General features: G+C 46.0%; 3 protein-coding genes and 1 non-coding gene across 4 annotated transcripts in view; 3 read left to right on the forward strand and 1 right to left on the reverse strand.

The window, feature by feature from the left end:
* Positions 1-25,340: 25,340 nt before the first annotated feature.
* Positions 25,341-30,041, reverse strand: LOC123054901 (wall-associated receptor kinase-like 8). Its single transcript, XM_044478778.1, has 4 exons — positions 28,815-30,041; positions 28,697-28,773; positions 27,269-27,382; positions 25,341-26,825 (listed from the first exon to the last, which is right to left on the reverse strand). Exons 1-4 carry the CDS (start codon positions 29,801-29,803, stop codon positions 25,624-25,626), a joined length of 2,382 nt encoding a protein of 793 aa, XP_044334713.1. The 5' UTR covers positions 29,804-30,041; the 3' UTR covers positions 25,341-25,623.
* Positions 30,042-41,530: 11,489 nt separating this feature from the next.
* On the forward strand, positions 41,531-41,727 carry LOC123056397 (U2 spliceosomal RNA). Its single transcript, XR_006426775.1, has one exon. It is a non-coding gene; the product is annotated as a U2 spliceosomal RNA (small nuclear RNA).
* A 3,884-nt stretch (positions 41,728-45,611) lies between these two features.
* Positions 45,612-46,786, forward strand: LOC123050342 (peroxidase 2). Its single transcript, XM_044473154.1, has 3 exons — positions 45,612-45,830; positions 45,915-46,097; positions 46,190-46,786. Exons 1-3 carry the CDS (start codon positions 45,612-45,614, stop codon positions 46,757-46,759), a joined length of 972 nt encoding a protein of 323 aa, XP_044329089.1. The 3' UTR covers positions 46,760-46,786.
* A 22,909-nt stretch (positions 46,787-69,695) lies between these two features.
* Positions 69,696-72,089, forward strand: part of LOC123054902 (probable receptor-like protein kinase At5g24010) — a 2,813-nt gene continuing 419 nt past the window's right edge. Inside the window, exon 1 of the mRNA XM_044478779.1 lies at positions 69,696-72,089. This exon is cut by the window's right edge and continues 419 nt beyond it. Coding sequence (XP_044334714.1) covers positions 69,761-72,089 — 2,329 coding nt within the window. The 5' untranslated portion in view covers positions 69,696-69,760.

A 72,089-nucleotide genomic window follows, 5' to 3' on the forward strand; every position in this document is an offset into this window, starting at 1 on the left:
TGCCCCAGCTCCCCACGTGTCTGCATGTGCATCTTTTTCTACTCCCATTAGCTCTTCGAAAGCCACCTAAATTTTTAGTATTATTAGAGGTAAAGCTACTTCATGCATTCGAATCTAGGACTTTGTTCAAACAACGAAGAAAGGGGGAAAGTTGTAGCATGAATCTAGGACTTGATTCAAAGAGGAATAATATGGTGAAAGTAGTAGAGACCGGATACCCAACCGGTCTCTTGGTTGAAAAGGGAAATAATGGGAAAACGCAGTACAAACTGGATAAGGAACAAATCTATTATTGGTTGAAAAAAGGATAGAAAGTGGCGGCTGGTGGACAAGTCAACAGAGTATGTCCAGGGTTAGATTTGTTGCCCTCACATAGTAAAAGGTCTCCAGGATTAGAATTGCTGCCCTCACATAGTAAAAGGTCTCAGGATTAGATTTGCTGTCCTCACATAGTAAAAGGTCTCCAGGATTAGATTTGCTGCCCTCACATAGTAAAAGGTCTCCAGGATTAGATTTGCTGCCCTCACATAGTAAAAGGTCTCCAGGATTAGGTTTGCTGCCCTCACATAGTAAAAGGTCTCCAGGATTAGATTTGCTGCCCTCACATAGCATGAACAAACTCGGCATCACCACTTTATGCCTCCTTGTAGGTACATTGTGCTGATGCGTCCACTGTCGCATGTCCTTATACCAACCTTTTGCTGTTGTTAATGTAAGGGCGCATGTAAAATGAAGCGATCACACTGTTACCTTAGGGACATGTCTAACCAGTGTTATTGTTAATCTAATGCCTCCAGTGATAAGATGCAATTAAACTGTGTTACAAATGGTACTCCTGCTGTTTTCCCCAGTATGATAAGTAAGTTGCTCCTTTACGCTGCTGAGTGTCCTGGTGTCCCCACGGTCCCATGCCCTTAAACCAACTCTTTAGCTGCTGTTGATTTACTGTATCTGGTAAACAAGCAATGCCACCATTAAAGTAATCCCATATTTGAGGAATCTCATTGTTGATCGTAATGCTTCTGGTAACATGAAGCATTGCTGACGTTTTAAAATTTCTACTGTCCTTGCGTGATTGCCATGAACATAATTAAGATGCTTCTTTTCATTTCGTATATGTTTCGTATATTCTTATTGACCAGCAACTGTTTACTTTCTATCTTTTTGTGCAGATAGGGATATCCATTTCACCTTGTTGCTATTGTGACCTTTTGGTGAACTGCACAAAACACTTTTTTTGGAATGAGTGTCTTGTGCAGTTCAACTAAAATGTCACTTGGGCAACATCTCTCAATTTTGGTGGAACTGCACAAAATGGTGATTGGAGTTTCCAAAATCTCCGTCAAATTCTGCTGGTAATCTCGTGTAACATTTTATTAGCCTTTGCAAGATGAGCCGTCACTGTCACCACAATGGCACTTTATTTTAGTGGAACTGCACAAAAGGATAAGCAAATTATAGTTGCACCTTACATGAGCCGGACAACCAACCTTAATGTTCCTCAATTTTAGTGCAACTACTAAAGAAGAACCTGCCAGCTCACGAGAGCAAGTACTTCTTGCTAGCTGAATGATGCAATCTTTGCTTCATTTCAGGTGAACTGCAGAAAAAGGCGCATGAATTGAATCATGGAACTCCAGGCTGGCCTCATCCGAGTGGAGCTGCAGGTTGAGTTCAAGGAATGCCATTATTATAGTAAGCATGCTCTTCTTATTTGTGCTGTGCAAACAGGAATACTCAACTACAGATGTTGTGACGGTCAAGAGCATTCGCCAAGTTCTTCGATTGTATGACATGGCTAGCCAAGATGGATTTAATCCCGATATTCACTTTATCAAAAGGCTCTAATGGGTTGGTTCTGAATCTTGCAAGCTGGGAATCAATGAGATGTGTAGGCATCTTTGTTGTACTTATTATTTGAATCTTATTTGTTGGTTCTGAATCTTGCAAGCTGGGAATCAATGAGATGTGTAGGCATCTTTGTTGTACATATTATTTGGATCTTATTTGTTGGTTCTGAATCTTGCAAGCTGGGAATCAATGAGATGTGTAGGCATCTTTGTTGTACTTATTATTTGGATCTTATTTGTTGGTTCTGAATCTTGCAAGCTGGGAAACACGGCATGATGATGCAGAGGACAACAACCATAACAAACAGTTCAAACTTGGTAGTATTATCTGTGTGAAAGTGCGACAAACGTGTTGATCGTGTGCGTCCTGAGAATAATAATTCTAATTGTTGTGCATGTTGATCCTATGGCACTGATAGAACGAGCCAATGCATTGCTTGTTTTAAGTATAAATTTCTATTAAAGCTAATTAAATTTAAGTAAAGTAACCACTAACTCCTATTATTACAGTACCAATACAGACCCGCTCGTGAACCGACGTGTGGCCGGAGTAGGTTTCTTAATGGAGGCGTTTGAATGAGCCGATGGTGCATCTTCTGCTGGGCCTGCAGCGGACGAGGGAGGGGTAGTAACTGTTGTCGCCTGTACACACTTAGTTTACTGTTGAATCCAGTTCCCCAAGAGCTGAAAAACGAACTGCTGCCGCCGCCTACCCACTCGTTCACTTGAAGAGACTCCAATGGTGATCCGAGGGGTGAGCCTGCTGGATATGGACTTCAGCAAGGAGTTCCCCTTTGAGTTCGCTGTTCAGTCCTATGGCTGCACCAAGTTGAATGTGATGTACACCAACGATCTGGACTCATGAAGCTCTACCTCGCCGAGTTCAAGTAGTACCTACAGGACGAGAAAGCACAAGGGCAGGGCTAGACCTTGTGCCCATCCATTCGTCTCCTAACAGGGACCAGCGGATCGCCGTCGCCCAGGTATGTGTGCGGGACGAGGTTCTCATCTACCACTTCTGTAGGGCCATCAGAGGTTCTGGAGCATTTGCCCGTTTCATCAGCAGTGCCGACTGCATCTTCGCTACGGTGGAGAGAAGGAAGAACGCGACGATTCGGCCATCTTGTGCAACAAGCTTGTCGACATCCAGAAGAAATACAAGATCATCAGCAACGGGCAGGAGAAGGACTCCGTGGATGACCTCGCCGAGACCATCATCGACCCCTGATACGCCAACATGAAAGAAGACAACGATACCAAGGACCTGAACACGTGGGAGGTACCTCTGAATCTAGCCTACATAACCTACGCGGCCAAGGACGCATACGCATGCTACGACATGTACAGGCAGATCTTGGACATGAGGGCGTGTCTGCTTCCCGTAACCGACGAGTACACGGACAGCCGCAGCGTCATGATCAAGCGTGCCAGGAAGGTCTAGATGTTGTACTTTATCTGTTTATAAGCACCTTTATCATCTGAGTGTTTCATGCATTAGCCTATGTGTCGTAATTATCTGTTTTGTCCGAAATATTTCTTTTAAGAACCCATTAACCTGTTTGCTTTTTTTAGTGGCTATTTGCTTATGTATGTAACTAGTTCACTTGTCCGTTAAAAAAACTAGTTCACTCGGCTGCCGTGCTTTGAATCTCCTTCCTCCCAACATATTCCCCTCCTCAGGTGGACCCAGCAGGTCTCGTACACAGACATATGGGACCAACCACCTATCCATTTGTATTTCTTTATTTTGTTCAATCTTTCGTCCTCTTCCTATACAGCGGCTGGCCATCATAGCCTATGGCGTTGGCCAGGCCATCCCTCTACTACCACACATTGTCCGGCGGCGGCAGCTCCACTGGCCCACCCTGCACCCGAACAAGTCAACCCTCGTACTCCCCTCCGCCTGCGTCTTCCCCCGCTCCGGTTCGTTCGGTCCGAGGTCTCGATGTCGTCCTCCGCCTTGGTGCTCTAGCCGCGGCGCCGCCGTCTATCGTTCCCAACATGGTCAGCAAAACAAGAGGAATCGGGAGACAACTATTCGTCGAGAGGCTGACAGTCCCGGGCCCACCAGGTCCATGGCCTAGGTTTAGTTGTTTAACAAGGGCAGCCCATGACATGTTCCAACATTTTTTGGATCCAGCAGGTATCAAGCGGCCTCTGGGCCTCCCAACCTAGCTTGTCTATAACATCAGCAGCCCAAGTTATGTTTATTTTTTCAAGACGACGCACAGCTCAGTTCTATTTTTCTATAAGAATGCAAAACTGAACCTATGTTTTCTATAAGAATGCAAAACTGAACCTATATTTATATCTTATTTTATTACATATATATATTAGAAACAACATAAGTTTCCGTTAAACCTGTCGTTCGTCCAACCATTTTATAGACCTTCCCACTTCCTTTATTTTTCATTTTCATTAATCATATATCTGAATTTTCTCCCACTTTCTTTTTCGATGTAAACTGAGTTTTCTCCCAGTACTTTTCCCTAGAACCAACTCAACTGTCCCACATCTAGCCTAAAAAATAATAATACCCCACGTACTATTAACTCATCAAATTAAAATGATATTTTATTTCGTAAGTTGAAAGTTCTTACAAAATAATAATAATAATTGTTTATATATAACTTGGCAAGTTAACTCCTAGTGATTGCGTACATAAGCTTGCAAAGATTTTACTGACCAATGCAGTAATAGACGTGCAATCATTTGTTTATGTTTTTATAACATTTCTCCGTCTAGCCCAACATGATATTTTCACCCAGCCCAGCAAGTCCGCGGATTTCGAGAAAAATGCAAATGGGCTTTAAATTCTACCATATATATAAACGGGCTGCATAGATGCTACATCATTGTTTCACCCAGCCCACCAAATGGACTAAAAAACAAATGGACTGGCTGACATGTGGGCCAGTAGGTCGAAGCCTAAGAAGCCGTTGGATTTACATCCAACGGCCGACATTCTTCTTCAGTCTCTCGTCTTCTTCCCCCAGCGCTGCTGGGACCGCCTGCTCCAGCCTCCGGCGTCCAGCGGCGTTATTTTGCGCGCCTCAGCAAAACGCTACCCCGCCGACGGCCAGGCCATCCCTCCACTCCGCACCTCCTGTTATTCTCTGCCGAGTGTAGGCCCACCCCGCAGCCGAACCAGTCAAGTTTCCCACTCCTCTCCGTCTGCGACTCCACTGCCGCGTCTTTCCCATCTCCGGGTCGTTCCAATCTGGGGCCTCGCGGTCGTCCACCGCCTCAGTGCGCTCGGCGCGGCGTGGTCAACATAAGAGAGTCATCGGAAGAGGACTGTACGTGGAGAGCCTGACGGCTGGGACCCACGAGGTCCATGGTCGCATGCAAGGAAAGTTCCTCCTTATTAAGCTGTTTCCTCCCCTGACAGCTGGAACCCACCGGCTGTATCTTCGCACGGAAGGAAGTGCTTCCTTGTTATGCGAAAAAATATTCCTCCCGTTGATAGCTTGGACCCATCAGATTTGGTGGCTGACTTGTGGGCCTACTAAGCGGACGTGTACGCAGGGCTTTGTCAACTTAATCAACAAATGATTCTAGCAGCTAGACCGTTGGATGTTAATCCAACAACCGTAATCCTTCTTCAACCTCTGTTCTTGCTCGTGTCTCCCGTGGGCGGCACCGCGGCAGTGCTGCCGCACACCCAAACCAGTCAAGTTTCCCACTCCTCTCCATCTGCGACTCCACTGCCGCGACTTCCCCATCTCCGGGTCGTTCCAGTCAGGGGCCTTGCCGTCGTCCACCGACCTTGGTGCGCTCGGCACGGTGTGGTCAACATGGTCAACAACCGAGAGTCATCGGAAGATGACTGTACGTGACAGGCTGACAGTGGGGACGCACCACGCCCATGGATGCATGCATGCAGCTGCATCCTTTTTACCCTGAAAAATAATGTTTTCTCCCCCTGACTACTGGGACCCACCAGCTACATCTTCGCACGCAAGGAAGTGCGCCCATATTACGGGCAAAAATATTGATTCGCCCCCTGACTGCTGGGACCCACCAGCTACATCTTCGCACGCAAGGAAGTGCCTGACAGTCGGGACCCACCCGGTCGAAGCGTACGTAGCATTGTCATTCCGGTCGCGAACGTGTACGTACATACTGGTCGATTGGTCTGTCTACAGGCTGCAACGATGAACCGTGGTCGTGCAAGGAAGGGCACGTGTGGTAGTAGAGGCGCGCACGTGTTGTAGTAGAGGTGCGCACGTAGCATGTACACATACGTACAGCGGCCATGTTGCAAGAAAGTAAATACGGCCACGTACGTACATACGGGTGGGGTCGAGAACGCCTACTCGCGCATACGTACGGCCAGGGCTCGTGTACATGGCTGGGTAGGAACGGAGAAACTGCGCCGTCGTCGTGTTCATGGGGAGGCAACAGAATGCATCGTGTTCATCGGGAGGCAACGGAACGCGTGGGAGCCAACCGGCTTGGACGGAACAGCCGATGGAAACGAGGCCTGGCGTATCGCAGAACGGAGGAAACGGCCTTGTATTCGACCGGCCACATTTGAAATGGGATCCTGTTCATCGAGAGGGGTCTCGCGTACCGCAAAACGGAGGAAACGGACCTCCTATGGTCGAAACGGGGGTCCTGTTGATTGGGAGGGGTGTGGCGTACCGCAAAACGGAGGAAACGGACTTGTGTTGGAGCGCTACGGTCGAAACGGGGGTCCTGTTCATCGTGAGGGGTGTGGCGTACCGCAAAACGGGACTCCACGGGATACTGTTCATCTCCACCGTCGACCCCCTCCAGCCTCCACAGGCGACTGTTCATCCACCGTCGACCTCCTCCAGCCTCCACCTGCGACTGTTCATCCACGGGCTCCTGTTCATCCAGCCTCCACCGGCTACTGTTCAACCAGCCCTCTCTACGGGCTCCTGTTCAACCACCCCCACGGGCTACTGTTCATCCAGCCCTCCACCGTCTACTGTTCATCCAGCCCTCCACGAGGTGGTCCTATTCATCCAGCCCTCCATGGGGTCCTGTTCATCCAGCCCCAACCGGCTCGATCGATCGGGGTCCTGTTCATCCAGAGGCAACACCACGTGGTCCTGTTCATCCACCCCCATCGGGAACTGTTCATCCAAACCCCCCCCCCCCCAGCAACGCTCACTGTTCATCCAGAGGCACCATCGATCGGCTTCAGTTAGCAGCAGTAGCGAAGGAATCACTCGATCGGGTTCAGTTAACAGCCATCGATCGATCGATCGGGTTCAGTAACGCATAGCCTGCAGTGCAATCACTCGGGTTCAGTTAGAGCCCAACGCCTCGCACCCACGCGCGTGAGTGTACGAGAGAAATGTGCATCGCTCGGCCCCGACCACCCACCGTAACCGGGAACTCCGCTGATATTTTCCTCGCCCTCGCTTCTACCACGGTTTTCTCTGTCATGGACGGCCCAAAGAATGTCATGCAGCTGCGTCTCCGGCCCGCCCAGGACGAATAGCCCATTTTCTATCATGACTTTTTGTCATAGAAGTAGGAGCCCACCACATCTATGACGATACCGGGTTTTGTCACAATTATCGTCATAGAAGCGTCATAAGCATGACAGAAAAAAATTCGTTCGGCCCAAAATGTCACGGATGTGCCTTTTTTTTGTAGTGCAACTAGGCGTATCAATGAGCTATGGAGATGCCCTTTAATAGATATCAATGTGAGTGAGTAGGGATTGCCCTGCAAAGGATGCACTAGAGCTATAAGTTTATGAAAGCTTAAAGAAAAACTAAGTGGGTGTGCATCCAACTTGCTTGCTCATGAAGACCCAGGGCAATTTGAGGAAGCCCATCGTTGCAATATACAAGCCAAGTTCTATAATGAAAAATTCCCACTAGTATATGAAAGTGACAACATAGGAGACTCTCTATCATGAAGATCATGGTGCTACTTTGAAGCACAAGTATGGAAAAGGATAGTAACATTGCCCCTTCTCTCTTTTTCTCTCTTTTTTTCTTTTTTTCCTTTCTTTCTTTCTCTCTCTCTCTTTTTCTTTTTTCTTTTTTCTTTCTCCTCTTTTTTTCTTTCTCTCTTTTTTTTCTTTCTTTTTTTTCTTTCTTTTTTTCCTCACATGGGACAATGCTCTAATAATGAAGATCATCATACTTCTATTTACTTACAACTCAAAAATTACAACTCGATACTAGAACAAAATATGACTCTATATGAATGCATTCGGTGGTGTACCAGGATGTGCAATGAATCAAGAGCGACATGTATAAAAAATGATGAACGGTGGCTTTGCCACAAATACGATGTCAACTACATGATCATGCAAAGTAATATGACAATGATGATGCGTGTCATAATAAATGGAACGGTGGAAAGTTGCATGGCAATATATCTCAGAATGGCTATGGAAATGCCATAATAGGTAGGTATGGTGGCTGTTTTGAGGAAGGTATATGGTGGGTTTATGGCACCGGCGAAAGTTGCGCGGTACTAGATAGGCTAGCAATGGTGGAAGGGTGAGAGTGCGTATAATCCATGGACTCAACATTAGTCATAAAGAACTCATATACTTATTGCAAAAATCTATTAGTCATCAAAACAAAGTACTACGCGCATGCTCCTAGGGGGATAGATTGGTAGGAAAAGACCATCGCTCATCCCCGACCGCCACTCATAAGGAAGAAAATCAAAAAATATCTCATGCTCCAACTTCTTACATAACGGTTCACCATACGTGCATGCTACGGGACTCACAAACCTTAACACAAGTATTTCTCAAATTCACAACTACTCACTAGCATGACTCTAATATCACCATCTTCATATCTCAAAACAATCATAAGGAATCAAACTTCTCATAGTATTCAATGCACTTTATATGAAAGTTTTTATTATATCCCTCTTGGATGCCTATAATAGTAGGACTAAATTTAAAACCAAAGCAGATTACCATGCTGTTTAAAGACTCACAAAATAATATAAGTGAAGTGCAAGAGTTCATCAATTTCTCTAAAATAAAACCACCGCCATGCTCTAAAAAGATATAAGTGAAGCACTAGAGCAAAATTGCCTAGCTCAAAAGATATAAGTGAAGCACATAGAGTATTCTAATAAATCACGATTCATGCGCGTCTCTCTCAAAAGGTGTGTACAACAAGGATGATTGTGGCAAACTAAAAAGCAAAGACTCAAATCATACAAGACGCTCCAAGTAAAACACATATCATGTGGTGAATAAAAATATAGCCTCAAGTAAAGTTACCGATAGACGAAGACGAAAAAGGGGATGCCTTCCGGGGTATCCCCAAGCTTAGGCTCTTGGTTGTCCTTGAAAATTCCCTTGGGGTGCCTTGGGAATCCCCAAGCTTAGGCTCTTACTACTCCTTATTCCATAGTCCATCAAATCCTTACCCAAAACAGGAAAACTTCACAACACAAAACTCAACAGAAAATCTCATAAGCTCCGTTAGTATAAGAAAATAAATCACCACTTTTGGTACTGTTGTGAACTCATTCTTTATTTATATTGGTGTAATATCTACTGTATTCCAACTTTTCCATGGTTCATACCCCCCTGATACTAGCCATAGATTCATCCAAATAAGTAAACAACACATAGAAAACAAAATCTGTCAAAAACAGAACAGTCTGTAGCAATCTAGATATTTCGAATACTTATGTAACTCCAAAAATTCTGAAAACTTAGGACGACCTAAGAAATTTGTTTATTAATCTTCTAAAAAAAGAATTAGTATTTTATCACGCTTTTGTGATTTTTAACAATTCTGGGACTGCATGCAAAAGTTTATGTTTTTAAGCAAGATCAAATCAACTATCACCGTAAGCTATCCCAAAGGTCTTACTTGGTACAAGCACTAATTAAAACACTAAAACACAATTACTACAGAGGTAATAATGTGCAATTTATTCAAGAACAGCGGCAAAACAAAAACACAAAAATAAAATTGGGTTGCCTCCCAACAAGCGCTTTTCTTTAAAGCCATTAAGCTAGGCTTTGAGATTTCAATGATGCTCACACGAAAGATAACAATTGAAACATGAAGAGAGAATCATGTAGCAAGTGAAAAACAAGTTTAAGCCTAACATGCTTCCTATGAATAGGTATTTTATAGGCAATAAATTATCAAGACAAGCAAAACCAAGCATAGATGTGGTGGGCTCCTACTTCTATGACAAAAAGTCATGACAGAAAATGGGCTTTTCGTCCTGGGCAGGCCAGAGACGCAGCTGCATGACATTCTTTGGGCCGTCCATGACGGAAAAAACCATGGTAGAAGCGAGGGTGAGGAAAATATCGGGGTGTTCCCGGTTACGGTGGGTGGTCGGGGCCGAGCGATGGGTGTTTCTCTCGTACGTACGCGCGTGTGTGCGAGGCGTTGCGCTCTAACTGAACCCAAGCGAGGCGTTGGGCTCTAACTGAACCCGAGCGATTGCACTAGCTACGTTACTGAACCCCGATCGATCCCTTGCTGTTAACTGAACCCGAGTGATTCCTTCGCTACTGCTGCTAACTGAAGCTGATCGAACACTGCTGCCTCCTTCCCTTGATGAACAGTGAGCATTGTTGGGGGGGTTTGGATGAACAGTTCCCGGTGGGGGTTTGGATGAACAGGACCCCGTGGTAGTAGAGGTTGTTGCCGCTGGATGAACAGGACCCCGATCGATCGAGTCGGTGGATGAACAGGACCCTGTGGAGGGCTGGATGAACAATAGCCGGTGGAGGGCTGATTGAACAGTAGCCGGTGGAGGGCTGATTGAACAGTAGCCGGTGAAGGGCTGGATGAATAGTAGCCCATGGAGGGGTGGTTGAACAGGACCTCGTGGAGAGGGCTGGTCGAACAGTAGCCGGTGGAGGAGCGTGCGGTGGAGGCTGGACGAACAGGAGCCCGTGGATGAACAGTCGCAGGTGGAGGCTAGAGGAGGTCGACGGTGGATGAACAGTAGCTCGTGGAGGCAGTCGATGGTGGAGATGAACAGTATCCCGTGGAGTCCTGTTTTGCGGTACGCCACACCCCTCCCGATGAACAGGACCCCCGTTTCGACCGTAACGCTCCAACACAAGTCTATTTCCTCCATTTTGCGGTACGCCACACCCCTCCCGATCAACATGCACTACTGCAGGATGGTCCAAACGTGACACTACGATCAGAGACCCTTCGACGAAACTATGTGCGATGCCATAATCGCAAACGGTGGTGTAAAAAACCGTCAAAAAAGGTGTAAAACGTTTGCGATGACAGAAGCATCAAACACGGTTCAGAATTTAGTTGCGTGTGTGATGTAGGGCATACGGTTCAGCTCAATGAACTGTTTGTGATGAGGACGCACAAAAGAAACGGGCAGCCAGATGAAGGCGTGTGCGATATACAGAACACAGTTCACTGGGATGAACTGTGTGTGATTAGGTAACACAATGGAAACGGTTCAACTGAACAAGATGTGTGTGATACGCGGCAAACAGGTTCGTAATCTGAAATGTGTGCGAAGACTGATAATAACACAGACGATTGCTGCTAATAAGCCGTGTGAATTGCTCTGTCTACAGTAGAATAACATGTATATATATAACTGAAATAAACATCCAATTACATAAGTGACTATACAGATCATTCGCACACACCTCAATAAACAATTGCATGCATTCTAAAGTAGGAAAAATGATCGTCTAGTCATCTACTTCTTGTGACTCTCCCGCCACTGCTATGTGGCTCGATCCCTCGTCTGGGTCGGGAAGAAGACAGTTCCTCATGTCAACGATCCGCCTGTACATCTCGTAGCTTGTGTACGCGTCCATGGCCGCGTACTTGACATGTTGTTCATCCAGTCTCTTATGCCACACACTGTGCCAGGCGTTCTTGTCCTTATTGCTCTCTTGCTTCATCTTCGCGTAGTAGGGGTCGATTGTGGCCGAGGCGAGGTCAACCAGGGAGTTCAGTTTGCTTTTGTCGGTGCCCTAGACCTTGTAGTGGTGCTGGATGTTGACAAGATTCGGGCATTTCAAGTCTGAAACCTTGAGCGCTTTTAGATCGTTGGTGGTGTCCACCGTAGCGAAACTGTAGTCGGAGCTCTTGATAAACCTGGAGAAACGCTCGCAAGGCCTTGTGGCAAGGTGGAAGTGGTAGACGAGGACGTCATGTCGCACGCACAACTGGGCGACGGCAACCTTCTGATCGTGCCCGGCATGACCGATGGTGTACTCGAGGTCGAAGCCGACCACTCGGTACTTGTCCTCGGCAAGGAACTGCTCCATAGTTTGGATGGAGCTCTCCACCGAGACCGGATCGTTCGTGTACACCACCGAGAGGGCCTTCCCCCTCACGTGGGTGTCCACTACGTGATGCGTGGTGAACTGCCCGCCGTTGTCGTCGTCGGCCGCTGGGAGCGCCATTGGAGCCACGGGGAGCGCCATTGGAACCGTTCGATGTCCTCTCTGTATGTGTCCTCGTGGGTGTGCTTATTGTGATGTGTGAGACGAGAGATGAAGGTAAATGGCCGCAGGAATAAAAGGGGGCCGGGCGGAGTGGATTCTCGGCGCGTCCGCATGGCAGTTTTTGCAGTGGGTAACTGCATCATCGCGCCGCGCCCAGCCCAACCGCTTGCACACGAACGTGCGTGATCGTGCGCCGGCCCAAAACACTGGCAGCGCGCGTGGAGGGACGAGGGCAGAGCACTCGGAGGGACGCGAGAGCAGAGCGCGCCGCGACCGCCTGAACCGCAAGCAACCACACACATGGAGCAGTTGAACACGCAGCAAATGGTCGCCTACAAGCCGGCCGACAGTTGCCTCGCTGCGTAGAGAGCGGCTGTGTGGTACCACCTCCGTCTAGTCTATAGTCTCCTTTATATTCCGTGCCACACTTTGCCCTCAAATTTAACCAACAAAATGTTAATGCATGTTTTAAAAATTATATAATTGGAAACTATGTTCAAATACAAATCCAACTATATAATCTTTGGCGACATGCATTCATATTTTATTAGTTAAATCGTACTTATAAACCAGGATGGTGGTATAGTAGGTAATTAAATCGCAAACTTTTTTTATTAACCGTATGTGTACGTGGCCTTTCGTCCTCCTCTCGCACGTCTTGTCACCCCGCTGCCGCAGACGGCTTATAGCGCAAGCTTGCGCAGCGCGCGGGGGCGTTCTTTTTGCCAAATGGTGGCGCCAATGAATCGTCGGTGAGCCCGTTCCCACGCAACCTCGCAGGTTCCCGTGCAAGCTTCCCGCCCGACTCGGTGAAATCCCCCAAAATCCCAATGCTTACCGGCCTGCTATAAAAACCCTCACAGCCGGCGAGTCTTGCATCACATTTTCCCCTCCATCCCTGTAGCTTATCTTGTCTTCTTCTCCCACATTCGCCAATGGCACCGGTCCGTCGTTGTCGCTCAGCCACTCCGCCGTCATCAGAGGACAACTCCAGCTGGGAGGCTACACCGCGGTGGCGGCGCAGTCCCCGGCGTAGTGTAGTGTGCGTGGCGTCCCTGTTGGGTGTGCGCGGAACACCCACGACACGCTCCGCCGCCGGTGCCCGTCGGCAGCTGTTGCCGGCCGCCGTTGCCGCCACACCATCGTCGAAAGCCAGGGCCATCGCCTGCTCCGCCGCCGCGGCCCGAAGGCGGGAGATGGCCGTCGTGGCCGCCACCCCACTGCTGCCCACTGTGGCCATCACCCGCTCCGCCACCGCGGCCCGAAGGCGGGAGGTGGTGGTCGTTGCCGCCACCCCGTCGTCGCCGCCGTGGCCGCCAGCCCACCCTCAACCGCCGGGGTCATCACCCGCTCCGCCACCCGAAGGCGGGAGGCGGAGGTGGATGCCCGCACGTGCGACAGCGACCTTGCGCGCTACACCGAGTTCCTGCGGGAGGAGGAGGAGCGCCTCGTCAAGCACGCAAAGAGCCTTACCGCCGCAGTGGCAGCGGCACACGCCGCCTCAGAGGCGAGGAATCAGGAGATCTACGAGGAGAACCACCGCTTCGAGAGGGGTCGTCTGGAGTGGCAGAGGGCGTTCGAGGCGAGCGTCGCTGAAGCTGCATTAGAGGCAGGCACCGCATTGCGGTTGCCCAGCTCGTCGGTAGGCTCCTCCTCCTCCGCCTCTTACTGAGCGCGCTCGGCAGAGGCGAGGCAGCCGGAAGTAGTACAAAGCCCCTCCACAGTAGTAGTAGTATTTAGGGGCTATTTTGTTCAGTTCATCCGACTATAGATGTGGTGGAACTGTACAACATACTTAAAATTAGCTAGTATATATAGTTGAACTAGCTATTTCAGTACGTGGTTGGCAACAATTGGGGAAAAGTTTGCTCGGTTCAGCTGTCGAGTTGAACTGTTTGTATAAATTAAGAACAACTGCTTAATCTATGAATGAAATATATGCTTAATTACTGAATTTTAGTTGCAAAAATTAGATACTGCTAGTGATTTTTAGCTTCATATTTTGATAAATCGCAGTGTTATAAGGATTGACAAATCTTACCAAATTGTTTGTACGTGGTTCCACATGGGTCATCCAAAAAAACCGTTTGTGTTGAAGGGATGCACAAATCCTGCGTTGCTCTCACTTTGCATACGAGTGTTCTATCTAAAACGTTTGCGGTCAAGAGCTGCAGAAATCCTGTTCGGCACATTTTCTCTTGGCTTCCTGGGGAAGTTGTCGGTTTGCATACGGGTATTCTAACTAGAACGTTTGCGATGAGTGTTTTATATTTAAAAAGCGAATTAAATTGCGGCTTGGGCGCCATTAATGGAGAGGATGCGAGAAAGGCGGGCGGCCACGGAAGTCAAAGGGCTCGCTTCCTAGTGAGCCTGCGCAGCGTACAGCTCGCACGCTTCCCGATGAGCCTGCGCACTCAAGGACAGCTTGCACGCCTCTTGGTCAGCCCGCGCACTGGACGGCGCTCGCACCCCTCCCGTTCAGTCAAGATCAAGCAGCTATCCGCACGGCACCTCCTACAGCCATTAAAACCAAGACACGTGGTGTCACGTGAATGGTTAACAGAATTTTGGATTTACTAGAATTTAAAAACCAGGCATCTCAATGTTTTGCAGGCAATCAACGGTGCCCTAGTGTTTGAAATTCATTCCCATTTCTTGCATGGGACCTAAGCACGCACCCAAGGACACATATTTGATTTTTCAACCAATTTATATGCACTGGAGCATGTGCATGTAGTTCAAATTTGAATTATGCACATAAAATGCATTGAAAACTCAGTTAATGCATAAAAATGTCCAAACGAACCCCGAAAAATCACAAAAATTCACACAACACTCCTGTTGTTCTATGTTGACACGAGAAAAAAATTTGAAAGCAATAAGAGGCAATGGATATAGTTTCATCCCCAAAGGTGGGACGTTCCCTACCGAAAATCATCATGCTTGTTGTGAGAAGCTCCGGTTTATGAGAAGCATAGACCCAAACCTGCCCCAAATGGGACAAAATTTGTACCACGGCATGTTGATGCCGCTCCATGATAGCATGCCAAGTTTCATGAATTTCAGACGAGTTTTCGATTTACTAGAATTTTAAAACCAGGCATCTCAATGTTTTACCGGCAATCAACGGTGCCCCGGTGTTTGAAATTCATTCCCATTTCTTGCATGGGACCTAAGCATGCACCCAAGGACACATATTTGATTTTTCAACCAATTTATATGCACTGGAGCATGTGCATGTAGTTCAAATTTGAATTATGCACATAAAATGCATTGAAAACTCAGTTAATGCATAAAAATGTCCAAACGAACCCCAAAAAATCATAAAAAATCACACAACACTCCTGTTGTTCTATGTTGACACGAGAACAAAATTTGAAAGCAATAAGAGGCAATGGATATCGTTTCGTCCCCAAAGGTGGGACGTTCCCTACCGAAAACCATCATGCTTATTGTGAGAAGCTCCGGTTTGTGAGAAGCATATACCCAAACCTGCCCCAAATGGGACAAAATTTGTACCACGGCATGTTGATGCCGCTCCATGATAGCATGCCAAGTTTCATGAATTTCAGACGAGTTTTGGATTTACTAGAATTTAAAAACCAGGCATCTCAATGTTTTGCCGGCAATCAACAGTGCCCCGATGTTTGAAATTCATTCCCATTTCTTGCATGGGACCTAAGCATGCACCCAAGGACACAGATTTGATTTTTCAACCAATTTATATGCACTGGAGCATGTGCATGTAGTTCAAATTTAAATTATGCACATAAAATGCATTGAAAACTCAGTTAATGCATAAAAATGTCCAAACGAACCCCGAAAAATCACAAAAAATCACCCAACACCCTGTTGTTCTATGTTGACACGAGAAAAAATTTGAAAGCAATAAGAGGCAATGGATATCGTTTCATCCCCAAAGGTGGGACGTTCCCTACCGAAAACCATCATGCTTATTCTGAGAAGCTCCGGTTTGTGAGAAGCATATACCCAAACCAGCCCCAAATGGGACAAAATTTGTACCACGGCATGTTGATGCCGCTCCATGATAGCATGCCAAGTTTCATGAATTTCAGACGAGTTTTGGATTTACTAGAATTTAAAAACCAGGCATCTCAATGTTTTGCCGGCAATCAACAGTGCCCCGATGTTTGAAATTCATTCCCATTTCTTGCATGGGACCTAAGCATGCACCCAAGGACACATATTTGATTTTTCAACCAATTTATATGCACCGGAGCATGTGCATGTAGTTCAAATTTGAATTATGCACATAAAATGCATTGAAAACTCAGTTAATGCATAAAAATGTCCAAACGAACCCCGAAAAATCACAAAAAATCACCCAACACCCTGTTGTTCTATGTTGACACGAGAAAAAATTTGAAAGCAATAAGAGGCAATGGATATAGTTTCGTCCCCAAAGGTGGGACGTTCCCTACCGAAAATCATCATGCTTGTTGTGAGAAGCTCCGGTTTGTGAGAAGCATAGACCCAAACCTGCCCCAAATGGGACAAAATTTGTACCACGGCATGTTGATGCCGCTCCATGATAGCATGCCAAGTTTCATGATTTTCAAACGAGTTTTGGATTTACTAGAATTTAAAAGCCAGGCATCTCAATGTTTTACCGGCAATCAACGGTGCCCCGGTGTTTGAAATTCATTCCCATTTCTTGCATGGGACCTAAGCATGCACCCAAGGACACATATTTGATTTTTCAACCAATTTATATGCACTGGAGCATGTGCATGTAGTTCAAATTTGAATTATGCACATAAAATGCATTGAAAACTCAGTTAATGCATAAAAATGTCCAAACGAACCCCGAAAAATCATAAAAAATCACACAACACTCCTGTTGTTCTATGTGGACACGAGAACAAAATTTGAAAGCAATAAGAGGCAATGGATATCGTTTCGTCCCCAACGGTAGGACGTTCCCTACCGAAAACCATCATGCTTATTCTGAGAAGCTCCGGTTTGTGAGAAGCAGATACCCAAACCTGCCCCAAATGGGACAAAATTTGTACCACGGCATGTTGATGCCGCTCCATGATAGCATGCCAATTTTCATGAATTTCAGACAAGTTTTGGATTTACTAGAATTTAAAAACCAGGCATCTCAATGTTTTGACGGCAATCAACGGTGCCCCGGTGTTTGAAATTCATTCCCATTTCTTGCATGGGACCTAAGCATGCACCCAAGGACACAGATTTGATTTTTCAACCAATTTATATGCACTGGAGCATGTGCATGTAGTTTAAATTTGAATTATGCACATAAAATGCATTGAAAACTCAGTTAATGCATAAAAATATCCAAACGAACCCCAAAAAACACAAAAAATCACACAATACTCCTGTTGTTCTATGTTGACACGAGAAAAAAATTTGAAAGAAATAAGAGGCAATGGATATCGTTTCGTCCACAAAGGTGGAACATTCCCTACCGAAAACCATCATGCTTGTTGTGAGAAGCTCCGGTTTGTGAGAAGTATATATCCAAACCTGCGCCAAATGGGACAAAATTTGTACCACGGCATGTTGATGCCGCTCCATGATAGCATGCCAAGTTTCATGAATTTCAGACGAGTTTTGGATTTACTAGAATTTAAAACCAGGCATCTCAATGTTTTGCCGGCAATCAATGGTGCCCCGGTGTTTGAAATTCATATCACTTTGTTAGCACCATCCATTTGGAGTTCATATAGCGAGTCTCAACTCGATCGGATCTCTTAAGCTCTCTTGTCGCTACCTTGAAGCGAATATCGATCATTGACATTAGCTTGTTTGGACAATTTATGTTCTTATTTCTACTTTTTCATCATCTCTTTCTCACTAGCTTGCACACTTAGTACGAAAGCATGTGTTGCTGATAGTAGGTGTTTGAAAAAACGGTTTCTCTGATAGTTTGACCGCCTATGAGATTGTTTTGATATAGTTATATCATGTTAAGTTCTCCAATGTAGTTGCCAGATATTTTTAAGATACATTTACCAAATTTTACAAGAGCGATTAGTAGATACGGATGCATGTCCAGTACATAAACTAATAATCTAAAGATAGAGTTGTTCACATGATCACTTTGCTAAAATCATGTCCCATGTTTTGAATTAGCCCCCCAAAGAACCCTACTGTTAATTGATCTATTATTTTTGTCATCATCGAACTTATCCCCTACTCGGCCAACCTGATTCATGACAACTGGCATTTGCTTCGGTGAAGCACGTCAATTTTTTTTCTCCCGATGCAACGTACGGGCATATGTGCTGGTATATTTTAAAATAAACAATCAAAAAATGTACAAGTGCACGCAAAAGAAGAAAAACGGCTAAGCTAGCCAATACCAGCTCTAGGGAAACACATAACAAGCATATTAATCTAATTAAGTGCTGCTCAATCCCGGCATTCCATGTGACGCATCGACGACGTGGAGTCCTGGCGGCGTGGCGCAGCAGGGTCTCGGCGACGGTTGCATCATGTTGGACGCACGTAGGGAGGTGGCGTTGTCTGGCGTCGATGGCAGGCCTGGCAAGGTCAATGCGTTGGTACCTGTTCTGAAGACGGGTCGGCTGAAGACGGTGACGGCAGCCTCTGGAGCATGTGCATGCGGTGCCCGCTGAGAGTCCGCTAGATTGGTTTGTGCCCCTGACCCGCCGTTGGACGGCTTGGTTGAGGCCTCCGGTTTTAGATGTTGGGTTTGGTGTGAGGTCCGGAAAGGCGGCACAGATCATGTGCACCTCCTTCATCAAGTTGATAGGAGTAGTAACAGATGTTGCCAGGAAGGTGGCTTCAGACTTATTAATGTATTATTTTATAAGATCTCAGTGAATAACTAATAAAATGGTTGTGTGCATCGCTCGATGCAGAGGCCGAGGGTCATCCTCTTTTTCGAAAAAAGTGCTGCTCAATCCAACTGCAGAGTTGCTCTTCGAATTTGGTCTTGATTCTGTGGATGATGAGTAATACATCAGCTCTGAGCAAACCTCTCCAGGAGTTAACAGGAGGAGTCTGTGACTAGAATAATCTCCCATTTTTCTGCATCCATATATGCCAGCAACGACGACTTTGGGACGATGCTGCTAGGGTGATGCCATCATGGCCTCGGTGGAATAGGGCAGAGGACCCAGCTTGCACTACCCGCTGGTGCGGCTCGAACGCATGGCCTACAGGTGGCTCGATGTGATCTTCACGGATTTGGACATGTTAATCCCCAGAATAAGATATGTGCATGTGTTTGTTCTTCAAACTGAATTTAATAACACGATTATCTCTCTGGCGGTGATTCATAAGAAGACAAATCTGTTGTGACTCTCCACTTCTTTTTTCCTCTGATTAAACATGCAATTTTCACTTTTGGAACTCACTCAATTTAGCATTTTGTGGAAAATGTTGTATTATTCATTGCTTTCCGTTGTAGTGTCATGGGACATTGCAGCTGAAAATGGATGTTGGCTGGCTCTTGTGGTCTGCTAACTGAAACCAAAGAAAGGACAACAGCAACAAATAATGACAGAGTCCATTTGTTAATAGCATGCATACACATTGCAGCGAGTTGGAACCTGATGCTAACTCAAGACAAGAAAGGAAAATTTCCATCTGTTTATTTGGACAGCATATTATCGCAAACATATTCTCTTATATACTTAATTTTCCAAAAAATGGAGGAAGAAGAATACATAACACATGTAGTATTGCAGCCTTAAGACTGTTGTGAGATTATATGGAACAGCTTCAAGACTGCTTCGCTCTAATTTAAGGTTACTTCAAGACTGCCGTGAGTTTACATGGAACAACATCAAGATGCCCGAGACCGCTTCAAGACTGTTAGAGTTATATATCCATGTAACCTTTCGTATTTACCCTATTATATAAGGGATTTTCTGCATATATTCCACACCTGTACATGTATATATACTGGCCTATGGCCACCTGGAAATACAGGTTGCTTTCCTAACATGGTATTAGAGCCTTAGGGTTTTTTTTTCGCACGCGCAACTCGTGCTCCCGATCCAATCTCCGAGCGGTCGTCGTCCTTCTTCGAGCGGGGCTGCTCTCTCCTCATCGAGCGCCTAGACCGGCTGCTTCCGTCCTCGAGTTCGCCCGCCAACTCTGTGCTGCTCGATCTGGCCGGCCCATCCGCTAGTCTCTGCTTCCGCTGGTCTCCGCCTCCAGCCCGAGCAATCCCATCCAATCCTCCCGATGCTGCTGCTTGTCAAGGATTGAACAGCTGCTGTTGTTGCCCAGGACGCCAACCCCATCCCATTTTCCAATCTGCCCCTGCTGCTGCTTCGCTCGGGGTCCTGCCCGGCCCCTGACTGTTGCTGCTGTTCTCATCCGGATCCTCTGCTGGTTCCCTTCCGTTGACCAAAAAAAAACCCAGGTGCGATGTCTCTGTCCTCAGGCTATATTGTTGTCCCTCGCTGTCCCATGATTTTTGATGGTACCAACTACATTGAGTTTGTTGGCTTTATGCGCATTCATATGCGTGGCCTTCGTCTCTGGGGCGTTCTTTCTGGCGAGGTCCCCAGTCCTCCGTGTCCGGTTCCTCTTGTGGCTCCTACTCCGCCGACGCCATCGGTTCTTGTTGCCGACGCTAATCAGGCTGCAAAGGATGCAGCTAAGCTGGCTGATGATGCTGCCGTTCATGCTTATGATGAGCAGGTTCAGACCTATGAGGACGCACTTCAGACTTATCATGCAGCTTTGTCTGCTTACACTCAGTGGCCTGATGATGATGCTCGTGCTGCAGCTGTTCTCACTGCTAGTGTTCCGCCTCAGTTTGCCTCTGAGTTTCTCGGCCTCTCTACTGTATTTGAGATGTGGACTCGGCTTCGTGAGCGCTATCAGCCCTCTGGTGATGCCTTATACCTGTCTGTGGTTCGTCAGGAGCATGCTCTTCAGCAGGGTGACTCCACTGCTGATGAGTTCTATACACAGAGTTCTGCTATCTGGCGTCAGCTTGATTCTCTCCGCACTGCTGGTTGTCGTACTTGTCAGTGTGCCACGTTGTGCGGGCTGATTTGGAGTTTCATCGTGTCTATGAGTTCTTGTCTCGACTCCGTAAGGAGTTTGAGCCCCGGCGCGCTCAGTTGTTTGCTCGTGGTCGTATCTCCCTCATGGAGGCGCTTTCTGAGATCCGTGCTGAGGAGACTCGCCTTCGTGGCGCTGGTTTACTTGAGGTTCCCTCTGTGCTCGCTACTCGAGTTTCTGCTATGCCTTCTGCACCGACTCCTTCCCACTCGAGTGCTCCGCCGCTCTTGCCTACTCCTACGGGCGGCCAGGGTCGGTCTCGTCCTCACTGCGGCTACTGCAAGATGGATGGTCATGTTGAGTCTCAGTGCTTCCTGAAGAAGAAACACCTGCGTAAGGCGCGATCATCAGCTTCAGGGACTTCTTCTACTTCGACATCTTCAGCCACCGCTTTGACTGAGCAGGATATTCTGCGACTTAAGCGTCTGCTTGCCGCTTCAGGTTCTCCTTCGACGGGTACTGCAGGTTCTGTGACTGATGCTTCCCGCACTGAGCAACCACCCTCTACACAGTCAGGTACATCCTCATGGGTTCTGGACTCCGGAGCTTCTTTTCATATGTCTTCTCATTCTTCAAATTTGTCCTCTCTTAAATCGCTTGATTTTCCTGTTCATGTACTCACTGCTGATGGTACTCCTCTTTTTGTTGCTAGTCGAGGCAATCTTATCACACCTTCTTACTCTGTTCCTGATGTTGCTCATGTTCCTCGACTTACCATGAATCTTTTTTCTGCCGGTCAACTTACTGATTCTGGTTGTCGCGTCATCCTTGACGTTGACTCTTGTTCTGTTCAGGATCGTCGAACGCACACTTTGGTTGGGGCTGGCCCTCGCCGCCGTGACTCTCAGGGTCTTTGGGAGCTAGACTGGCTTCATGTTCCTTCCGCTGCCACCACTATCGCCAGTCCATCCGCTTCTGTCGCTTCACCTACCGGCTCCTTCCAGCAGTGGCATCATCGACTTGGTCATCTTTGTGGGTCTCGCTTGTCGTCATTAGTTCGTCGAGGTCTTCTGGGGTTTGTCTCAGGAGATGTCTCTTTAGAGTGTCAGGGTTGTAGACTAGGAAAACAGATTCAGTTACCTTACCCTACTAGTGAGTCAGTGTCTCAGCGTCCTTTTGATTTAGTCCATTCTGATGTATGGGGTCCGGCTCCCTTCGCTTCGAAAGGGGGCCATCGATACTATATTATTTTCATAGATGATTTCTCTCGTTACACTTGGCTTTATTTTATGACTTCTCGCAGTGAGGTTCTTTCCATCTATAAGCGTTTTGCTGCCATGGTTCACACTCAGTTCTCTTCGCCTATTCGTGTGTTCCGTGCTGACTCCGCTGGCGAGTATATTTCCAAGATGTTGCGTGGTGTTCTTGCTGAGCAGGGCACTCTTCCTCAGTTCTCTTGTCCTGGTGCTCATGCTCAGAATGGCGTGGCTGAGCGCAAGCATCGCCACCTTCTTGAGACGGCTCGTGCGTTGATGATCGCCGCTTCTCTTCCACCTCATTTTTGGGCCGAGGCTATATTCACCTCCACCTATCTCATCAACCTTCAGTCGTCCGCTGCTCTCCAGGGTGGTGTTCCTTTCGAGCGTCTTTTTGATCGTTCTCCTGATTATTCAACGCTTCGCTTGTTTGGTTGTGTTTGCTATGTTCTTCTTGCCCCTCGCGAACGCACCAAACTGACCGCTCAGTCTGTTGAGTGTGTTTTCTTAGGCTATAGTGATGAGCATAAGGGCTATCGTTGTTGGGATCCTATCGGTCGTCGGATGCGTATTTCTCGGGATGTGACTTTTGATGAGTCTCGTCCCTTCTACCCGCGTCCATCTTCCTCGACCTTTTCTGTGGAGGATATCTCTTTCCTCACTTTTCCCGACACACCTATCACTCCAGTTGAGCCCTTGTCTCTCCGTCCTGCTCACTCTACTTCTCCACCTCTTGCCGATTTGCCGCCACCATCTCCCACGGTTTCCTCACCTCGCATGTCACCAGATTCTGCACCTTCATCCCCAGTGATTTCTTCGTCTCCACCTCCTGATTCTACCTCGGCTATTCCTCCTCGTTTTCTTCCATCTTTTCCTCAGTAGTACACTCGTCGTTCACGTAATGTGGATGCATCTGCTGACGTGCCGTCCTCCTCATCTCAGCCTACCAATGGCTTGCGTCCTCGTCCGCTTCCGCCTGTTGATCGCCTTGGTTTTTCAACCGCTGGTGCTGCTGTTCTTGAGCCGACTTCTTATCGTGAGGCTGTTGTTCATCCTGAATGGCAGTTTGCGATGGCAGAGGAAATTGCTACTCTTGAACGCACTGGTACATGGGATCTTGTTTCTCTTCCTCCAGGTGTTCGTCCCATAACTTGTAAGTGGGTCTACAAGGTTAAGACTCGCTCCGATGGTTCTCTTGAGCGTTACAAAGCTCGTCTTGTGGCTCGTGGTTTTCAGCAGGAGCATGGTCGTGATTACGATGAGACATTTGCTCCTGTGGCCCATATGACCACTATCCGCACACTTCTTGTTGTGGCCTCTGCGCGCCACTGGTCTGTATCTCAGCTTGATGTTAAGAATGCATTTCTTAACGATGAGCTGCGTGAGGAGGTATACATGCAGCCACCACCTGGGTATTCTATTCCTGATGGCATGGTACGTCGTCTTCGTCGCTCTCTCTATGGCCTTAAGCAAGCCCCCCGCGCCTGGTTTGAGCGTTTTGCCTCTGTGGTGACTGCCGCTGGTTTTTCAGCGAGTGCTCATGATCCAGCATTGTTTGTCCACCTTTCTCCTCGTGGTCGGACTCTTCTTCTTCTTTATGTTGATGACATGATCATCACTGGCGACGACCCCGAGTATATTGCCTTTGTAAAGGCCCGTCTTAGTGAGCAGTTTCTTATGTCCGATCTTGGACCTCTTCGCTACTTTCTTGGGATTGAAGTCTCTTCTACCTCTGATGGCTTTTTTATATCCCATGAAAAGTATATACAGGATCTTCTTGCTCGTGCTGCTCTTACCGATGAGCGCATTGTTGAGACTCCCATGGAGCTCAATGTTCACCTCCGTGATACTGATGGTGACCCCTTGCCTGACCCGACGCGTTATCGTCATCTTGTTGGGAGTCTTGTCTATCTAGCTGTCACTCGTCCGGATATCTCTTATCCGGTTCATATTCTGAGTCAGTTTGTCTCCGCTCCCACTTCGGTTCACTATAGTCACCTCCTTCGTGTTCTCCAATATCTTCGGGGCACGATCTCTCACCGTCTGTTCTTTCCTCGCTCCAGTTCTTTACAGCTTCAGGCCTATTCGGATGCTACGTGGGCTAGTGATCCCTCCGATCGCCGTTCACTTTCTGCTTACTGTGTTTTTCTTGATGGTTCTCTCATTGCCTGGAAGACGAAGAAACAGACTGCAGTTTCCCGTTCGAGTGCAGAGGCTGAGTTACGAGCTATGGCTCTTTTGACGGCAGAGGTGACTTGGTTACGGTGGTTACTTCAGGATTTTGGTGTTTCTGTTACTACACCTACTCCGCTCTTGTCTGACTGTACAGGTGCTATTAGCATTGCGCGCGATCCTGTGAAGCATGAGCTCACCAAGCATATTGGTGTTAATGCTTTCTATGTGCGCGCTAGTGTGCAGGATCAGGTTATTGCTCTTCAGTATGTGCCTTCCGAGTTACAGTTGGCGGATTTTCTGACGAAGGCCCAGACTAGAGCGCAGCATGGCTTCTATCTCTCCAAACTTAGTGTTGTTAATCCACCATGAGTTTGAAGGGGTGTTAGAGTTATATATATAGCCATGTAACCTTTCGTATTTACCCTATTGTATAAGGGGTTTCCTGCATATATTCCACACCTGTACATGTATATATACTGGCCTATGGCCACCTGGAAATACAGGTTGCTTTCCTAACAAAGACTACTACAACCAATGAGACTGCCAATGATCGACACCAGTTTCACTACGTGTAAATCTCTCACCGATGAAACACATGGCGCAGCAAGGCGCGTATGCTTCTAGTTAGCTAGACGTAAGCTTGGCAATCAATCGATCTCTTCTTATGTACTCCCTCTGTATCACAATTCTTGAAAGCTTTTAAAATTCAGTGTCAAGAATACAAGAACTAGATTTTTAATTGTAAATATTGTACTCTACCTGAAACCACTTTATTTACGTATGTTCACATACTTAGTTCTACATGACAGGCCAGTACTATAGGGACGACATACATGGTTATAGTACAGAGTTCTAAATTGGCAACTGATATGAGGCATGACACCCAAACTAATAATAGTAGGAGTAACTGCAACACTTCACCGTGCAAGTAAGAGAATCATCTTGGAATTTCAGATGATTGAATGAACTCTTTTTCCAAGCTGTACAGTCTAGTTCCTTCACTACCTTTGCTTCCCTTGTATAACTGATCGCTCATAGCATTCTGGTTCACACTTGTGATCTGAGAATTGAAATGGAACTTTGAGTTCTGCACATCTTCGAGTGTTGTCTCAACTTGTCTCATTGTAGGCCTTTCTTCACCTTTTAAACTTAAGCATGCTTCCACGAGTCTTGCAACCACCTCAGCATCTTCAGCCCCTCCTTCCTCAACAATTTGTGTATCTAGAATATCTAACAATCGGTTGTCTCTTATAAATGACACAAAATGTGATGCTAGGCTTGTGCCTTCCAACGAATGGGAAGAAAAAACTGGTGTCACCCTTGTCAGTAGCTCTGCTAGGATGACACCAAAGCTGTAAACATCGCTTTTCTCCGTGAGCCGGCTAGTGTAGTAGTATTCAGGATCAAGGTAACCATAGGTTCCTTGGACAGCCGTAAGTATTCCTGTCTCATCAATTGCAATTGACCTTGACGCTCCGAAATCTGATACTTTTGATGTTAAGGTATCAGTTAGTAGTATATTTTCACATTTGATATCTCTGTGATATACTGATATGGAAGCAGCAGAGTGTAGATATGCAATGGCCCTTGCAGTCTCCAGTGCAATCCTCAACCTATCTTTCCATGACAATGGGTTATCACTTTGGCCATGGAGATGAAACGAGAGAGTTCCATTTGATATGAACTCGTAAACAAGTAGAGGAACTTCAGTCTCGAGGCAGCAGCCAAAGAGCTTCACCACATTCCTATGGTTTGTTTGTGAAAGTATGACAACCTCATTGATGAACTGGTTGATTTCCCGTTGAACAACAATTTTAGACTTCTTGATGGCGACGATACTTTGATCAGATAAGATGCCTTTGTACACTGTGCCATGGCCACCACCTCCAAGGATGCGATTATGGTCAAATTTGTTGGTTGCTTGCTCCAGCTCTTCCAAGCTAAAAATCCTTGTTCTTTCTGCTATATCTTTGTTTGAAGAGATCAACTGTTGTAGAAGCAGCCCATGATTTTTCTTGAAGAATTTTTGTCTCAACTTCTTGGCTCTTCGTTGCTTGAGTTTATTGGTGATTTTGGCAACACCCAGAAGTGAAAATAGTAACCCAAAACCAGCACTAATTGCAATTCCAGAAATTAAGCCTGCAGAGAATGAAAGTAAAGATCGTTTGTAAAATATATGCCACAAGCATTTCAACAATTTGAACTCAAATCTAGAAACTAATCAACTATAGCATGATAATGGTTTTCTTGGAATGTTGATTAGAGCAATCATATTGGAGTAAAAGAAAATTTTAGGTCAGTGATCACGCGGTTTATGTTTACTAGTTTATGGAGGACGTAGTATTTCATTTTTATTTATTTTTCTTTCGTTTGTCTTCCATTTCTGAATCGTCGGACGACCGATGATTCCAGAGTACAAATATTAGGACAACTGATTTTAAAGCCAAAAAATGCAGTAGAAGTATTTCTTGGTCATTCTATTGATGTACTATATAATAGAATAAAAAATAATTACTCATATTTCTATGTTCCTCAATTATTACTAAACAGCCTTACACCAAATGAGTGAAATGTATTTGTACCTGGGAGCCTGCTGAAACTTTTCTTTGTTGATGAGCATCGGTATGTTCCTGGCATATTTATGCAGGTTCCCTGTGGACATGGATAAACACCTGGGGATTGGCACTCATCGATATCTGAAAGGAAGAAAAAGAGGAGAGATCAAAAGCAGAGAGATATCATAAATAAAATAGCAATATTCTTTATCTGGTAAGTTCGAAGTACAGTTGAAGCCTCAAAAGAATGAACAAACAGACTAACATTCATGGTACACGTTAAACCCAAACACTTTGCCCCCTTTGCAAAAGAGAACAAGAATCCGGGCCTCGCCTATTCTACAAATGCCACTTCACCATCCGCCTTTGGGGCTTGACCAATGAGTGGCTACACTTGGAGCACCTTGACACTTCTTCGTGGCATCTTGAGAGTTCTGTCAAGGAGAGTGGTGGATCAACCGCTCGGGAATGAGCATCCCTAACCGTAAAGCGAGAGTCTCCCTCACCATGCTCATTTGTTGGTCCATTTGGAATGAAAGGAACGCTCATTTCTTCTGTAACAAATGCATGCCGCCTCTGATATTGCTCAACAATACCAAGCTCGAAGCAAAACTCTGGGTCACAGTGGGAGCAATGAAACTGGGGCTTATCATACCAGGAGAATAATCCCTTTGTAGTGTCGGGCATGTAATAACAACTCTACTCTACTCTTAATTAATAGATGAGGCAAATCTTTTGCCTCCATTTCAAAACACACACTAAAAGGGGGAGAAAAAAAATACAGTTGAGAAGCACTTAGGTTCCTATTGGTTGTCCGCTCCTCCTTTCTCCAGTTGGATTCAAAGTCCATTCCAAGATACTACGATCAGCAAGCAACGAAACCACCGGCAGTAAATCGACGTGACTAAAGCAGGACAGATAAGTGACACATGGAGTATATTTCCGATATAGCGTGTTCTATAGGAAAAAGGAAATCTCACAGCGAAGTCTTTGTCCCACTTAGAACATGGGAGTCTTCTAACTGATCAGGAGATTGAACAGCCTAATGGGAAATTCGCTGAACTCGTTCCGGCAGCTGCAAAGCGCTGTCAAAAACACCCCAACACCAATCACCCCGGGAAGAAGCTAGAAGAGGTGGACTGCTAAGCCTCTGCGAGTGCAAGACCCTTCTGCGCAGCTGGTCGCATGAATGGCGGTCGCCTGCGACCTGCACCCCTCTCCGTGAGTGGCGACGACCCGAGGTCTCATGGCATTAACACTATACTGCATAGAAAACTGTATACAAGAACTGATTCACCTGAAATCTGAAACTGATAAAGACAAACGGACAGTATATTTTACGGAAAAATCTGCAGCGCATACAGCGGATGAGGCTATCCCTTGGGACGAAAGCAAAGAGTTTAACCAAATGGCAGCTGGATAAAAAGCAGAGGAAAGTCGGCGGACTGGTGGTACCTTGGCACCCGTGCAGGATGTAAGGGTTGCCTTCGTATCCATCCGAGCAGTTGCACCTTACTTTGTTCGCTGCTGTGTACACTGCTGTGGGCCTGTGTACACTGCTGTGAGCCCTGTGCCAACGGCGGAAGCGAAGCTATTCAAGCTTTTGCATCTCAAACCAGATGCAGAATGGAGATCCAACCAGGCCAAGTCACGGTCACCTTCTACATCTAGCCACCATTCCAGCACGGTGGGTACGCTCATCACGCTGGGGCTGGTACGCCCATGCCGACGATATTCATAAAACACCGAATTCGTCGCAAGTTCCATCTGCATGATGGTTGCAGTAATCCCGGCAAACCACTCGCGATCGACTATGACCGCGGCCCCAAACGGGCGGCGCTCTTTGACATCCGTCTGGTCCAAATCCCTGAACTGCACCCCATACGTGGGTAGGCCCCGCGCGATGGTCGTCTGGCAGCAGCTGATGCCCGAGCAGGAGCTGGTCTCTGCGGCGGTGAAATTACCGTCACACAGCGGGGTGCATGCGCTGACATACTCGGTACGCCGAGAGCTGCCTGCAGGGTCAGGATCGGCAACGAGGTAGGCGATGAAGTTGCATCCGTAAGCCACAAAGACGTTGCGCTCGGTCGACACCGCGAGCCGCTGCCCGCCGGCACCCATTAGGCCGCTGGACCACGAGCCGTTGGAGTTGAGAGATGGCTTTGACATGCGGTTTCTGTTACCCGCTAGGGTGGTCAGGTTATCGGCGAATGTGAATGCGCCGTTCACGGTCTTGCCCTCGACACGCATCGTGCCGTCCGCAAGGGAGATGGCGTCCACCTCCACGCCGTCCCCCAGGAGCAGCTTCGGCGGATGGCGTGTCTCGTCGCAGGTGAGGTTGAAGCCCTTGTGAAAGCAGCCTTGCCGGAAGCCGAAAGGGTAGGGGACGGTGACGCTGCCGCAGGCCTCCGGGCAGCCAGGCAAGGCTACTGGGCCACCGGCGACGGCTGTTGCTACGAGGAGGAGCTCAAGTGCCATCAGTACCACTACTAGTGTTGGCATGAGGAGCGTTACCTCTGGCATGCGAGATACAGGCTTACCGAAGGTTGCATGAGCATGCATGGTGTTGGGCTAGCTTGGCTTGGGAACTAGCTAGACAGTGCTATGCTGATACTCGTACTAGTAATCTGTCTCCTCCATAATTTGTGTAGAAAAAGCTTTGGTCTTCCAAGTGGACTTGAACGCCAACCAGGTACAGTAGTACACGGATATAGACTACTCGTAATAATCAATATAAGCATGTTGCTATGTATTAGCTGAGTTAGAACCGTCCTCGTCCAGTCATCCTACAGTATTTCGCTAAACTTGAGCTCAAACAGAAACATGTTGGTCTCTTTGGTGCTGCAAGTGCAAGGAAAAGTCCATGACGTACGTAGAAAGGAAGCGGAAATGGGTGTGGCATACAATCGGTGATGTGACAGTCTTTGTGTCTTATGTGGAAAACTCAAACTCGTGTCAAACTTGGCTACTGTTGGTCAGTGGTCACACCGTGCCAATGCCATGAACAGACTCTATCCACCCAACCCGGATATGATGGGGATGGCAGGTTGAAGCCCTCTCGGAAGCAGCCTCCACGAAGATCTATTCTCCAGGCAACCAGGCAATGACAATTTTAGTGAGGACGGCCGGGAGAAAAAGAAAAGATTACCTTAATGCAGCTCGTCCCCGCCTAGGCGCCATCGACCCCCGCTCGGCCGGAACTCACTTGAGCATTTCATCGAACACGCCGCCTGCACGGCCGGGAACTCAAAATCGAACCAAGGAACTCATGACTGCAATCTCCAATTCATGGGAATATAAGTCTTTAACGAGTTTCTCACCGTTGATTCCGATCCCCATCGACTCAATCAGCAGCGAGCAACAAGCCACCGATCACCTCGGGAGGAAATTACAAGCGGTGGACTGGACTGCCCTGCGACTGCAAGACTGCACGACCGCCTGGCTGCCGGTCTCCTGCGTACCCACAGCCCTCGCCGCCGCCGGCCGCCAGGCTCCGTGCTGCCGAGCAGATCCCCGAGCCGACGACCAGCGCAGCCGGCCGCCGCGCCAGCATATGGATGTTCTACTGATCGCCGCTCCATTTTTCTCTGCCAGGCGCTGCTCTTTCTTTTCTCCTTTTCCTTTTCAGAATAACTCCCAGGTGGTCTTTAGCGGCTGCTAAAAGCCCACGGCCCACTTTGAGCATGTAAACAATCTTTCCTTCACAAGTTGCTAAGCTGACTAGATTTCCTAATTAAAATGCTAAGCTGACTGGCTTTCAGGATGATATAAATTGAAAAAAGCCATTCCAAAAGTTGAGGTAACATGCACATATCGATAGCAAAGACACAAACATGTTTTTCTATCAAAGAAGAAAAGAAAATTTTAAGCATGGAAAACTACAATTTCCATGTCTACGAATTAAATTCTGTGGTGTAATTAAGAGACGTTAAATATGATTAAAATGGTTTCCATTCATGTCGAATTGATATTGCAATTTTCACAGTGGGTGGAGCATACTTGAAAAAGTTTTCACATGGAAAACATTTTTAACTATTCAATTAATTTGTAGAAGCTACGTGAATATTTCATGTGACATACGTACTGTACATCTTGAAAGCTATGGGACCTATTTTTAATAACATTGTACACAACACTTCTTTCAAATTCTATTTTTGATATAAATTTACATTTATTCTAAAAATTAAATAAAAATCAGAACACATTACAATATAATCTAGATAATTATTATTGTAAATATATCTTTAAAATATTCTTGGGCCCATACAGAGATGGACCAACCTGTACCTGGTGCACAATGTTTTTGAAAAGGAAACACAAAAAAGAGAAAAAGGAGAAAATATAAAGAAATTGATTGAAACCGAATACAAAACCAGATTGACAAAAAGACCACACTAGAATCGTATGTTATTTTCTAGAGTCGTATTTGGCCAAGCCACGTGGGAATGTTTGCAGCTGCAGGCGAGCGCTCCTTAATGCTTGCAATAGGCAATATGTATCCTTGGCGTGCTAGGCGCATCCAAAAAATAAAGTTCAAATGAGTAGGCCAAATGTTGTGCGACGGTTTTGTTCTATTTTCTTAGAACAACGACTTAGCTTTATTGATTTGGTAAAGAAATAAAAATTTCATATTAAAATAGCCAAAACAACTACGAACGAGAGAGTTCCCTAATAAAACCAATCTTTTCATGTTGTCATTGCCAAATCTATAGAAGAGTCGCCCACCTGAAAAAGCGAGAATCTATAATCGTTGGGCACACCATAATTGGTAACACACTTCTTGCAAAGGCATGTCGTTAAACTGATACTTTGTAGCTGGACTAACAACAAAGAAGACCGAAAGTATGAAAGACAAACACTAAGAAGCACTAGTTTCATGATAGGAATGATGGGTCCATGTAATTTTATCCCCTACAACGACACTTCTAGCACCGCTGCACCGGTACAGTAACACACAGGACACAGATCTTCTAAAAGAGGGGACTACTATATGTCACACATTGATATGTGGCTACCTTCACCTCCCCGGAGCCGAAACAGCTAACAGGGGTGATAGGAACCATCGGTGTAGATTGGATCACTTGATTTAAACATGATGGGTCCATTTACACCGATGCCAAAAAGGAATCAAATATGTGGGCGCAGGAGATCGTCACGGTGGCCGGATGGGGGAGGCGCCGTAAAGGAGGGTAATGAATAGGGCCTTCGAGTAGTAACCTGAGAATTGGTGGTCGAGAAGGGTACCAATATAATGGAGGAGGAGACGGTGCAGTACTAGAGCCAAGAGAAAAACGAGAGTGCATGAAAAAACGATAATGCTACATGTACGGCTGGTCATAGTGGGGAGTAACTTAGACTAGTAACATGCATATGTTACTAGTCTATATTACTACCTCTATAGTGCATAGTATCATAGGTGGTCTCATTTATTGCCATGCATGACACATAGTAGCACCACATTTATTATGTTACGATATCTACCTATGTTATTATAACCATCTCTCTCTTCTTTAATTGCCTGCCACATAAGCATGTTCGCGAGTCCCAAGTACATGATACTACTTATGTTACCCCCACTATGGCCAGCCTAAGCCTACTTAAACACCTACGTAAACTTCCTAACTAACTCTCCTCCCCAATCCTCCAATCCTAATAAGGGACAAAAGAAAAACTGTTGTTTGTACCTTGTGTGATAGATGCGCGTGCATGCATGGTGCTTGGGTTTGCGTATCACGCATGATAGATTATCGCACTTTAGTGGAGACATGCATTGCACGCACTCGACTATTAAAAATAAACTAATAATTGCATTTCCAAAATTCTAATGTATATTCTCTCGTTTCATAATAATACTGAATCATTTTTTTCAAAAAGTGAAACTTTCTAAACTTTGATCAAGTTTATAGAAAAAATATCTTTATCTATAATACTAAACATCTCTATAAAAATATGTCTCGTGGTATATATAATGATATTTATTTACTCCAGTAGTTGAAGATATTTTTCTTCGCAAAGCTAGTCAAAGTTTGGGAAGCTCAACATTCAAAAAGATCTATATGCACCATATACTATGGAATAGAATTCTCTCTCAGTATAAAAATATGTTGCATGTTAGGTTTTGTAAGTACCTTGGCATCCATCGGCAATGTAGGGATTGCCCTCGTATCCTTTCGAGCAGTTGCACCGCGGCCGCTGGTTTTCATCGTCGTTGTAGACCACGATACTGTTCGCGCTTATGCATCTCCCGGGATCAGTCGGCAAGCCATCCGGCAGCCGGAACATGTCCTTGTCACGGTTCATATCCAGCGACCATTCCAACACCGTTGGAACCACCGTCGAATCAGCAATCCTCTGCGGCTCCGCCGAGTAATCCAGCTGCAGCACGAGCCCCTTCTCGCCGAACCAGTCCCGATCGGCAACGAACACCGCTCCGTATCTGGAGGAATCGTTGGGTCTGACTCTGATCTGGGCCAGATCATTGATCTGGATGCCGTAGGACGAGAATCCCGGCCGCGGGACGGGCGTCTGGCAGCAGCCGACGCCGGAGCAGGAGGCGTCGCTCACCCGCCCAGGGCCGTGCGCCTCCGAGCAGTACGCGGCGCAGACGCTGACGAAGCGGCCCGCGTCGTCGACGAGGCTGGCCACGAGGTTGCATCCCAAGGCCACGAACCGGTTGCGCTTCGCGGACACCGTCACGCGGCCGGCGGTTCTCAGGCCTCCGGCAGACCACGTGCGGTTGAACTTCTCGGGGTTCTCGCTCAGCGAGAAGTTGACCATCCTGGTGTTGATCCGCAGGGTGCCGTCCAGAGAGACGGCGACCACTTGCACCCATGCAGCGTTGTTGTCGCCGGCGAACAGCCTCGGCGGCTGGGTCGTCTCGTCGCAGGTGAGGTTGAAGCCCTCACGGAAGCAACCGTGCCCAATGCCGAATGGGTACGGGACGGTCACGTTGCCGCAAGCTTCGCGGCAGCCAGGCAACGCTACCGGCGGCGCGGCTAGTGTTGTCGCGGCTATGAGATGAAGCGCCAGTGGTGCAATCATGGCGCCGATCATTGCTCTTGCGGAAGGAGCCAGCATCATCTTTGCTCTTGTGGATGGAGCCACAGCATCATCTTTGCTGCAGACCTTGCTCAGGTGAGGAGTCTGGTACTCAGGTGTAAGTGACCGCACTGTTTGGCAGAACGGAAAGTATACACCAAAGGAAGGGGCAGGAAGGTCACATGCTGATTATTTACCCCATTTCATGTGGAAACGATGCATATCTCATATCTGATTTGCCTTTAGCAATAACGGGTCTTCCTGGGCTATCGGAAAGTCTGGATGTAAGAGTTACCACCAGACGAAATGTTTACGTTCTCAGCATATTTAAACACTCTTATATTTCTTTACATAAGATAAGAGAGTACTACTTGAGTGTGGCTGCTCTGGATGTCAAAAGCAAGTAGATATGCACTGCGGACCTTAAGCAAGAAATCTCAATTTGTCATTAGCTAGCCAGGTGTAGCTTGCTTGCGTGAGTGCAACGGCGGCGAGAGGCGGCAGTTTATAATTTGATCGGTCAACTGAAAATGACATCTCATTAGGTTTTCTTGGACTGTAAATTTCCACAATAATATTACAATTTATACTTTTTACCGTCATTGTATTTCAAATATTGTTTTCAAATAATTTTTATCTCTAACAACAATCGTCAAAATGATTTCTGGTTGTTCCTTCTACTGAACCTGACGTACCGAAATGTCAAAAATCACCTCCAGGCTACGCTGGTTTTGTACAGGAGTGTTTTGGGACACAAGGAAGCTATTCTAGCTCGGAAAACTTGTTGTCAAAAAAGCACAAAATCTTCTTTGGGTGTTGTTAGGCAATAGGTTGAATACAAAAACTTCGCAAAAAAAAAGGGTTGAATACAAAACAAATGCTTTGGAGAAAAAAATTCCTTCTTGCCAAATTACACATGCATGTGTGCTCTGTGGAGACGTTTTGGTGTTGAAACTGGCGATCATTTCTTTTCCTAGTGTCCATTTGCTATTCACATGTCGGCAATATCTATGCCTAGATTGAACTCCAATGCAAAAGTCAATTCAGGATCAGATCAACTATTTAAAACTCAGTCTCCATTCTTATTAGTCGCTGCAGAAATTTTAAAAATATGCAAAAGTCCAAAAAATGTTTCCTAATTTAAAAAATGGTTGTGTATTTATTATTGTTCTAATTTTTCTAAAACTTTCCCCCAATCTTAAAAATCTAAAAAATTTCTAAAATGCTTACGTATTTTAAAAATATTCAAAACTTTTAAATTATTCATAAATTTCAGAAATGCAAAATGAATTTGAAAAGGTACATGAAATTGTAAATATGTCAAAAGGAAATACAAGGAAAAACAATAATTAAAAACTAGGAAGAAAAATGAGAAACCAGCAACAGAAAAAAAAACAGTCCTAATGCTGGTGGGGGAAGAAAGAACAACCCGAGTGAGCCGGCCTATTGCCACGTGCGGTGTCGTGTTTGTTCCCTAACACTTGACCTATATGCGGATTAGGGATTACCCTTTGCCATTTTGTTGTATTGGCTATTAATGGAATGGGTTGTGAATCACTTTAATAGCATAATGTATGTCCCCGCTAAAGTTCGATGGGTTTAGACTTGGGAAGTTAGAGGCCCAAGACTACTTTTTGTAGCACACTTCTGGGAAAGGTAATAATTTGCCTAGTAGATTAAAAAATGCCTAGTTTTTTAGGGGGAATTTGCCAAGCTTTTACTGCGAGTAACATGGGAGCTCCTAGTTGGCTAGGAGACCAGGCATCCACGCACCCTGCAAACTAGGCCGGCCGAGTTTAAAGGCGGCCTTGCCGCTCGTCCCTCCCGTCACCTTGTTAGCTCGGTCACTGTTGACTAGCCGATGGTTGACTGGTTTGACCGCTCAACCATTGACTTTTCTAGAAAAAAGGAAAAAAAATCAAAAAAAAGTATAGGAAATTGAAAAGGTTCGTAAATTTTGAAAAAAAACTTCACGATAATCTAAAAAAAGTTCCACAAATTTTAGAAAAATTCACAAATTTTTAAAAATAGTTCATGAATTTGAAAAAGCTCACAATTTGAAAAAGGTTCGACGGTTTTGAAAAAGGTTCGACGGTTTTGAAAAAAATCTCGAACTTGAAAATAATAATGATTTGAAAATTTTCATCGTATTCAAAAAAGTTCAGTGTTTTTGTAAAAAATCATCAAAATAGAAAAAAATTGATAAATTTAGAAAAGTTCATCCATTCTGAAAAAAGTTCACAAATTTGAAAAAGGGTTCATCGATTTTTTTAAACAAATTACGAAAATTGAGAAAAGTTCACACATTTACAAAAGAAAAGGAAAAAAGAAACAGAGTTCCATAAAAAAAGAAAAATAAAAAACCAACAAAACCTTCCTACAAAAGTGAAAAACAAAATTGGGGTTCCCAAAAACCGCAGGCATCGCGATCTGGAGAAAGAATATAAGGAGGAAAACGATGTAAGTTGTCACATGTGGTTCGTTGTCCGAGTGGTTCATGCATTGCTACTTAATGGTTCAGCTTCCCATGTTCGAATCCTTCAAGGCACATTCTTTCCTTCAGTTTTAACAGAAGGAAACAGGAAATGTGTCGAGCCCAACTAACGCGCCTGTAGGCGCCCTTTTGCAGAAACAGTAAGAATGGGCGCCTACAGTGCCAAATAGGAATCGTCGAGGCACACTTCCTACTCACCCACAACCCGAGCCTAATGGACCAAACGCAACTAACATATACAATATACATATGGATTTTCTGGGGTTTTTTATTTTTACTTTTGTTTTCCCCTTATATTTATATGTATTTAAAACATGCTCTGAAAATATGTTTTTACATTTAAGAAATGAAATTAATTTACTTGGATACGAAAAAACATTCATCTCACATTCCAAAAATATTCAGGTATGGTAAAATATTTGTTTGCATACTTTTCTCCAAAAGTTCGTACCATTCAAAAAACTGTTCATGACATTTAAACATGCAGACATTTAAAAATTGTTCATGACATTTTATAAGATGATCGTAAAAATGTCCAAATTTGTTCATGTAATTCAAAATAATTGTTAATGAAATGTAAACATATGTTCAAGTAATTTTTCACCATGTATTAAAAATATATTTATAATGTACTCCCTCCGTTCCTAAATATTTGTCTTTTTAGAAATTTCAAATAGACTATCACATACGGATGTATATAGACATATTTTAGAGTGTAGATTCACTCATTTTGCTCCGTATGTAGTCACTTGTTGAAATATCTAGAAAGACAAATATTTAAGAACGGAGGGGGTATTTATTAAATATTCACCATGTAATTAAAAAATGTTCAACATACATTGTAAATTCAATGCTTATATGAAAAATATTTAATGTGTATTCAGAATTGCTCAAGATGAAGTAGGAAAATGTTTAATGTTTATTCAAAAATGTTCAAACTATGTTACTAATTTTGAACGTGTATCTGAAAAAATAATTTAAATTGTATTAAAAAAATTAACGTGTGCTCGGAAAATGTTAAATTTCTATCTTAATAACTGTTAAGTCTGTACTAAGAAAATGTTCAAAGCGTACTAAGAACCTGTTCGTACACTAAAACTGGGCGGTTTAGAAATTTTTATGAATGTGGAAAAAGTCAAAAAGAAAAATAAAATACAGAAAACCAAAAGAAAACAGAAAATAAATGTTGAACGCGCACTTAAAAATGTTCAACACCTATCTAAAAAATTATCAAAGTGTGTACTAAAAATGTTCAATATGTATTTACAAAAATTGAACATGTATATGGAAATTAGAAAAAAATGAAATGAAAAACTAAAAATAGAAAAACCATAATGAAGCCGATAAAAACATTAGAGAAAAACATAGGAAAACAGAAACAAAACACAGGCATAAAAGCAACCAGAAGGTTCCTAAAACTGCTTAATTGGGCCAGCCCAGTTCCTAAAAGTGTTCATGAGATTGTACTACGAATGTAATCTTCTGAAAAAACTTGTCGTATTTTTTTTAAAACATAGTACAATTGCAGATTTTCACTTACACACATACACTCATCTCTATGAATACACGCACACACGCCGTATCCCTATGAGCACCTTTGAGATACTGAGTCAGCACAATATCTTGAGATTGACAAAGTCACCACAGACGTCTCGTAGTCGAGGGAAATGTATACTCTCACCGAAAGAAAAACCTGAAATAAATCAGGAAAACCGGACAGTGTTAAAAAAATTGTACTTCACTGAGCCACCACTGACAACCCAAGTCTCCCACAAGTCCACGACATGTACACTAGGTACGTGGGTAATGGAGTGCCCGGTCACTTGTCGCCAGTCGAGATGTCAAAAGTGCACGCGCAGAAGTGCATGCACCGCTGACCTGACCACTCCAAAGCTTAATCAACCGGTATACTCGGATATAAAGTCACATTCATGGTAATCTGGACAAAAATGACAAAATCGAAGCTAATCGAAGCTATATTAAAAAACACTGTTTAATGAATAGTATAATCACATTCGTATTTTCTTCACTAAGAACACCATGGGTGTTAATACATCATACAACTTCACACGTGAGTAGAATGATCGACTAAGATTCATACCGCAAAATTTCAGAATTTTTTTTCTAGTATTTTTTATGAATTTATTATTCATATGGGTGCGCGCGCACCCATGTTCACCCTTGTATTTTCGCTATACTAGTGCTTAATTAGTTGTTGGCACCGGTAAGTTCCAGTATATATATTATTATGCTAGTTTATTCTCCAATGGAACTACTGCACTTTGAACTGATTTTTACCGCCCATTGATACTCCGCTTGACATCTTGATCAATCTGGTGCCATCCGACAGCTAACTCTGAGCTAGTGAACTTCATACGTACTCCAAAATTTACTATCTTGCGAGTTTACCATCACTGATCAAGAGACTTCCACCGTGCATTGATCAGAATCCAAAGTTGTGTGAGTGTGTGACCATGACGTTGTGTGCATGATAGTTGAAGGGAGAAATTAGCCAGACTAATTCCCAAGTGGTTTGACTAATACGGCAATCCGGCCGGCTCTTTTTGCAACTCATACCATACGATCATCCACTACTGGAGTAGTATAAAATAGCATAAGATATACCGGAGCTTGTCGTGATCATGCACGCGCCACTAGCTTTTTTTTTTGCACGACGACGTTGATAGATGCGGTGGAGGTAAACCTCGTGTTGTTTAACTCTTGGAGCAGTATTATACTAATAAGGCCAAAAAGTTTGGCGAGCAAAGCATGTGTGATACGGCATACACCGCCGTGATCCGTGCTAGGACACTCTATGTCAAGACTTTTCAACCGCCTAATCCTTCTTTGAGACTGCCTAATCCAATAGTATTTTTTAAAGGGGTGCCTAATCCAAAATTTGATCATAAAGCTTTACTATTCTACTTGGTGTGATTCCACCGATTGACAATGTAAATAATTAAATCACGAAAGGTGGGGTGGAAGTGGAAAACATACCGTTTGTTTCCAAGCAACAAGATCGATTTTTTTCCGTGCATGGTGGAGAAGTGAAGACTGAAGAATCGAATATAAAGAAACAGCATTGACGAATGATGACGAGCAGGCCAGATGAAGCCACGAAGTTTGGGAGATCCGCAACCATATACTCCATCCGTACGAAAATAATGTCTCAATCTTAGTACAATTTTATAATACTAAAGTTAGTATAAAATTGAGACACTTATTTTAAAATGAAGGGAGTATATGCATCCACGGATTCCAAAAGCCAAATTAAGTAAATGCTTTTCTTTGCTTAGAGCGAAAGTTCCACATCACTGCATAGAGTAGTAGTGTTGCTTACGGTACACATGCTGCCGGCCAAATATTTTGACCTTGGTCAGGCTAACTGGCTATGGACAGCTGTGGTGCTATTCGCACCTGAAGTTGAGACTAAATCGAGGTTTAGCTCCCTACAAATTGTATCGTAATCTCCCCGTAAAAAAATGTATCATAATCTACCTAGTGGCAAACACAACATGAATGTTCCATACACAAATTCTAAATGACAAAATAAAATGTAACAGGGCGCAATCCGTAGATACACCTCCTCCCTCTCTCCTCCTCATTTCAAGAGCAGAATAGTGGATAAAATTGCACTCATAGTGAGAGCTGACTTAGACTAGTATAGCATATATATAGTCTATGTTACTATCTTCATAATGGGAAATAACATATATATGTAATCATGTTGTAATTATACATTGCTCACATAGAATGGGAAACTGGCGATACTCTTTCTGTAGACCATGTGAGGCATGCGAGGTCACGGTGTAGTCTCATTGTGATTTTTCTTTGTACCTTGATTTCCACCTAACATAGGCAAAAACAAAAATGGTAATTCAAACTCTAATCCCTACAATATCTTGAAAATAAAATATATGTAACATGCATTTAAAAAAAGATTCAATTATACTAGGACTCATTAACAAATACAATTTTTTTTAAAAATTAGTTTTAAGATTTCCAACCTAGTGGCTTAAGTATCAAGCTACTCGACCTCAAACTTATTAAATAAATAGTAACACATGTGAGACAACATGATAATCTAAAATTACTATGGATCAATCTATAAAAAATTAAAAAAACTAAATAAAATTATCGCCTAATATTTAACACGTAGTAGTTAGTTATGAATTGATAGGAGTGAAATGGAAAGAAAAAAACTATGCATTTCGTCATTTGATTTTTGGTAATTTTGGTTAAAAATATTTACTGTGTTTTCTATATAATATATTAAGATGACTAAGCGACCAATTATAATCTGCACAAAATAACATGTATCATTTTATTGCCTTGCAAATATTGTAGTAAGAAATTGATTGTAATATAACAAGTGAGAGACACGCATATAATTCAATTAATAAAAAAAATCAATTTTAGCTCTTTAAATAATTCATGAGTCATAACCTCAATATTCATATACACAAAAAATATTTATACTGTATACGGTGCATGGAATTGTATTTATTATTTATACATAAAGTTTTGCAAGTATATGTTAACTAGTATTTCTTCTTCCTTTCCCACCTCTCGCAAGGCGACTAGGGCAAAGTCTTCCTTCCCTTGATCTTCGCCGTTGAACCAGTTTATTATTTTAAAAGTACCACGTCCGGATTTGTCTTACAAACCCACATTCTTATTAGTACCACATTGCCTGGCTAAGGCAAAAGAGTCGGTCGGGAGGATACAAAAGGAGGGGCAAGCCTCCACGACAAATCATATCTTTCTCGGCCTTTTGGCTAAGATCAAGTGTAGTATCTGTTCTTATCAGTTTAATATCTGATATGTGGATTTTCATGTCCACGTGATATTAGATTATTTTTTTATGGGGAAGGATCAGCATATGTAGCTTGCTACATGGATCCTTGTGTATCGCCCTAGCGTTGCACTACTGCTAGGGCTTGATGCACCCCAACCAAAGAAAAGCTAAAAAAATTAGAGTAAATATATATTTTATGAATAAATGTAATAAAATTTATCACAAATTGCAAATTAATCTTACATTTCCAATCTTGAGTAGTTTAGTTTTCTAATGACCAATAACAATAACCATTTTAAATAAATTTTATACTCAAATATAACTAATTTATGCAAGAGTTTTCAGGTTGCTCAACATTCCAATCGGCATCGCGCCGCCAACTCCAAGCACAATCGGTGCTATAGGAGGGGTGGTCGCAGCAATGTCGGTGTTGCATGTTGCAGCCGAGGATGTTTCTCACGATGACCGGTGCTGCAACCACATGGATCTCATCATGGTTGTTTTAGCAAACGGTCAGTGTTGCACCACAAATTCTCATCGGTGGCTGCAGCCTATGCCGGGTCGGTCGCAGCAACATCCAATGTTGCAACACCAATCGCATCGTTGGACATGTTGCGACACCGATCACATCTTTGGGCATGTTGCAAGATCGCATCGATGTTTCTAGATTCTTATCCAAAGTTTACCATCCCTGATCAAGAGGCTTCTACACGAGAATCCAAATTGTATGAGTATGTGACCATGACGTTGTGTGGATGAGAGTTGAAGGGAGAAATTAGCCTGACTAATTTCCAAGTGGTTTGACTACTCCGGCAGAATGGCCGGCTCTTCTGCAACTCATACCATACAATCATTCAGCACTGGAGTATAAACAAGCAGAGCTTGTCATGATCATGCGCGAGCCACTGGCGATGGCATTTACGACAACCTTCCCGGTGTGTTGTTTAACTCTTGGAGCAGTTGCAAAAACAGTACTAGTATAATAGAGGCAGAAGTTCGGCAAGCACTGTGTGTGTGCCACGCCAGGCACCGCCGTGATCAGTGCTAGGACAGCTCCAAGTCATGAATTTTCACCCGCCTAATCCTTTCTTGGAACTGCCTAATCCAATATTTAATCGCACAAGCTTTAGCATAAGCACTTGTTTTGATTCCACGGATGGACAATGCAACTATTTAAATCACAAAAGGTAGGAATGTGGAAGAGAACTATCGCCGATCCGGAAAAAACGCTCTGGCCCCCGCGTCGCTCGTCCTGGGCGACACGGGCAGCGGCGCCGTCCCCCGCCCAACCTACCTCTCCCTCCCGCCGTCGCCGGAGGACGCCGCCGGCAAAGCTAGTGCGGCTGACGGCGGCGGCGGGGTCCCTGCTTGTGGCTGTTCTTCCCGAGGACACGGGGACCCAAAGAGATCGAATCCATCCATGGTCGCAGCCAGATCAATCGGCCAGACGTGCATGCGTCGCTAGTCAAGAAATCAATCAAGGTGCCTATGTGCTTGCTTGAGACTAGCACGTACGCTCTCATCGACGGCGACGGAGACGACTCTTAGCGGTGATTTCATGGCTGTTGGTGGCTGTCAGGCCGGCAATGGGGTCGTCCCGGCTGGATCCTGTGACAGCCGTCCCTGGCCTTCACAGCTCGTACGACTCCATGCTTGATGCAGCGGCCGTCGCTGGCGTGGCTTCTACGCCTAGATCTCGCTCGGCGGCAGCCTCGATGTGGATCGCGCTGGCACCGAAAGATCTTCATGAGGCTATGATCCGGTGGTTGACATCACGGTGAGATGCAAATTATGGACAACGGCTTGACGCAGAGGGATGGTGGTGCAGCGGCGGCGGTCAAACATCACATGTAACTATTGGGCTCGTGAAAAAGTGGTGGCAACTACACTTGAGTGACTTGATGGTGGTGCTACTAGGCACCCGGTCTCGAGCTCTGGGGTGAAAGCCTAGGTGACCCGAGTTGGTCATGCCTAGCAATGGCGATGTTTTTACGTCGTTACCTTGTTGAAGGCATTGCTCAGATATGCTCGGACTATTTCTTCAGGGTGAAAACTTAGATTCTGACCTTAGGTGGTTGGATCCGTGATGGCGGCTATTGAGCGTCGCTCCCTTCCTGAAGGCATTGCTGTTGAAGAATCTCGTCGTTCGTTTGGTGTAATAAGATGGTTGATGCGGATATGGTCATTGATGTAGTTTGCAGATTATGGATTTGATCGCTTCAGGGTTTTTTTTTCTCACTTATGCATAGCTTTGGTCTTGTATGACTTTGCTATTTGTTGGTGTGCTTTTGTGTGCGTGTGTTGATGTTGGTTGTGTGCATCTTAGATATGCAGAGGCCGGGTGTGCTCATTGTGTTTTTATCTTCTTGATGCTCCATTTTGAGCCAATAAAATTCACCCTTTATCGAAAAAGAAATGTGAAAGAAGTTAATATGAAAAACATACCCTTTTTCTTTCAAGGAACGAGATGGAAATTATTCCGCAAGAGCCAGACAAAGAAGCAGCATTGACGACCATGCCCAAAAAGGGCACTGAGTTTGGGAGATCCCCATCCATGCATGGATTCCAAAATCCAAATTAAGTATATAACCTTTTCTTTGTTTAGAGTTAAAGTTCGCTATCACTAACAAAGTCGTAGTACTGCTTAAGGCAAACATGCCGCCGGCCTAATTTGTTGACCTTGGTCAGGCTAGCTAGATATGGCCAGCTGCGACGCTATTCACACCTGAGCTTAAGACTAAATGAAGGTTTAGTCTTGTAATTTGTGGGGTTATTGCTTCATTGATTTTTAATGTTGTCGCCAAGTCCAACTTTAAGCTCCATGGTGCGAACCTGACCCACATGGCCACATTTGATTGTGGCTTTTGAAATCGTGTCCCGAGTTGGAATGCCAATCCAAGCGGTTGTTTCTCTAATTTTGATCTGGCAGACCAATTATGCCACGAGTAGGTTGCTCCCGATGTTCAATGTTGGTGTACCTCTTACTTCGTCGAGTATCTAGCACATAATGAATGAAGAGAGATGATGAGGTTGTCGCTTATCATGGTAGATATGGTCTCTATGTAACCATTCAATCAAATTCAAGCAATCTTAATAAAAGTGGAGACAGACATGTAAGTGTCACCTTTCCTTCTTTTTTTACCAAAGAAATAGGAATGATGCCAGCGAGAGTGGGTTTTCTACAATGCACATGATATCCGCCATCCAATGTTGTTTTAAGGTTCATATTACGTTTCTGATTTTTGGCAATTGTTATGTCGTGTATTACATAATGTTTTGTTACCTTTTTTGTTTCGAAATGTATCATAGCGATTTGTTGTGAGCAAGTCCACTCTCAAACAAGTTCACTCTTATTCGTTGGTACACAACCAAACATTATGATGCACTGTAAAGCAAAAAAAAAGGACTGGGTGTCGACCCGTTGGCTGGGCAGCTGGAGTTGCTGCCAGCCCACCCGAGTTCGAGTCCCGGCACAGACGTGCGGTGCTCACGGAGTTTCTTCTATAAAAAAATGCCAACGAAGGTTAGTATTTGGGTTGGTCTCATTTTTAAAGCAAGAAAAAGGCAATGAAAAAATAACAGCATGCGTGAGCAGTGTCTCTCTAAATAAAATTAGTGTACAGTCGTTCGCTATACGAAGTGATATATGACGCCATATAGATTTGCTAAAGCAAATTTTAAGGGCCGTGGTACTTTGTCATAGCACACTATCTTTTTCCTTAGAAAAACATAATAAAACATTAATTATGCAATACTGTAAAACAAACAACATTGCAAAATTCTAGAAAACATACTATGAATCCAAAAGCAACGGACGACGAATGCACGGTGTGGTAGAATATCATTTGGCTGGGTGCCACCTCTGTTTGTTTGGAAAAACAAAAGGGTACTACAGAGAGTCAGCGACATAACCGGGCATATCCCCTATAAATACCTCGGGGCACGTAGCTAATTCAAAGCTATCCTAGCCGGCACACACTACACTAGAGACTCTAAGTCAGAAAATTCTCTTTGTGCGGAGCTAGCTCTAGGCATTATCAATGACATCACCCAAGCATGTCTTCGGTTCCTACGGCATCGTGGCCTTGCTCTTCTTCTCCGCGGCTCTTGTTTCAGCGGATCTTTCGGCTGAATTCTACGACGAAACCTGCCCCGACGCTCTGGACATCATCGAGGACGCCGTGAGAGCCGCCGTCTCCAAAGAATCCCGCATGGGCGCGTCGCTGCTCCGCCTCCATTTCCACGACTGCTTCGTCAATGCAAGTGTCTCCTTCATACGCTCGTCACCTTCGTAAGATTTCTCTTTTCGGCAGGACTAACCATTGACCGGTGGACTTGTGCAGGGCTGTGACGGTTCGGTGCTGCTCGATGGCGCCACCGGCGAGAAGAATGCGGTGCCAAACAAGAACTCACTTCGCGGCTTCGAGCTGGTCGACGACATCAAGGCGCAGCTCGAGAAAGCATGCGCCAAGGTGGTGTCCTGCGCCGACATCCTCGCCGTCGCCGCCCGTGACTCCGTTGTCGCTGTAAGCAGCACCATACAAGCTTCAGAGTTCAGATCAGAACTCAAAACTACGTACTTGCTTAATTCTGTTATATGAACTCCGATCAACTGCAGCTGGGCGGGCCTACATGGGACGTGGAGCTCGGCAGAAGGGACGGGACGACGATGAGCCAGGACGCCGCGAACAGCGACCTCCCGGCGCCGACCTCCGACCTCGGCGCCCTGACCGAGGCATTCTCGATCAAGGGCCTCACCCAGAAGGACATGGTGGCGCTCTCCGGCGCGCACACCATCGGCCAGGCGCGGTGCGTCAACTTCCGCGGCCGCCTGTACAACGAGACCGCACCCAGCCTCGACGCGACGCTTGCCACGTCGCTGAAGCCTAGGTGCCCGTCCACGGACGGCACCGGCGACGACAACACCTCGCCGCTGGACCCCTCCACGTCCTACGTGTTCGACAACTTCTACTACAAGAACCTCCTGCGGAACAAGGGCCTGCTGCACTCAGACCAGCAGCTCTTCAGCGGTGGAGGCTCGGCTGACGCGCAGATCACCGCCTACGCATCCGGCATGGGCGCCGGCTTCTTCGACGATTTCCGCGATGCTATGGTGAAGATGGGCGGCATCGGTGTGCTCACTGGATCCAGTGGGCAGGTCAGGCTGAACTGCAGGAAGGCCAACTGAAGCGGACTAAACTGTATGTGTGCCAGACTTCTCAGTACGTGTGATCAGTGTGTAGCCTTGTTGTGTGTGTGATGAACTGATGATGTGTAGTCAGCTGCTTCAAACGGTTGCAGTACTGCTTGCAACGAATAATAATAGTAAGATCAGATGAACCTGCTTAAATGGATGCATGTTCTTTGATTTTGTGCAGTACATGTAAGTTTGATGATCAGAACTTTAATTTTCTTTGAGAGAAACCCGTTCTTTAAATCAAAGTGTTCTGAGAAACACGCGTGGTTACCGCAGCGACTATTTGCGACGCGAGAGGGGAACTTTTCTCAAGGCAGGGGAACTTTTCTCAAGGCAGTTCGATCGGTGCTGCTAGCCACTCCGTCCAGGCCCCTTACGTTTTTTGGAAAAAGGATGGATTTTATTAGCTCAAAATGAAGCATCAAAAGAATATAAACATGATGAGCATACACCCGCCTTCTGTATAGCTAGGATGCACACAGCCAACACCAACACACACAAAACACGCGTGCAAATAGCAAAGTCATATAAGACCAAAGCTATGCATGAGCGAGAAAAATAAAGAAAAAAAATCCAAAGTGATCAGATTCGTGATCGGCAGACTACAGGAAGGACCATATCCGCACCAATCATCTCAAGACATCATATCGACGACGAGGTTCTTCAACATCAACGCCTTCAGTAAGGGAGCGACGCTCAATCGCCGCCGTCACCGGATCCAGCCAGTCAAGGTTGAATCTAGGTTTTCACCCTGAAATAACAGTCCGAGCATATCCGAGCAATGCCTTCAACAAGGTAACGACGTAGAACCATCGCCAATGCTAGACTTCACATCTGGGCTTTCACCCCAGAGCTCGATACTGGGTACTCAAAGAAGCACCACCATCAACATCACAAATGTATTGTCGCCACCACTTTTCCACGACCCCAGCAGCTACAGGCGATGCGCCCCTGCTCAACTATTCCTTTGCGTCAAGCCGTCATCCATAGTTGCATCTCAACGGCGAAGTCAACTATCAGATCTGGAGAGATGGACTCCACGAAGATCTTTCGATGTTCACCGTCGCCGTGGAGCCATGGTAGGTCGCTACACCATCACAGTCTGTAGCCACCGCCGCTAGGCCGACCAAGATCCGGATCACCATCACTGTCCGAGGTACCGCGCGCCAACGGCAAGCCGCCATCTAGCTGCCCGGCCCAAGCGCCGCGACGCGCGCATCCACCGCATCAGCTGGAACAAGTCCATGCGCTGCAGTAGCACCCCAACCAGCGGCCACCCATGCACGCATGCACACCCCCACTGTAGGCGCAGCTAGAGCCAGCAGCCAGGGACCGCCACAACCGCGTCCGGCCAGCCGCCGAGCCCCGCCGTCGACCGCCAGGACGTCGTGTCCCAGCACGCGCCGACGCGCCGCCCACCTCCGTGCCCACCAGATCCGGGTAGCCGCCGCGAGAGGAAACCCCGCAGCCGCCGTCCGCCGCGAGCTTCTCTCGGCGGCGTCCTCCGGCGGCGGCGCGGTAGGAGGAGGAGGGAGGAAGGGTGGTGGCGCTAGGGTTGGTGGAGTCACGCCCGAGCCGCCCTGGGCAAGGCGACGCGGGGTCGGGCGTGGTTTTCCTTCCAGGCCCCTTACGTTGTAAGTTTGTATGGCGCGTTCTACTTGAGGATTTTTTGAGCCATTTTTTCCTGCTTTTTCCTTTTGTTTCTTTTATATTTTTTCTTCTCCATTTTTTTCATTATTTCTTGCATTTTGTTTCTTCTTCTTTGGTTTTTCACCTTTTGTTTCTTCTCCTTGTTTAGTTTTGTTTTCTTTTTTCTCCATTTCTTGTTTTTCTTTAGTTTTTTCTTATGTTTGTTTTCGTTTTCACTCTACATTTTCGTATGTATCAAAAACATATTTTTAGTAAGTGATCAATATTTTTTATATACACGTTCGACATTGTCCGAATTCTTATTCAACATTTTTCAAATACTTGTTCAACATTTACTACTTATTCAACATTTTCCAAATACTCGCTCAACATTTTTCAATACTTATTCAACATTTCGAAATACTTGTTCAACATTTTGAATACTTATCCAACATTTTGAATACTTGTTCAACATTTTTCGAATACTCGTTCAACAATTTTTAATACTTATTCAACATTTATCAAATACTTGTTCAATATTTTAATACTTATTCAATATGATTCAAATACTTGTTCAACATTCTTCAAATACTTATTCAATATTTTAAAAGACTCGTTCAACATTTTGTCGCTCGGTGCTGCTAGCCACTCCGCCCTGCCCCTCGCGTTGTAAGTTTTTATGGCGCGTTCTACTTGAGGATTTTTTGAGTCGTTTTTTTCTGCTTTTTCCCCTTTGTTTCATCTATTTTTTTCTCCATTTTTTCATTCTTTCTTGCATTTTGTTTCTTCGTCTTTGGTTTTTTACCTTTTGTTTCTTCTCCATTTTTAGTTTGGTTTTCTTTTTTTCTATTTATTGTTTTTCTTTTGTTTTTTGTTATGTTTGTTTTTGTTTTCACTCTACATTTTCGTATGTGCCAGAAATATTTTTTTAGTAAGTGATCAATATTTTTTGTATACACGTTCAACATTGTCCGAATGCTTATCCAACATTTTTCAAATACTTGTTCAACATTTTAGTACTTTTCAATATTTTTCAAATACTTGTTCAACATTTTTCAAATACTCGTTCAACATTTTTCAATACTTATTCAATATTTTAAAATACTTGTTCAGCATTTTGAATACTTATTCAAAATTTAGAATAATTTTTAACTTTTTTTAAATAATCATTCAATAATTGTTAATACTTATTCAACATTGGTCAAATACTTGTTCAATATTTTTAATACTTATTCAATATGTTTCAAATACTTGCTCAACATTTTTCAAATACATATTCAACATTTTTAAAAACTCGTTCTATATTTTTCATATATTCGTTCAACATTTTTTAATACCTATTCAATATTTTTCAAATACCTGTTCAACATTTTATACTTATTCAATATTTTCACATAGTTGTTCAACATTTTTCAAATTCTTGTTCAGCATTTTGTAATATTTATTAAACATTTTTTCAAATGTGTTTTTGAACAGTGTTTTTATATTATATATATATGTGTGTGTGTGTGTGTGTGTGTAGAATATTTTAAAGTATAAAAAAGTAAAAAAAATGAGAACTGAAAACAAAAAAAAACAGGCTATGGGTCCCATGCCGCTGGGCGGGCTTGTATGGGGCTCGCCCTGACGCGAGCGCATCCCCTTGTCTCACTTAAAGCTTAAAGCAAGACATAGGGCCGCCCTATGGTTACCTAGCTGTGCAAACGAGCTTGGCTTAGTTTGGGTCGTGCTACACGTTACGAAATTGGGCCCAATGTGAAAGTGTGGGCACCTTTCAACTAGCGGTAATATACACCACTACGGATCAGTACCAGATTGTAATCACTGTTTTTTTTTTTTTTGAGAGGGATGCCCTCGGGCGCATTTTATTAATCAAACGAGAGTTACTTCGACCAACAGGTCCGAAAGAATAAAGCTAGAGGATCGCCATCCCAATCCACCTCTACTTTAGAATGATAGGAAATCCTAGCTAAATTACGCACCACTCGATTAGCATCCCTTTGACAATGCGAGAACTTCACTGATCCAATATCCTGGGCTTTGAATAAACAGTCCGCCAATATTGCCGTGTATGGGCTCCAGACTTCAATGGTTCCATTGCATGCTTCCATTAACTCAAGTGAGTTGTCTAAAAAAAAATTAACCCAAATGATTAGCACAACCAAGGTCCTGCAGCAAAGCAAGGCCTCTCTGTAATGCAATGGCTTCAGCGGTAGTGCTATTCAAAACATTTGAAAAAAGTGATGTACGGCCAGCCATTGCTTCCCCATTAGAGTTGCGAATAATTGCCGCTGTGCAGCATCTACATTCATCTTATACCATCCTACAGCAGGTTTCTCCCATATGATTTTGTGCGTATCAGCAGTACCTAGAGACTTAGCAAAATTCGATGCCACCTCTACAGTTTTTCCTTTGACGGCCTCCCTTCTTTGCCACCAAATGTACCACGCACCCACACTAAAGACTCTTTGAAACCCAAGTTGCTAGAGTTTGGTGCATTCATTCTGTCTGACCGCAGGAGCTCCTCCAGAACTACACTTCCTGATCTATCCACCGATAAACTTTCCTTAATTATCTCCATCAAGCCCAGAGAGGTCAATACCTCCTTCGCCCTCCTGCAAGTGAATAATAGGTGCCTCATATCCTCCGCTCCTTGCAAGCACACAGGGCACTGAGGAGGTACATTAATGTGACTATTTTCGAGCACTGAAGACCCTGGGATGATGCCATGCATAGCTCTCCATGTGAAAATCTTTACTTTACTTGGAACCTGCATTTTCCACAGCGTGTCCCAAATGGAATTTTGCGTAGAAGCACCCTGGCCATCTCCTCTCCTGATCCGAGGACCGTACTGGTACTCCCACTCTCTGTAATATGCAGAGCGGACAGAAAAGCAATTATTCTTGGTAAGGTTCCAAGCCACAAAGTCATCTATGAGATCAACATTTAAAGGAATCCTCAAAATCCTCTCTACATCAATAGGGAAAAAGGATTGTCTAATTAATTGCTCATCCCATCCTCCCGAGTGCGGATCAATTATATCCTCTACTTTATTCAGGAGCATATGACCCCTTGGTGTGAGGATCTTCCCATCTGGACATCCTGGAACCCATTTATCGTCCCAAATATTTATGCTTGATCCATTACCCACTCTCCAAATGTGGCCTCTAATAAAGGTATGAAGTCCCACAACAATGCTTTGCCATGTGAAAGATGAACCTTTCTTATTGCCAGCTTTTAGTAGATTGCCATCTGGGTAGTATTTAGATCTCAAGACACGTGCACATAACGATTCCGGGTTACTTAATAATCTCCAACTTTGCTTTGCCAACATAGCCAAATTGAAAGAGTGTAAGTCCATGATTCCCGTACCTCCAATTTTCTTGGAGATACACATTCGCCACCATGCCCACCAGTGCATTTTCTTACGATCATCATCATCTCCCCACCAAAAACTTGACATGGCATCCGTAATCACTGGTTAGTACCACATTGCCGGGCTAAGAGAGAAGAGTCGGTGGAGAAGAATACAAAGGGAAGGGCAAGCCTGAAAGACAAACCATACCTTTCTCGGCTTTTTGGCTACAATTAAGTGTAGTATATGTTCGTATCAATTTAATATTTGCTCATGTTTGCTTCGGTACACCTGCCCTAAACACACTAACGGCTGAGATCTCTATATACCCCTTCATAATAAAGATTTTTTTCAGGTTCATTTTAAAAGAAAAAATGAGCGCCGGTAACATGAATCGAACTCAAAACCTCTGGTCCTAAAGAGGACCACACTAACAACTTACGACATACGAATGCTTGTGCATATTTACTTATTTTCTTTCTTTTCTTCTACTCGAGCCGGCCCATTGTTGAATAGGCCCTTTTATCACTATTTTCTATTTCTATTCGTTTTTTCTTCTTTTCTTTATTTGTTTTTTTTCAACAAATGCTCACGCTTATAAATTTTGATTCAAAATTTAAACAAAGTTCGCTTTTTCGAATTTTTTTCATAGAGTACAAATATTCGCATTTTAAGAAAATTGTACCGATATGTCAAAAAACTGTTCGTGTATTTCAAAATTACTCAGAATGTCATAACACAAACATATTTTTAAAAGAGCGAACACAAGTTTGAACACAAACATTTTTTGAAAAACACTATGAAATTTCAAGCAAAAATAATAAAATATGAAAGCACAAACATTATTTGCAAATGCAGAATTGTCAAAGTCACAAAAACTTGGCAGGGTGCCTCAGAATGGTGATACAAGGCCCTGGAAATTTTTTGGTCCATTTGAACGATGTAAAAAATGTAATATGAGACGGAATCTTCCGCCCAACCCGAATGCACTACATGAACTTTTTTCCATTTAAATTCATGAACATTTTCTTACATTGGCAAACTTTGTTTTCAAATGAATGAACATTTTTCATATCAAGTAACTCTTTTAAACTTTTTATAAACGTTTTATAAAAGCCCGTAAGTTTTTTCAAATTCATAAACAGTCTTTTATAAAAGCCCGCATCCCGCTTGTCCTCCTTCTTAGAGTTGGTCTTCCCGCGCGGTTGTGACTTCTCGCCGTCTTCCTCCTCCACGGCCTTCTTTCCCCCCCACGCGACTTGAGGGCGGCATATTGCGCCTTGAACTTCTCCTCGTCTTTGATGACCCTCCAACAATGGGAGGGGTTGAAGCACTTGCCATCATGTTGGACCTTGAATGCCTCCAAAGCTTGGAATGCTTACAAATGAATTGCATGCAAGCATATTGGCAAATGGATATGGAAATGGACATGAAAGCATAAAAGAAATGACACAAAAGAGGGCCGCTTGCTAGCATACCATGTCTTGCATGCCGATGCCGCTCACGGGGCGTGCGTTCATGCTCTCAAGAGTGGCACAAAACTTGTTGCACTCTTGTTGGATCACCTTCCAATGCTTCGAAATGGACACCCATCCGCGTGTGCTTTGCATTTGGTACGGCGGAAACTTCTTGCGCTCATGGAACTCACGATGGACACGAGTCCAAAAGGTTGAATCCATTTGTCCGGCGCCGGTCTTGGGGTCTTGCCCAATGTCCCTCCAACACTCACAAAGGAACTTGTCCTCGGCCGCCGTGTATGCCTTGGTCCGCCTGCTCTTGCGCTTCGTCTTCCCCCCGGCGGCTTGGTTGGCGAGCTCGTCCTCGAACAAAGGTTCCCCTTCGATGTCCAACTCATCCTCTTCCTCTTGGTCGTAGTCCTTCGGAAACTCGTGGTCGAGTGGAAAGCCGCTCAGGTCCAGGCCGACCTGATCATGCATGAAGGCCACCTGATCTTGATTAAAGGTGGACAACGTGAACGGCCCTCGGCCGTCCTGGCTTTGTATCTCTTCGGGATTGTAGCCGGCCCCGGTAGCGGCCGCCGCACCACCCTCGAGGATGATGTTTTGCATGTGTCATCGTCGCCGGAGGCCGGCATTCCGTCGAACAGGTTGCATGCGCCCGGCAGCACATCGGCTGGCATGTGCCACGCGCGTTTTCTCGCTCCTCCGGATGACGAGCCACCGGCCACCGGTGTGGCTTTGAGGTCGATGGGAGCGGGCGCGGGCGTGGAAGGCGCCACCACGCTCACCTCGGGTGAGCACTCCCCGGAGAATCGGGAGGCCTGCGAGTAGACGTGGAAGCCGGGCATCGGGGTGCAAGCCGACGCGCGGGGCAATGTCGAGCAGCACCATCCGAGGGAACGCATATGAGCCGGTGCTGGCCGCGGCCACGGCGGCATTGACGAGGCCGTGCTGGCCAGGGTTTAACCATAGGTACATGAGCGCCTCCCTCGTTGCCACCACGACGGCGTCGGTGGCCTCCTGCTGCGCGGCGGCGGCAATGGCTGCAGCTGAGATGGCTTCCTCCCTCGCATCCGCCGCGTGCCTCTGACCCTTTCTCTTTGCCGACTCCCTTGCCCGCTCATCGGCCGTCAGCTTCTTCTTCGGCTTGGGCGTGGCGGCGGTCTTGCGGGGGGCGCGAGGCTTGCCATTGCCGGAGGGGGTGGCCATGATGCTGGACGAGGCGAGGGAGGTGAGGCCCGCAGCGGCATCGAGGTCGGTGTCCATGGCGAGGGGCGGGAGCGCGCATGGGCGGGAGGATTTTTGGGGAAAATGGAGGGAAATGGTGGAGAGTGCCACCGACCAGTGGGCCAGGGGAGAGTAGGCGGGCGCACGCGTCCGTATTGTGTCCGCGCCGACGCAAATCCGGCTCAAAAATGGGGCGGTATGGGTTGGCAGGCAGACGTAAAGTGGACGCGCGTCCGTTTGGGTCGGCGCGTTGGGCCGAGTTTTCTGTCTGCGTCGACCCAAACGGATGCGCGCGGATGAAATAGGTCGCCGCGTTGGAGTTGCTCTTATATGGTTGTTTCTTGCATGCACCGTCCTAATGTGGAGGCCGAGGCATATCCTCTTTTGTTTTGAAAAATAAAAAGTATGATGTTAGGCTTGTGCCTTCTGATGAATTGAACATATAAAAGATGAACAAGTGCACCCAACTAGCGGTCGTGGCCACGTCTCCTTTTTTGCGCCATGAACAGTACATCGCGGGTTACTGTAGGAGCGCGGAGAGAGATAAGTCCCGAGCGCCCCATCTCCCCTCCTCTCTCTTTTCCACTTTCCCCTCGCCTCGGCCATCGCCTCCTCCCTCTCCTCTCTCTCTCTCTCTCTCTCTCTCTCTCTCTCCCGTCTCCTCCCTCTCAACCCTAGCCGCCACCACCCACCCTCTACTACTCCACCACGCACCCACCTCCCCTCTGGATCAGGTGCAGGTCGGCTGGTGCACGCAGGCGGCAGCGCTCCACTCAAGGGCAAAGGAAGGCAACGGCGGCGGTGGCCGCCATGGACACCCGCAGCTATGGTGAGCCCCTACGCCACCGCCCTCTCTCCTCTCCTCCCCTACTCCCTCACCAATCTCTCTCCCCCGCAGACGAACCCCGCCGCCAGGAGGCCGCCATGGAGGCCCGTCCCGAGCTCGGCTCGCCGCTCCTCCGGTGACCCTCGTTGCGCCTGGACCCGGGTCGGGTGGATCCAACGATTCCCTGACGCGCAGGCGTGCCGGCACGCGGCCCTAGGCAGAGGATCCCTCCCATGACGCCGGCGGCTTTGGAGATGAGGGCTGCACAGAGGAAGAGGAGCAGCAGCAGCTCAAGGTCGTTAAGGGTTTGTCTCCACCTCCTCCTCCTGCCCCCCCTCTCTTACTCACGTACCTCCTCCTCCTGCCCCCCCTCTCTCACTCACGCTATTGGCCCCTAATTTGTGATTTTCCTGAACATGGCATGTGCAGATCTGAGAAAGAAAAGATGAAGAACAAATATGTGATTCTAAATGCTGGCATTTATCCATATGCTATATGGTTTTTACTTTTGATTAGATTTAGAGTGTGAAATTTGTACTGTCTTGCAGTGATGCATGATGTTAATTGTTTCATTAGAGAGAGATAGGTGTTAAGCTATTAGGTTAATTAGGGTGACAGATTTGATGCCTATGTTAATTGTTTGCGGTTTATTTACGGGAGAAAATAATGGTAGTTTATTTATTGGCATTGCTTAGGACTGCTGCTGTTAGATCTATATGGTTGCCGTAAATCTTCAACTATTTGCTAAGTTGAGGGCTTAATGTAAGGCTATTAGGTTGATTAGGCTAGCAGATTTTGGTACTTATGTTAAGTGGTTGGGGTTTAATAGGGAAAATATACCTTCCTCTTTTTAGTTCTAATTCCTACTCACTTGTTTATGGGAGGTTGTAGTACAGTTTTGTTGATGGTAGTATAGTGCTTATTTTTGCTCCCGGGGTCGCCCCGTCGGCCTCCACACTGAGGCCGCCGTTGCCCGCCTCCGCCTCGGCCCCGCATGCCTCAGGTCACAGCGGTGTTCCCGATCTGAGCCGCGGTGGCCCCGATCTGAAGAGTTCCCCTAGAAGCCGTACGGGGCGCAGCTAGCCTTCATGGGCCGCTCGCCTCCTCCTCCTCTTTCTCTCCTGAGTTGCTGTCGTCGACCCTCACAGCTGCTCCTCCCCACGCTACCTGCTTCCACCTGTAAGTGTCGGACTCTCCATGGAAGGGGAAGGAGGAAGGACGAGAGGAGGAGAAGAATGGGTGCCCACCAGTCATGGATTCTTATACCAGCCCAATAGGGTTGTTCTCCATCATCCTCATGCCCTCATGTATGTACTCTCGCTTATGTGTTCTTTTGTAGGATCCATAGGATTGTTGTTTTCTCTAAATTTGTCCTTTGGTGCATTGTGTTTGCTTATTCGGTCGATGGGGAGGAGAGGAGCAGGTAGGCTGGAGCTCCAGACGGCACACACGTCGCTGGGTGGAGGAGAGGCCAGCTACGGGGCAAGGAGCAGTGGGCTTAGAGCAACTCTAGCAGACCCCGCAAAACGCGTTTGCGGTTTCACGAAGATCGCGTTTGCGGGTCAAAAACATGTGCGGCCGAGCAGAACCCGTATCTAAACCTGCATAATTTGAAAAAACACTTTCGCGGGAGAAATTGCACAAACATAGTTCACATACTACATAGTTAATCACATGATCAACAAACTACAAGCATAGCTATACTACGTTAAACTAGTACTAGGTGGTCGGATCTGACGGCGGCGAGGTCTCGGCAACTGGACGACGCCATGGAGGAGTCGGACGCTCAATCCTCCTCGCCGGAGCTGCACAGATCGACGTACTTCTCCGCCTGCTCTGCGCGGATGCGGCGCCACTCGTCAGCCTTCTCGTTGGCGGCGACATTGTCGGCGACCGCCTGCCGCCACTCGAGGGCTTCGAGCTCCTCGGCGTGGGGCCGTCACTCCTCCTCCTCGCGCACGCTCCGCTCGGCGATGGCGACGGCGACGGCGTCGAAGTCCGCGACGTAGTCCTCGGGCCCGACGACTCCGCGGTAGCCGAGCGGAGCGGGCTCCTCGGGCTCCTCCTTCACCGGGACGAAGGCGAACGGCGCCGGCGGCTCCGGCTCCTCCTCCTCCTCGTCCGAACACTCCCTCTTCACGGGGAGGAAGCCCGCGGCGGAGGACAAGGAGGATCCGGCGTAGGAAGACCTCGCGGAGGAGAAGGACGCGCGCCGGCGGTCGTACTCCTCCGTTTTGCGGCGGTTGAAGCTCGCCGGCGGCGACATCCCGTGGTTGGTCCACTTCTGGGCGCCGCGCTTCCTCGCGCCGTCGGACCGGACGCGCCGCTCGCGCTCCGGGTCCCTCTCACGGCCGGATCTGCTACCGGAGCCGCGTCCGGAGCTCCACATTCGCCCCCACATGGCGGCTGGAGGCGGGGCGGGTGGTCGCCGGCGGCGAGAAATTGGGAGAGGGGAAAGGGGAATCGGGTGGCTCGCGGCGGCGGGGGGATAGGGTTTGGACCCGTAAAAGGGTCGCGGAACGGCACTTATAGTGCTCGGGGCGTGCGGTTTGTGGGCTGCGGCTTGCGGGTCGGGCGAGTATGCGGGCTCTGTTCTGGCGGGAAAATTGGCCCGAGCCCGCATACTCGCCGGAATTTTTGCGGGCCGAGCGTTTTGCGGGGTCTGCTAGAGTTGCTCTTAGAGCTCCAGGCAGCAAGGGAGGGGTAGGATGCCGGTGACAGCTGAAGGAGCAGACCGGTGTAGAGGGCAAGCAGCATAGGAAGGTTGTATTTCTTCACACTATCTTAATTATTTTGCAACTTGTATTCAATTTCGCTGATAATCCTTTGCACTTTTGTTTTGTCTAATCCATTCCAAGCTTATAACTGGTTATGTTTGGTCTTCTGCTATTTTGGCTGGTGATAGATTAAGAAGGATATGCATTCTATCCATCTAAGCAGAGTATTCCAGATTGAGTAATGCTAGAGATACAAACAGATTCTATATGCATTTTGATATTTTAGCTTCCATAGTGAGAGCAGGTTGCAAGACTAGACGCGGTCTTATGTTTGAGAGCTTTCTAAATTGATAACATTTATGGTCCAATCTGAAGTAGCAGTACAAATGTTTCATTAACTTTCACACTATGTCTGCTTCTTAGATTTATTACATTCAACTCATGAATGAATATTGATGGTGTTTTATTTCTGGGGTTGAAGATTGGCAATGCCACAAGATCAAAATATGTTCCATTTATTAAGATACGACTCTGCACGAAACTGCTATGGTCGTCAAGTGCATATATAGTGGTATTCTTCTACAAGAACACTTAGTAGGTAAATGATCTTAGATTTTTTATCAGTATCGTTAGCTGCAGTGCTATTTTGTCCATATAATCACGAAGATAAAACTGATTTTAGTATGTTTTTCTCATCTGTATGCAGGGATCTAGGAGAGTTTGCTTTTGCCATGGTTTATTGTTGTGGAAACTACTCTATGTAAGTGTGTTGTTGGGGAACGTAGTATTTCAAAAAAAAATCCTACGATCACGCAAGATCTATCTAGGAGAAGCATAGCAACGAGCGGGGAGAGTGTGTCCACGTACCCTCATAGACCGAAAGCAGAAGCGTTTAGTAACGCGGTTGATATAGTCAAACGTCTTCGCGATCCAACCGATCCAAGTACTGAACGCACGGCACATCCGCGATCTGCACACATTCAGCTCGGTGACGTCCCTCGAACTCTTGATCCAGTTGAGGTCGAGGGAGAGTTCCGTCAGCACGACGGCTTGGTGAGGGTGATGATGAAGTTACCGGCGCAGGGCTTCGCCTAAAAACTACAACGATATGACCGAGGTGTGTTTCTGTGGAGGGGGGCACCGCACACGGCTAAAAGATCAACTTGTGTGTTCTAGGGTGCCCCCCTCCCAACGTATATAAAGGAGGGAGGGAGGAGGAGGCCGGCCAAGAGTGGCGCGCCCAAGGGGGGGAGTCCTACTCCAAGTAGGATTCGCCCTCCCCCCTTTCCTATTACTACAAGGAGAAGGGGGAAAAGGAGGAGGAGAGAAAGGAAAGGGGGGCCGCCCCCCAACCCCTAGTCCAATTCGGTTTGGGCTTGGGACGGCGCGCGCCTCCACATGGCTACTTCCTCCTCTCTTCCACTAGGGCCCATGAAGGCCCATTAACCCCCCGGGGGGTTCCGGTAACCCCCCGGTACTCCGGAAAATACCCGATACACCTCGGAACCATTTCGGTGTCCGAATATAACCTTCCAATATATCAATCTTTATCTCTCGACCATTTCGAGACTCCTCGTCATGTCCGGTACATCAAATCACATAAACTCATAATACGAATCGTCATCGAACGTTAAGCGTGCGGACCCTACGGGTTCGAGTACTATGTAGACATGACCGAGACACATCTCCGGTCAATAACCAATAGCGGAACCTGGATGCTCATATTGGCTCCTACATATTCTATGAAGATCTTTATTGGTCAAACCGCATAACAACATACGTTGTTCCCTTTGTCATCGGTAACCGCATAACAACATATGTTGTTCCCTTTGTCATCGGTATGTTACTTGCCCGAGATTCGATCATCGGTATCACCATACCTAGTTCAGTCTCGTTACCGGCAAGTCTCTTTACTCGTTCTGTAATGCATCATCCCGCAACTAACTCATTAGTCACATTAATTACTTGCAAGGCTTATAGTGATGTGCATTACCGAGAGGGCCCAGAGATACCTCTCCGACAATCAGAGTGACAAATCATAATCTCGATCTATGCCAACTCTACAAACACCATCGAAGACACCTGTAGAGCATCTTTATAATCACCCAGTTACGTTGTGACGTTTGATAGCACACTAAGTGTTCCTCCAGTATTCGGGAGTTGCATAATCTCATAGTCATAGGAACAGGTATAAGTCATGAAGAAAGCAATAGCAATAAACTAAACGATCATAGTGCTAAGCTAACGGATGGGTCTTGTCCATCACATCATTCTCTAATGATGTGATCCCGTTCATCAAATGACAACACATGTCTATGGCTAGGAAACTTAACCATCTTTGATTAACGAGCTAGTCAAGTAGAGTCATACTAGGGACACTCTGTTTGTCTATGTATTCACACATGTACTAAGTTTCCGGTTAATACAATTCTAGCATGAATAATAAACATTTATCATGATACAAGGAAATATAAATAACAACTTTATTATTGCCTCTAGGGCATATTTTCTTCAGTCTCCCACTTGCACTAGAGTCAATAATCTAGATTACATAGCAATGATTCTAACACCCATGGAGTCTTGGTGCTGATCATGTTTTGCTCGTGAGAGAGGCTTAGTCAACAGGTCTGCAACATTCAGATCCGCATGTATTTTGCAAACTTCTATGTCACCCTCCTTGACTAGATCGCGGATGGAATTGAAGCGTCTCTTGATGTGCTTGGTTCTCTTGTGAAGTCTGGATTCCTTCGCCAAGGCAATTGCTTCAGTATTGTCACAAAAGATTTTCATTGGACCCGATGCACTAGGTATGACACCTAGATCGGATATGAACTCCTTCAACCAGACTCCTTCATTTGCTGCTTCCGAAGCAGCTATGTACTCCACTTCACACGTAGATCCCGCCACGACGCTCTATTTGGAACTGCACCAACTGACAGCTCCACCATTCAATATAAATACGTATCCGGTTTGTGACTTAGAGTCATCCGGATCAGTGTCAAAGTTTGCATCGACGTAACCATTTACGACGAGCTCTTTGTCACCTCCATAAACGAGAAACATATCCTTAGTCCTTTTCAGGTATTTCAGGATGTTCTTGACCGCTGTCCAGTGATCCACTCCTGGATTACTTTGGTACCTCCCTACTATACTTATAGCAAGGCACACATCAGGTCTGGTACACAGCATTGCATACATGACAGAACCTATGGCTGAGGCATAGGGAATGACTTTCATTTTCTCTCTATCTTCTGCAGTGGTCGGGCATTGAGTCTCATTCAACTTCACACCTTGTAACACAGGCAAGAACCCTTTCTTTGACTGATCCATTTTGAACTTCTTCAAAATCTTGTCAAGGTATGTGCTTTGTGAAAGTCCAATTAAGCGTCTTGATCTATCTCTGTAGATCTTGATGCCCAATATGTAAGCAGCTTCACCGAGGTCTTTCATAGAAAAACTCTTATTCAAGTATCCTTTTATGCTATCCAGAAATTCTATATCATTTCCAATCAACAATATGTCATCCACATATAATATTAGAAATGCTACAGAGCTCCCACTCACTTTCTTGTAAATACAGGCTTCTCCAAAAGTCTGTATAAAACCATATGCTTTGATCACAAGATCAAAACGTTTATTCCAACTCCGAGAGGCTTGCACCAGTCCATAAATGGATCGCTGGAGCTTGCACACTTTGTTAGCACCCTTTGGATCGACAAAACCTTCTGGTTGCATCATATACAACTCTTCTTCTAGAAATCCATTCAGGAATGCAGTTTTGACGTCCATTTGCCAAATTTCATAATCATAAAATGCGGCAATTGCTAACATGATTCGGACAGACGTAAGCATCGCTACGGGTGAGAAAGTCTCATCGTAGTCAACTCCTTGAACTTGTCGAAAACCTTTTGCAACAAGTCGAGCTTTGTAGACAGTAACATTACCGTCAGCGTTGGTCTTCTTCTTGAAGATCCAATTATTTTCTATGGCTTGCCGATCATTGGGCAAGTCAACCAAAGTCCATACTTTGTTCTCATACATGGATCCCATCTCAGATTTCATGGCCTCAAGCCATTTCGTGGAATCTGGGCTCATAATCGCTTCCTCATAGTTCGTAGGTTCGTCATGGTCAAGTAACATGACGTCCAGAATAGGATTACCGTACCACTCTGGTGTAGATCTTACTCTTGTTGACCTACGAGGTTCGGTAGTAACTTGATCAGAAGCTTCATGATCATCATCATTAGCTTCCTCACTAATTGGTGTAGGAATCACTGGAACGGATTTCTGTGATGAACTACTTTCCAATAAGGGAGCAGGTACAATTACCTCATCAAGTTCTACTTTCCTCCCACTCACTTCTTTCGAGAGAAACTCCTTCTCTAGAAAGGATCCATTCTTAGCAACGAATATTTTGCCTTCGGATCTGTGATAGAAGGTGTACCCAACAGTCTCCTTTGGGTATCCTATGAAGACACATTTCTCCGATTTGGGTTCGAGCTTTATCAGGTTGAAGCTTTTTCACATAAGCATCGCAGCCCCAAACGTTAAGAAACGATAACTTGCATTTCTTGCCAAACCACAGTTCATATGGTGTCGTCTCAACGGATTTAGATGGTGCCCTATTTAACGTGAATGCAGCCGTCTCTAAAGCATAACCCCAAAACGATAGCGGTAAATCAGTAAGACACATCATAGATCGCACCATATCTAATAAAGTGCGGTTACGATGTTCGGACACACCATTACGCTGTGGTGTTCCGGGTGGCGTGAGTTGCGAAACTATTCCGCATTGTTTCAAATGAAGACCAAACTCGTAACTCAAATATTCACTCCATGATCAGATCGTAGAAACTTTATTTTCTTGTTACGATGATTTTCCACTTCACTCTAAAATTCTTTGAACTTTTCAAATGTTTCAGACTTATGTTTCATCAAGTAGATATACCCATATCTTCTCAAATCATCTGTGAAGGTCAGAAAATAACGATATCCGCCGCGAGCCTCAACACTCGTCGGACCGCATACATCAGTATGTATTATTTCCAACAAGTCTGTTGCTCGCCCCATTGTTCCGGAGAACGGAGTCTTAGTCATCTTGCCCATGAGGCATGGTTCGCAAGCATCAAGTGATTCATAATCAAATGATTTCCAAAGCCCATCAGCATGGAGTTTCTTCATGCGCTTTACACCAATATGACCTAAACAGCAGTGCCACAAATAAGTTGAAATATCATTATTAAACTTATATCTTTTGGCTTCAATACTATGAATATGTGTAACACTACTATCGAGATTCAATAAAAATAGACCACTCATCAAGGGTGCATGACCATAAAAGATATTACTCATATAAATATAACAACCATTATTCTCTGATTTAAATGAATAACCGTCTCGCATCAAACAAGATCCAGATATAATGTTCATGCTTAACGCCGGCACCAAATAACAATTATTCATGTCTAAAACTAATCCCAAAGGTAGATGTAGAGGTAGCGTGCCGACGGCGATCACATCGACTTTGGAACCATTTCCCACGCGCATCGTCACCTCGTCCTTGGCCAATCTTCGCTTAATCCGTAGCCCCTTTTCGAGTTGCAAATATGAGCAACAGAACCAGTATCAAATACCCAGGCGCTACTACGAGCATTAGTAAGGTACACATCAATAACATGTATATCAAATATACCTTTCACTTTGCCATCCTTCTTATCCACCAAATACTTGGGGCAGTTCCGCTTCCAGTGACCAGTCCCTTTGCAGTAGAAGCCCTCAGTCTCAGGCTTAGGTCCAGACTTGGGCTTCTTCACTTGAGCAGCAACTTGCTTGCCGTTCTTCTTGAAGTTCCCCTTCTTCCCTTTGCCCTTCTTCTTGAAACTAGTGGTCTTGTTAACCATCAACACTTGATGCTCCTTCTTGATTTCTACCTCCGCGGCCTTTAGCATCGCGAAGAGCTCAGGAATTGTCTTATCCATCCCTTGCATATTATAGTTCATCACGAAGCTTTTGTAGCTTGGTGGCAGTGATTGAAGAACTCTGTCAATGACACTATCAACCGGGAGATTAACTCCTAGTTGAGTCAAGTGATTGTGGTACCCAGACATTTTGAGTATATGTTCACTGACAGAACTACTCTCCTCCATTTTGCAGCTGTAGAACTTATTGGAGACTTCATATCTCTCAATCCGGGCATTTGCTTGAAATATTAACTTCAACTCCTGGAACATCTCATATGCTCCATGACGTTCAAAACGTCGTTGAAGTCCCGGTTCTAAGCCATAAAGCATGGCAAACTGAACTATCGAGTAGTCATCAGGTTTGCTCTGCCAGGCGTTCATAACGTCTAGCGTTGCTCCTGCAGCGGGTCTTGCACCTAGCGGTGCTTCCAGGACGTAATTCTTCTTTGCAACAATGAGGGTAATCCTCAAGTTACGGACCCAGTCCGTGTAGTTTCTACCATCATCTTTCAACTTAGCTTTCTCTAGGAACGCATTAAAATTCAACGGAACAGTAGCACGGGCCATTTATCTACAACAACATAGACATGCAAAATACTATCAGGTACTAAGTTCATGATACATTAAAGTTCAATTAATCATATTACTTAAGAACTCCCACTTAGATAGACATCCCTCTAATCATCTAAGTGATCACGTGATCCATATCAACTAAACCATGTCCGATCATCACGTGAGATGGAGTAGTTTTCAATGGTGAACATCACTATGTTGATCATATCTACTATATGATTCACACTCGACCTTTTGGTCTCAGTGTTCCGAGGCCGTATCTGCATATGCTAGGCTCGTCAAGTTTAACCCGAGTATTCTGCGTGTGCAAAACTGGCTTGCACCCATTGTATGTGAACGTAGAGCTTATCACACCCGATCATCACGTGGTGTCTCGACACGACGAACTGTAGCAACGGTGCATACTCAGGGAGAACACTTGTACCTTGAAATTTAGTGAGAGATCATCTTATAATGCTACCGTCGTACTAAGCAAAATAAGATGCATAAAAAGATAAACATCACATGCAATCAAATAAGTGATATGATATGGCCAGCATCATCTTGTGCCTTTGATCTCCATCTCCAAAGCACTATCATGATCACCATCGTCACCGGCTTGACACCTTGATCTTCATCGAAGCATCGTTGTCGTCTCGCCAACTATTGCTTCTACGATTATCGCTACCGCTTAGTGATAAAGTAAAGCAATTACATGGCGATTGCATTTCATACAATAAAGCGACAACCATATGGCTCCTGCCAGTTGCCAATAACTGTTACAAAACATGATCATCTCATACAACAATTTATATATCATCACGTCTTGACCATATCACACCACAGCAAGCCTTGCAAAAACAAGCAGACGTCCTCTACTTTGTTGTTGCAAGTTTTACGTGGGCTGCTACGGGCTTCTAGCAAGAACCGTTCTTACCTACGCGTCAAAACCACAACGATTTTTCTTCAAGTGTGTTGTTTTAACCTTCAACAAAGACCGGGCGTAGTCACACTCGATTCAACTAAAGCTGGAGAAACAGACACCCATTAGCCACCTATGTGCGAAGCACGGCGGTAGAACCAGTCTCATGAACGCGGTCATGTAATGTCAGTCTGGGCCGCTTCATCCAACAATACCGCCGAATCAAAGTATGACATGCTGGTAAGCAGTATGACTATTATCACCCACAACTCTTTGTGTTCTACTCGTGCATATAACATCTACGCATAGACCTTGCTCTGATACCACTGTTGGGGAACGTAGTATTTCAAAAAAATTCCTACGATCACGCAAAATCTATCTAGGAGAAGCATAGCAATGAGCGGGGAGAGTGTGTCCACGTACCCTCGTAGACAGAAAGCGGAAGCGTTTAGTAACGCGGTTGATCTAGTCGAACATCTTCGCGATCCAACCGATCCAAGTACCGAACGCACGGCACCTCCGTGATCTGCACACGTTCAGCTCGGTGACGTCCCTCGAACTCTTGATCCAGTTGAGGCCGAGGGAGAGTTCCGTCAGCACGACGGCCTGGTGACGGTGATGATGAAGTTACCAGCGCAGGGCTTCGCCTAAGCACTACGACGATATGACCGAGGTGTGTTTCTATGGAGGGGGCACCGCACATGGCTAAAAGATCAACTTGTGTGTTCTAGGGTGCCCCCCTCCCCACGTATATGAAGGAGAGAGGGAGGAGGAGGTCGGCCAAGGGTGGCGCGCCCAAGGAGGGGAGTCCTACTCCAAGTAGGATTTGCCCCCCCCCCTTTCCTATTCCTACAAGGAGAAGGGGGAAAGAGGAGGAGGAGGGAAAGGAAAGGGGGGGCGCCCCCCAACCCCTAGTCCAATTTGGTTTGGGCTTGGGGGGGCGCGCGCCTCCACCTGGCTGCTGCCTCCTCTCTTCCACTAGGGCCCATCAAGGCCCATTAACCCCCCGGGGGGTTCCGGTAACCCCCCGGTACTCTGGAAAATACCAGATACACTTCGGAACCATTCCGATGTCTGAATATAACCTTCCAATATATCAATCTTTATGTCTCGACCATTTTGAGACTCCTCGTCATGTCCGTGATCTCATCCGGGACTCCGAACAACCTTCGGTACATCAAATCACATAAACTCATAATACAAATCGTTATCGAACGTTAAGCGTGCGGATCCTACGGGTTCGAGAACTATGTAGACATGACCGAGACACATCTCCGGTCAATAACCAATAGCGGAACCTGGATGCTCATATTGGCTCCTACATATTCTACGAAGATCTTTATCGGTCAAACCGCATAACAACATACGTTGTTCCCTTTGTCATCGGTATGTTACTTGCCCGAGATTCGATCGTCGGTATCACCATACCTAGTTCAATCTCGTTACCGGCAAATCTCTTTACTCGTTTCGTAATGCATCATCCCACAACTAACTCATTAATCACATTGCTTGCAAGGCTTATAGTGATGTGCATTATCGAGAGGGCCCAGAGATACCTCTCCGACAATCGGAGTGACAAATCCTAATCTCGATCTATGCCAACTCAACAAACACCATCGGAGACACCTGTAGAGCATCTTGATAATCACCCAGTTACGTTGTGACGTTTGATAGCACACTAAGTGTTCCTCCGGTATTCGGGAGTTGCATAATCTCATAGTCATAGGAACAGGTATAAGTCATGAAGATAGCAATAGCAATAAACTGAACGATCATAGTGCTAAGCTAACGGACGGGTCTTGTCCATCACATCATTCTCTAATGATGTGATCCCGTTCATCAAATGACAACACATGTCTATGGCTAGAGAACTTAACCATCTTTGTTAACGAGCTAGTCAAGTACAGGCATACTAGGGACACTCTGTTTGTCTATGTATTCACACAAGTACTAAGTTTCCGGTTAATACAATTCTAGCATGAATAATAAACATTTATCATGATATAAGGAAATATAAATAACAACTTTATTATTGCCTCTAGGGCATATTTCCTTCATGTGTGTACCTCTCATGAGTGACTATAATGAACTGCAAGTAGCAACAAGGTATACCCAGTTTCTTTGCTCCCACTCACCTTCCTCCCTCCCTCTCTCTTTCTCATACACACTACCATCATCTATCTGTCATGAGCACATGTTCAGGGTTTTCTGTATGAATCTGGGGTGGCTGCATCTGTTGTGAGGTGGGCTTGCCTCCTCTGTTTAGATGGTATTTTTTAAGTGGATGTTACGTGCCTAAACAGGACGTTCCTAAGCCATTTTTTAGGTCGACCTCAGTGCTATATTATGCCTGCTATGCCTCCTTGCCCGCGTGTTTGCTGGTGCCTGTATGTGCTAAGCAAATGTACATTTTCCCATTTAATTGTTCGAACCGCATTCTTTTATTTTCCATGCTATCTAAGAAATACTAATATTTAATTGTTCGAACCGCATTCTTTCTAATTTCCATGCTATCTAAGAAATACTAATACATTATATTTGTAGAGGAAAGCACAAGTCAGATCCTTTCATGGCTTCTCTTATAAGATGATATACAAAGAAGTCTACTGCTTAGTGTAATTACACAAGTGCTTGGATTATTCTGTAGTGAAAATAATGTGATTTTCCATCTTCTTTCTGTTCTTAGATCAGCTTACCTTAGGCCTTAGCCATACAAAGTAATTTGTGAAGATATATGTTCCTTAATTTGATCCCCCTTCCCTGATTAAACATATGTCATTACTCGATTTGATTATTGTATTAGTGTCTCTTAAGTTTGCTGGAATCACTTGGTGTTTCCTTTGAATTTAGAAGAAGAGATTCCAGCTATAAGATTCTTAAGTTCGTTGGCTCTGCGGCCGCTTCTTGGCAAGACGGCCACAAGGCAGCTGTGGCTTCCAGGCGCACAAAGGCCACCAATCGGATCAACGCGAAGAAACCCGTTCGGATTGCCGCCGCCGCAAGCCTCGCCTCAGCAACAGATCAACCTCTGCACCTACATCCACTTTGACAGGCCGCCAGTCAAAGCAGGTCCATTTTACCCTCCTTCATGAAGATGAGTCTGATCAAGTTTATTTCAGATTCCAATCAAGAGTAGTTACACTTATTCGCCTTTGCCTGCCTGCTTCTTCTAGCAGAGTTGCATTTCTCCAATTTTCAGAGCTTCAAATAACTACCTACGAATTGCCTATGTGATTCATCATTGTTCAATTACCCTGTACCCTATGTGAATTATATTGTACACTATGTGAATTATATTCTGAAGTACAAGGGTCCCTCGGCTACTTATGCTTTGCTAGACAATGAGAGTATGTAGATAGCATGTATGGTTTTTACACTGTTTTGCGCAGGTTGAGATGCATCACATGATGTTTTCCTTTTACATTTATGAGTATTACAGAGTCCTTTCTTTTTCTACAAGGGGCAGTAGCTGTGCCATTTGATTTGAAGTACAAAGAGTTGATCACAAAGGGGTAGCATTCAGGATATATATACAAAAAAGAATATAGAACCAAATTATATGATGTAATTGACTATTATTTCTATTAACTTCTCATGTACACAATGTTCACGAGTTCATGTATTAAGTACATTTTATTGTGTCACTTGTGTTTACTTTTTTTTTAATGCAAGTTTACAGCTACTCGGAATTCCTAATTGTAGACTCAACTATCTTGACCTACCGATGATCTAATTTGTGGCATTATTACCTTAAGAAAATATTTACATTTAATTTCATTTATATATAGGGGTATAAGTTCTTACCAAATGTACTTAAATATACGGTTATTAAAAAAATGCAAATATTTTCAACACAAAGATGGTTTTAAACGGGTCTTTGCGCCATTTGGCGCAACTGGTCATCTAGTGAGAAGAAAAACTAGGAGAGGCCACTTTTTTTATGAGGGTCCCTCAGGCTCAGTTCCACTCTTGGAAAACTTTTTCTCACTCTGGGTCGAGATTCTTTTACTGTGTACTAGTAATAGTGTAGATGATATATGAGGTCGGATCCACAGGACAGGGACTGTACCATCCTCCAGACTCTAGTCCAACATGCTCTGCCAAACAACAGAAACGGGCAATCCTTCCCAGCTTCCAAGTTTAGTCAAGTCCACCTTCCACTGGAACTGGTCTCGGAGACGAATTTTCGTCCGCCTTTCCCTTGTTCCTGTCCGTCCGAATCAACACGCCACTCCGGCTCGGCCGTGTTACCTACGTCCACACAGCCCGCCCGCGCTTATCCCCAATGATCATCGACATGCATCCACGCTTGCTCACAGCACCAGCACGACTCCACTGGCCTGAATGGCCGTCCGCGGCATACTCCTCGCCCTCCTCCTCGCCATGGTTCTCCCGCGCGCCATCCTCGCCGCCTTCTCTCCCGGCTTCCAATATTTCCTCGCATGCGGCGCCAACTCCGCCGTCTCCTTCCCGTCCGATTCCCCCGCCAACATCTTCGTCCCCGACGCCGCCTACCTCTCGCCCGCGGGCGCTCCGGCGGTGTCCGCCAGCTCCACCCTCGCCTCCCCGCCAGCTCTGTACGCCGCCGCGCGCGCGGACATCTCGGCCTTCTCGTACCGCCTCCCTAGCCCCGCCTCGCCAGACACGTCGTCATTCCTCGTCCTGCGCCTCCACTTCTTCCCCTCCTTCCCCGCCACCTCCTCTCAGTATGTCATCAACATCTTGTCCGCGCGCTTCAACGTTTCGGTCGCCGACGCCTACGCTCTGCTGTCCTCCTTCTCGCCTCCGGCCGCCGGCGTCGTCAAGGAGTTCTTCGTCCCGCGCGACCTCTTCGATGGCCACTTCCACGTCACGTTCACCCCGGACGCCGGCTCCACCGCCTTCGTCAACGCCATCGAGCTGTTCTCGGCCCCGCCGGAGATGCTGTGGAATGGCCCCGTGACGCCGGTGGGAGCCGTGGTGAAGGACGACATGGACCTGTGGCAGCGGCAGCCGCTGGAGACGGTCTATCGCCTCAACGTCGGCGGGCCCAAGGTGATAATTGAGAACGACACGCTGTGGCGGACGTGGCTGCCCGACGGCCCCTACCTCTACGACGCCTCCGGGCTGTCGGTGGTGAGCAACACCTCCAGCCCGATCATCTACGATTCATCGAACGGATACACGAGGGAGGTGGCGCCGGACGTCGTGTACCAGACCCAGCGCATGGCGAACGTGACGGACTTACTGGCGGCGACAACCCCAGGCCTGAACTTCAATCTCACGTGGACGTTCCCGGCGGTGAAGGGGTCCCGCTACCTCGTCCGCCTCCACTTCTGCGACTACGAGGTGGTCAGCTCCGTCGTCGGCGTCGGCATCGTCTTCAACGTCTACATCGCACAGGCCATTGGCACTCCAGACCTCACGCCGAATGCTCGGGCGACTCAGTCGAACGAGGTCTTTTACAAGGACTACGCGGCCAGGGCGCCGAGCGCCGGGAACCTCACGGTGAGCATCGGCTGGTCGTCGAAAAGCAGCGGAGGTGGCATACTGAACGGGCTAGAGATTATGAGGCTGCCGCCCGTCGATTTGAGCTCGAGGAGGTACGGCAGGACGAAGAGGACCATTGTCATTACGGTGTCGGCAGTGCTCGGCGCCGCCGTTCTTGCTTGCGTGGTGCTCTGCTTTTTCGGCGTGCCGTACACGAAGTACAGTGGCTCCGGCTGGGCTGAGCAGTTCATGAACCGATGGTCCAGAGAGCGCAAGACCGGCGGGATGGAGAGTGTGAGCAGGAAGCTGCACATCGCGCTCGCGAAGATCAAGGCCGCCACGGACAACTTCCACGAGCGTAACCTCATCGGCGTGGGCGGGTTCGGGAACGTGTACAAGGGCGTGCTCGGTGACGGCACGCCAGTGGCGGTGAAGCGCGCCATGCGCGCCTCGCAGCAGGGGTTGCCGGAGTTCCAGACGGAGATCGTGGTGCTGTCCGGCATCCGGCACCGGCACCTGGTGTCGCTCATCGGGTACTGCAACGAGCAGGCGGAGATGATACTGGTGTACGAATACATGGAGAAAGGCACGCTGCGGAGCCACCTGTACGGCTCCGACGAGCCGGCGTTGTCATGGAAGCAGAGGCTGGAGATCTGCATCGGCGCGGCGAGGGGCCTGCACTACCTGCACAGAGGCTACGCGGAGAACATCATCCACCGTGACGTCAAGTCGACCAACATCCTCCTCGGGAGCGACGACGGCAGCACCGGTGGCGTGATCGCCAAGGTGGCCGACTTCGGGCTGTCGCGCATCGGGCCGTCGTTCGGGGAGACGCACGTGAGCACGGCGGTGAAGGGCAGCTTCGGGTACCTGGACCCGGGGTACTTCAAGACGCAGCAGCTGACGGACCGGTCGGACGTCTACTCCTTCGGCGTGGTGCTGTTGGAGGTGCTCTGCGCGCGACCTGTGATCGACCAGAGCCTGGACCACGGCCGGATCAACATCGCCGAATGGGCCGTGAGGATGCGCAGGGAAGGGCGGCTCGACAAGATGGCCGACCCGAGGATCGCCGGCGAGGTGGACGAGGAGTCGCTGCTCAAGTTCGCAGAGACCGCTGAGAAGTGCCTGGCGGAGGCCTGGGTGGACCGGCCGTCCATGGGCGACGTGCTGTGGAACCTGGAGTATTGCCTACAGCTGCAGGAGA

The sequence above is a fragment of the Triticum aestivum genome, chromosome 2D (genome assembly GCF_018294505.1).
Source record: "Triticum aestivum cultivar Chinese Spring chromosome 2D, IWGSC CS RefSeq v2.1, whole genome shotgun sequence".
In the NCBI taxonomy this organism is placed as follows: Eukaryota; Viridiplantae; Streptophyta; class Magnoliopsida; order Poales; family Poaceae; genus Triticum; species Triticum aestivum.

Bases quoted from the DNA above. Each gene is read 5' to 3' on its own strand.
- LOC123054901 (XM_044478778.1), bottom strand. From the start codon at position 29,803: ATGCATGCTCATGCAACCTTCGGTAAGCCTGTATCTCGCATGCCAGAG. The intron at 28,774-28,814 runs CACAGGGCTCAC...CACAGCAGTGTA, and splicing joins AGCTTCGCTTCCGCCGTTGG to CACAGCAGCGAACAAAGTAA. The intron at 27,383-28,696 runs GTACCACCAGTC...TCTTCCTTTCAG, and splicing joins CATCCTGCACGGGTGCCAAG to ATATCGATGAGTGCCAATCC.
- LOC123050342 (XM_044473154.1), top strand. From the start codon at position 45,612: ATGACATCACCCAAGCATGTCTTCGGTTCCTACGGCATCGTGGCCTTG. The intron at 45,831-45,914 runs GCAAGTGTCTCC...GGACTTGTGCAG, and splicing joins TCCACGACTGCTTCGTCAAT to GGCTGTGACGGTTCGGTGCT. The intron at 46,098-46,189 runs GTAAGCAGCACC...GATCAACTGCAG, and splicing joins CCCGTGACTCCGTTGTCGCT to CTGGGCGGGCCTACATGGGA.